At 51.5% G+C, this 60,358-nt stretch overlaps 2 protein-coding genes across 4 annotated transcripts; one reads left to right on the top strand and one right to left on the bottom strand.

Moving 5' to 3' along the window:
- Positions 1-11,399: 11,399 nt before the first annotated feature.
- Positions 11,400-44,847, top strand: LOC133352433 (matrix metalloproteinase-23-like). Of its 2 annotated transcripts, none has more exons than XM_061568075.1 (8): positions 11,400-11,579; positions 27,890-27,963; positions 29,467-29,603; positions 30,502-30,675; positions 40,004-40,168; positions 41,255-41,365; positions 41,832-41,955; positions 43,006-44,847. In XM_061568075.1, exons 1-8 carry the CDS (start codon positions 11,511-11,513, stop codon positions 43,265-43,267), a joined length of 1,116 nt encoding a protein of 371 aa, XP_061424059.1. In that variant the 5' UTR covers positions 11,400-11,510; the 3' UTR covers positions 43,268-44,847. The 2 variants fall into 2 exon arrangements, with proteins under 2 accessions (XP_061424059.1, XP_061424058.1); XM_061568074.1 differs by having other exon boundaries at positions 11,400-11,582.
- Positions 44,848-44,924: 77 nt separating this feature from the next.
- On the bottom strand, positions 44,925-52,000 carry PIGP (phosphatidylinositol glycan anchor biosynthesis class P). 2 transcript variants are annotated; one of them, XM_061568105.1, is made up of 6 exons: positions 51,934-52,000; positions 51,545-51,863; positions 49,065-49,137; positions 48,030-48,148; positions 47,545-47,643; positions 44,925-45,849 (listed from the first exon to the last, which is right to left on the bottom strand). In XM_061568105.1, the coding sequence occupies exons 2-6, from the start codon at positions 51,633-51,635 to the stop codon at positions 45,800-45,802; spliced, it is 432 nt and encodes a 143-aa protein (XP_061424089.1). In that variant the 5' UTR covers positions 51,636-51,863; positions 51,934-52,000; the 3' UTR covers positions 44,925-45,799. The 2 variants fall into 2 exon arrangements, with proteins under 2 accessions (XP_061424089.1, XP_061424088.1); XM_061568104.1 differs by having other exon boundaries at positions 51,545-51,996.
- Between the last annotated feature and the right edge of the window lie 8,358 nt (positions 52,001-60,358).

The following is a 60,358-nucleotide window of genomic DNA, read 5'->3' as shown; positions in this document are numbered from 1 at the left end:
CCCACCCCCGCCCCCACCCCCCCACCCCCGCTCCCCGCCCCCACCCCCGCGTCTGCTTTCACTGGGATGGTTCTTAGCAAAGGGATTGGTAGAGATCCGTTAACCGACCAGGCCTGATCGTTTTTTTGGAGATCGATTCGCCGGGAGCGCTTTCTTAGATGGTGGTGATTTTAAAAAAAAAAGTGGAATATTCGTCGTTAAAGAGCGTGAATCCCGATGTTTTCGACTTTGTCCCGTTGATTCTTCAGGTCTAGGCACGTGCGGATTCGTTGGCTCGCTCGCGAGCCGCGGCCGATTCGTACGCTCACGACGTGTTCCACCAATTGCGTGTCACCGTGCCGCGCTCTCCGTACGGAAGCAGCGGGGCGAGTGATTCGCCCCCGAATTAAATCGTCAACCCCAAAAAAATACAAATGCGTGGAGTCGGCAACAACCAACGAGCAGTCGTCCATAACCCCCCCCCTCCCCCCCAACCTCCTCACCCCGCCCGCACCTGCGGGGCTCCTCACCGCGGCCCGGTGAATGTACGCCCCTCTCCGCGCTCGCCCTCACCGCGCTCACCGCGCTGCTCACCGTGCTGCGGTGCTCTCTCGGTTGGGCCACCTCGCCCCCCCCCCCCCCCACCTTGCTGGCTATTCGTGCGTGCGTCGCGTGTCGTCTACGCGTGTCTACGTGTGTCGTCTACGCGTGTCTACGTGTGTGTGCGTGCCGTGGGTGGCGCGACAGGTGCGGCGTGTTCCATAGTGACCGGCCGACGGACGGACGGTCGAATAGGCAGACGGATAGACAGGAGGGACGAACGGCTCGATGGACAGACGCGCGAGCGGACGAGCGAAACTCGGCGAGCGCCACGCTGACTCGCCCATTCGCTCGCTCGCCCGGCCTCGGCTGCCTGAGAGACGCGTCCCGGTCTGTGCGACCCTCCCCCCCCCCCCCCCCCCCCGGGGGTGAGGAGCGTGGGCAACGGAAGGCCCCCCCCTCGCAGGCAGGGAGACCACGTGAATGGAAGCGCCCTGTGGCTCGTGCTCTTACCCAGTCGCCTTGTTGCTCCCTCCAGCGTTTTGTGGTGGTGGTGTCGGCGTTGTGGGCCAGTCGCCTGCGTAGAACGATGACTGGTCGAGTTTTCCTTAACACCGGGTCGGCGCGGCCTCGCAAAGTGGAGCTCGGTTTACTCGCCCGGCGATGATGATGATGATGACGATGATGTCGACGTTGTGTTAACCCTGATTAGACCTCCTGCCATTTGTGATTGAGCTCCCCCACCCGTGCTCCTCTTGATTGATGATTCTCGCTGTAATCGCGTACTGTTAGCCTCGATCAGTAATCTCCACAAGCACGGCCCCACGTCTCCTGAATAAAGTAGTCGGAGGCGATTGAGCACTGAGAGAGCCGTGGCGTTGATTGCGAGCGCGTGGCATTCCGCGGGGAGGGTGTGCGTGCCTGTTGGAGCGGTTGGCTACGTGCAGTGCGAAAGAAGTTCAGCGCACGTACACACACGTACACACGCACACCATGTGCGCACACGCACACACACGTACACACGCACACCATGTGCACACACGTACACACGCACACCATATGCACACACGCACACACACGTACACACGCACACACATGTACACACACGTACACACGCACACACGCACACCATGTGCACACACGCACACACGTACACACGCACACACACGTACACACACGTACACACGCACACCATGTGCGCACGCACACACACGTACACACGCACACCATGTGCACACACGTACACACGCACACCATGTGCACACACGCACACACACGTACACACGCACACACACGTACACACACGTACACACGCACACACACGTACACACGCACACCATGTGCACACACACGTACACACGCACACACACGTACACACACGTACACACGCACACCATGTGCACACACGCACACACACGTACACACGCACACACGCACACACGTACACACGCACACCATGTGCACACACGCACACACACGTACACACGCACACACACGTACACACGCACACCATGTGCGCACACGCACACACACGTACACACGCACACCATGTGCACACACGCACACACACGTACACACACGCACACACACGTACACACACGCACACACAGTACCACGCACACATGTGCACACACGCACACACGTACACACACGCACACACACGTACACACGCACACACACGTACACACGCACACCATGTGCACACACGCACACACGTACACACACACGTACACACGCACACACACGTACACACGCACACACGCGCACCATGTACACACACCCGTACACACGCGCATACGTACACACACACGTACACACGCGCACCACGTACACACGCGCATACACACGCGCGTGCATGGGAGGTGTGGTCACAGCGCTCGCCCCCAACCCAGACTCCTCGTCCCCCCGCCACCCGACCGTGTCCCCCATGGTGCCGTGACATCGCCGCTCTACAGAACCACGTAGGAAAGGGCGTCTCGCACCCCCAGGGCGTGCCTGAGGCACCCCAGGTTAAGAACCACTGCTCGAAACGTGGAGGGGGAAGACCCGGAGAAAAAATCCACGCGACCACGGGGAGAGTGACACGCAAACTCCAAATATACAGCAGCAGGCGTCAGGGTCAGGATCGTATCCACGATCTCCTGTACACCAGGCGAGGTAGTTAACATCTCCACGGGGAGAGAGAGAGAGACTCCAAATATACAACGGGCGTCAGGGGTCGAGATCGAACCCACGACCACCTGTAGACCAGGCGAGGTAGTTAACATCTCGCCACCTGCGTTGAGGTCTCCGTTCACCCCCTCGCCTCCACGAGTAATGAGGCGGTTCATTGAACAGACGAAACCGGAAGGCGTCTTCACAATTTTGTCAATCGCCTGACGATGCTGATTGTTGTTGTCGTCACGGGCGAAATGCCCTCCCTACCTGTCAACCCCTTATCAGTGCCCGCCTTAAATTTCGATTTAAAGCTTTCGTGACTGCAGGGATTCATATTCTTGGTTCTTTCGGTAAAGTCACGGAGAAGGGAAATAATAAAATAAAATAAATTCTCACGACGTTTCGGCCACAACGCAAGCAGCCGTCCTCAGGTGAAGAACAGGTCTGTCGGAAAGACGGCGTCCTAATGAGTGCCCGCCTTATTACAGACCCGTTCGGACCTCATTGGTCAACCCGTGCCCTTATGAATCTCAACGTTCATCCCACAAAGTCCCATCGCAAGGAAGAAACGCAACAAATCGATTTTTTTTTTTGCCGAATTGAAACGGCTGTATGCCGTATGGACCCGAAAATGAAAGAATACGTGGTAAACCGTATGGGTTGTGACGGCTTTAGAAACTTCCAAGTTGTGAACGTGATGCAGGTTTTTGGTCTTCCCAACACACCGGCCTCGTGCTGAACTCGGCACGTGTTCACGTGACACACAAACCCCACCGACTGTGGGCACGTGTTCATGTTCACGTGACATACCCCACCGACTGTGGGCATCCGTATGGGTGGCTTTCCTGTACAGAGTGGCTCATTGAACCATCAGGTCTCCTTTTAATTAGGACATCCAAAAAGGGTAGCTTGCCATCTTTTAGTTACTGTAGCTACATACTATTAACATTCCTTCCCTTTATTAATGCTACCCCTCCCTTTGATGCTGCTAATCCTGCATAATGCACGGGCATAATATGACTTTGAAACCCCCTGCCCACCTCCTACGCATTCCACAAGTAGTGACTAATCCCATATCTGCATTTTCCATAAGTATGCTAAATTCCTCTTGATATGCAAATTATTTTGTCAAGGTGCTCTTCCTAGATTTGAAGCTTTCGTGACTGCAAAGATTCATATTCTTAGGTTTTTTCGGTTAAGTCACGTAAGTAAAACATCCAAAATAAAAATAAAATAAAAATAATCACGAAACGTCGTGATTTTAATTTTTATTTTATTTTTATTTTGGATGTTTTACTTACGTGACTTAACAGAAAAACCCTAAGAATAAGGTGCTCTTCCCCCTCCAACCCAGCTTAAATATACGCTCCAAGCCTGGGGTGTTTCATTCAGACGCTGTCTTCCCGACAGACCTGTTCTTCACCTGAGGACGGCTGCTTGCCTTGTGGCCGAAACGTCGTGAGAATTATTTTATTGTTTTATTTTTATTATTTTAATATTTCCCTCCTACGTGTCTTTACCGAAAGAACCAAGAAGATAACTTAGTTTAGTTAAAGAGTCAAGCCTCAAGTGATGTCCATTCATCTCTATCGGTGGCCCAGAGCCAATGGGTGTACATTCCACATTCTCATGGCAGGGAGCCATGCTGCTCGTGTAGGCCTGCATCGGATGAGAGCACTTCTCACCAAGCGAACTCCCCCCAACTCCACCCCGCATTGGCTTTCGGTTAGGCCTCGGCAAGGTAAGGTAAAAGGTCAAAAACAACGAGCCTATCTTTTACCCTACTCTTTACCTTATCCCATACAAATTACCCGATTACAGGGTAATTACTGGGACACTACTACACATGAACAAGGTTTATAACAGGTGAATGCGAGGTAGAGCGCTTTGTTCATATAGAATACTCTCGATGATTTCAATTTTAAATGGAGGCCACGGACTGCGCCACGGAACTTTTAGCGAGCGGTAAACACGAGGTGTTTACCAGGTAATACTTCACGCTACCTTTACCCTACCGGGGAATTCTTCCACGAAACCTCTACCCTCTACCTTACCCCTTGGCATGTCGACACCTTTATCTTTTTACCCGGTAAAAAGGGTAAATTACCTTACCTTGGTCGAGGCCTACTTCCGGTTGACTAACGAATCCATCATTCTACACAACAGCGTGCTTGCCCCCACCATCACGCCAACTGCGGTCATCCTCGCAGCAGCAGTGGCAGCGGCGGCGGCGGCGGCAGCGGCAGCAGCAGCAGTAGCAGCAGCAGCGGCGACTTTTGGCTGCTCGGCCATCGAACAGAGACGGCGGCCACCGGGTCGAGCGACGATTTCGTGGGCGCTTCCGCTGGCCGTCTGGAACGTTCTTCCGACATTCGGAAACCACTTTTAGCTGTGCACTTTTTAAAATCATCGTCCAGATTGACACGCGAATTTCTTTCGACCTGCTTGTTGTGTTTGGACTTTGTTTCAAGTTTTCAAGTTTCATTTTCGTTGATTAGGTGTCGTAGCCCTGTGAGCCATGCAGCTCTTGAGTCGGGTGCAACCGCAACAAACAAAATGTGAACAGAACATCCCAAAGCGATGACGCCTAACAGAAACATAATATGTTGAAAATTTTGGAAAATTTTTTCACGAAAATAAATTGTCACGCACAACGAGTCTGTGTGCAAAATGTCAGCTCGATTGGATCACGGGAAGTGGGTTAAAAACGACCGAAAGATTTGCACGGTCGTAAGCGCGCAAGCAAGTGAACTTAATATAAAGGATTTAATAAAGCTTGTTGTGCTTCCTCCGCACCTTCGATTAGTACGGTTGGCTACGTACGGTGCGAAAGAAGTCCAGTACACGTAGAGGCCAGTTGTCCTATATAACACGGCAGTTGCGATCCTACAGAACACAGCGGTTTGGATACATCGCGTTCCAGTAAACAATAAATAATATTGGGGGGGGGGGGGGGTAAAGCAAGTCCGCGAGAACACGTGGGATGCGTGCACACGCTCAGCAAAGACTCAAGCGTGTGGTGGCTCGCGTACAGAAGCATCTAGCAGCATCCCCATGCCTCGTGTGACGCTGTCTTCGCCGAGGCAGCCGTGACAAGCCGCTTACCCCTCCTCGCGCTGTAGCCAATTGGCATCCGAGGTATAAAATTAAGAAATGTGTTCCCCAATGCATTCATCGCGTTATGGGATGAACAGACCTGCACGTACATACCGTGAGAGAGGCAGACACAAAAGACACGGATCCCCCGTATAGCCTTAACGGGCTGTTGGGGCAAGTGCTGTTAGCGAGCACCTATGAAGACCGGCACGGCACACGAGGGGGTTGGGTGGCCAGCACCACGCCCGACCGCCTTTGTCTCCCCAGTGGCGATGTTTTTACACACTGCACCAGGTACTCATTTGAGGCTGAGTCGATCTAGGGGAGACCCATGACCGGTTCAGATAATCGTCACTGGTGTTGGTCGTGAGCGGGAATCGAACCCGGGTCGCGAGGTTCGTAGCGCAGCGCGCTAACCGCTGCACCACCACTCCCCATAACCGTTGCACCACCGCTCCCCATAACCGCTGCACCACCACTCCCCATAACCGCTGCACCACCGCTCCCCATAATAATAATAGTTCAATTTGTAACGCGGCTGGCAAATTTGCAGACGTAGTGGCCGCAACTCGGAGGCGCGGAGCCAAGCTCAGAGTCGCTCGAAAGCGCGTGGCTTGTAGAGGCGAGTTAGTAAGTGTCTCTTGAAGGAGGCGATTGAGCTGAGGCTGCGAATGTGCAGAGGGGTGACGGCGTTCCAGACTGTTGGGGCTGCCACCGAGAAGCGGCGCGTAGACACGATGACCATCCTGGATCTTGGTATCAAGAGGAGGTCGTGAGTCACGCCGCGTAGGCATCTGCCGTGGCCATAACCGCTGCACCACCGCTCCCCTACGCAGGACACACACAGACATCGTGGGTGACGTGGAGCATCGTGACCCCCCCCCCCCCCCGGGCCTCATCCCCCGGTCGAGGGCTCCAGATGCTCGCGCGGAATTCGCGGAATCCGCGCGGAGGAGGTCGCGTGGCATGGTGGTGGTGTAGTGGTGGTGTTGTTGTGGTGGTGTTGTTGTTGTGATGTTGATGTGATGTTGTTGTGTCGTGTGGTTGGTGTTGTTGTGTCGTGTTGTTGCTGTTATGTTGTGATGTTGTGTTCTTGTGATGTGTTGTGTCGTCATGTTGTTGCTATTATGTTGTTGTGATTTTGATGTGATGTTGTGTGGTTGGTGTTATGTTGTTGTGTCGTGTTGTTATGTTGTGATGTTGATGTGATGTGGTTGGTGTTGTGTCGTGTGGTTGGTGTTGTTGTTGTGTCGTGTTGTTGCTGTTATGTTGTTGTGATGTTGATGTGATGTGGTTGGTGTTGTTGTTGTGTCGTGTGGTTGGTGTTGTTGTTGTGTCGTGTGGTTGGTGTTGTTGTTGTGTCGTGTGGTTGGTGTTGTTGTTGTGTTTCGGGCTTGTCGTGTCTTTGTGTCGTTCAAATATTAAGTGGTTGTGGGTGATTGTTTTGTTTTACCGAATTCGAATAAAAACTCTCTTCTTGTGATTTCGGTTGCCGATCCCTGACCGTGCAAGTCCAGTTCACCATGGAAGTCCAGTTTACCATTGGAATCCAGTTTACCATGGGAGTCCAGTTCACCATGGGAGTCCAGTTCACCATGAGAGTCCAGTTCACCATGAGAGTCCAGTTCACCATGGGAGTCCAGTTTAATCCAGTTCACCATGGGAGTCCAGTTTAACATGGGAATCCAGTTCACCATGAGAATCCAGTTCACCATGAGAATCCAGTTTACCATGGAAGGCCAGTTCACCATGGAAGTCCAGTTGACCATGAGAGTCCAGTTCACCATGGAAGTCCAGTTCACCACGGGAGTCCAGTTTACCATTGGAGTCCAGTTCACCACGGGAGTCCAGTTGACCATGGAAGTCCAGTTCACCATGGGAGTCCAGTTCACCACGGGAGTCCAGTTCACCATGGAAGTCCAGTTCACCACGGGAGTCCAGTTTACCATGGAAGTCCAGTTCACCATGGGAGTCCAGTTCACCATGGGAGTCCAGTTTACCATTGGAATCCAGTTCACCATGGGAGTCCAGTTCACCATGGGAGTCCAGTTCACCATGGGAGTCCAGTTCACCATGAGAGTCCAGTTTACCATGAGGGTCCAGTTTACCATGGGAGTCCAGTTCACCATGGAAGTCCAGTTCACCATGGGAGTCCAGTTTACCATGGGAGTCCAGTTCACCATGGAAGTCCAGTTTACCATGAGAGTCCAGTTTACCATGGGAGTCCAGTTCACCATGGAAGTCCAGTTCACCATGGGAGTCCAGTTTACCATGGGAGTCCAGTTCACCATGGAAGTCCAGTTCACCATGGAAGTCCAGTTCACCATGGAAGTCCAGTTTACCATGAGAGTCCAGTTTACCATGAGAGTCCAGTTTACCATGGGAGTCCAGTTCACCATGGAAGTCCAGTTCACCATGGGAGTCCAGTTTACCATGGGAGTTCAGTTCACCATGGAAGTCCAGTTCACCATGGAAGTCCAGTTCACCATGGAAGTCCAGTTTACCATGAGAGTCCAGTTTACCATGGGAGTCCAGTTCACCATGGAAGTCCAGTTCACCATGGGAGTCCAGTTTACCATGGGAGTCCAGTTCACCATGGAAGTCCAGTTCACCATGGAAGTCCAGTTCACCATGGAAGTCCAGTTTACCATGAGAGTCCAGTTTACCATGGGAGTCCAGTTCACCATGGAAGTCCAGTTCACCATGGAAGTCCAGTTTACCATGAGAGTCCAGTTTACCATGGGAGTCCAGTTCACCATGGAAGTCCAGTTCACCATGGAAGTCCAGTTTACCATGAGAGTCCAGTTTACCATGGGAGTCCAGTTCACCATGGAAGTCCAGTTCACCATGGAAGTCCAGTTCACCATGGAAGTCCAGTTCACCATGGAAGTCCAGTTGACCATGAGAGTCCAGTTCACCATGGAAGTCCAGTTCACCACGGGAGTCCAGTTTACCATTGGAGTCCAGTTCACCACGGGAGTCCAGTTGACCATGGAAGTCCAGTTCACCATGGGAGTCCAGTTCACCACGGGAGTCCAGTTCACCATGGAAGTCCAGTTCACCACGGGAGTCCAGTTTACCATGGAAGTCCAGTTCACCATGGGAGTCCAGTTTACCATGGGAGTCCAGTTCACAGTAGGCAGAAGTGTTTTTACCGAATTCGAAAACCAAACATTTCCCGTCGTGAGACTTTTTTTTGGCAGTATGAACAATAAAAATAGCTTTTACCCTTGACGGACATAAAACAGGAGGTGTTTAAGATATTCAAACACCAGATATAAACCTTTTGCGAAGAATCAAATACTGCATTGACCTGCCGATCGGTGAACATGCAAAACAAACGTGCTCTGATAATCTGTGGCATTGTCTTTGAAACTGATTGGTCTACACCAAGGCCCTAGCTATGGAGTCAACATTGGGGGGCACCAAATCTTCTAGGGGGTCTGGGGGTCCCCCCCCCCCCCCCAGAAAAAAATCTAAATTTGAAAACGATTTTCCTGCCATTTCCTGCCTAAAATACTACAAAATGCACTAACACACAGGATGGACTTTTTATTAATTTTTTACAAAAATGTCTACTAGTGTATTGTATTACAGTGCTCTGTTGTTTTTGTTTCATTGTATGTAATGGCAGAGATTAGGGATTAATAAAGTACAACCATAATCTTCTTGGTTCTTTCGGTAAAGTCACGTAGAAGGCAAATAATAAAATAATAAAAATAAAACATAAAATAATTCTCACGACGTTTCGGCCACAACGCAAGCAGCCGTCTTCTACGTGACTTTACCGAAATAACCAAGAAGATGAATCCCTGCAGTCACGAAAGCTTTAAATCGAAAAATGCAACCATGATCACAATCATAAAAACAGAAATCTATTTGATAGCAATATATTTGGGGGGACATTTTGAGCATATATATTATCAATACGGCTCTGGTCTTCACCAGAGACAGCGGCCTTCTTTATCACATCATAGCAAGGGGTGGGGAGCGAGGCTGACCTTTACAAGTACAAACTTCTGACTTGTTAAACAACTTTTATTGCCGCCAGCAGCAGCAACAGCACTGGAGGCGATTCCGATATGAAACGCACAAAGTCACCAGCAAATAACTGAAAACAAACGCTACAAATCCACGCGCTGTGGCGCTAAATGCACCGCGCACAACACGAAAGAAAAGTCACGTGGTGGTGGTGGTGGAGGTGGTGGTGGTGGAGATGGTGGTGGAGGTGGTGGTGGTGATGGTGGTGGAGGTGGTGGTGGAAGTGGTGGTGGAGGTGGTGGTGGTGGTGGAAGTGGTGGTGGTGGAGGTGGTGGAAGTGGTGGTGGTGGTGGAAGTGGTGGTGGTGGAAGTGGTGGAAGTGGTGGTGGTGGAGGTGGTGGTGGTGGAGGTGGTGGTGGTGGAAGTGGTGGAGGTGGCGGTGGTGGTTGTGGTGGTGGTGGTCATCGCGCACGCCACGGTGACGAGCGAGCGCTTCAGAAGGTGAACACCACGAGGGTGCCGTCCACGCTGGTACAGAGAGGGGCTTTTGAAGGCTCGGACCAGTTGCTCCCCCGGGGTTCACGCTGCTGCGAGGACCTTCACGTCGCTTCACGACCAGGGCCGCGTCAGCGGTGGGGCAATTCCACATTCCTAGGGACGGGGCCAGAGGCGTGGATGTGCTGCGACCTGCCGATCGACTTTCCCGCAAAGTGCGGCTGAGATGTGTTGCTTTGGTGGGCTGATTAAAGCCCCAGGCACCAACACCGAGTCCCACTCACTGGGGCTCGGCGTTAGTGGCGGGGAGAGTGCTGGAGACAGAGGCACCGAAGATTGAATTTTGGTTTCCGATGCAGGAGCCAAAGACGCCACGTCATCACGCAGAGACAAAGATCCCCCGCGTAGCCTCAACAGGCCGTTGGGGCAAGTGCTGTTAGCGAGTAGCACTGCCGGAGCTGCACAACGAAAGGGGTGGGTGGACAGCACCACGCCCGCTCGCCTTTGTCTCCCCAGTGGCGGTGTTTACTGACACACCGCGTCAGGTACTCATTTGAGGCTGAGTCGACCTAGGGGAGGGCCCAGGACCGGTTCAGATAATCGTCACCCGTGTTGGTGGCCGTGAACGGGAATCAAACTCGGGGGGCCGGGGTTCGTAGCGCAACGCGCTAAGCACTGTGCCACCGCTCCCCCTAACCCCCACCCCCCCACCACTCTCCCCCCCCCAACCACTCTCCCCCCACCACTCTCCCCCCACCACTCTCTCCCATCCCCCCCACCACCACCCCCCCCCACCTCGCCCTTCCTCTGATGCGGCCCATATCGCGTGTTGCCAGCAGTGCGTAGGGCCGGGTGGGAGTGGTGGTGGTGGTGGTTGGTGGTGGTGGTGGTGCTGATGCACACATCGCTCGCAACAATGGTGATGGTTGATGGTGGTGGTTGGTGGTGGTGGTGACAGAACGTGAACTCGCGATGCGGATGACGATGGTGGTGGTGGCGGTGACGACGGCGGACGAGGCGGCTGAACGCGGCGTGTTGTGAGCTCGGCACGAGCAGCCGGCGACAACTCCACGCCGCCAAGAGAGAGAAGCTCACGAGGGGCTCCCCGGTGACCCCCCCTACCCCCCCCCCCCCCGGTGACCCCCCCCTGCCCCCCCTACCCCCCTACCTCGCACGCGGCTCGCCCGGCACCACCACAACCCTCGTGGGGGGCCTCGGAGGAGCCGGGCTCGAGCCCCCCACGGCCTTGGGGGGGTCCCGTCATGGGACTCCGGCGCGTGGCGCTGCTGCTGCTGCTGCTCCTCCTCCTACTCCTCGCGCCGGGACTACTCGTGGTGAGGACATTCCACATTCTCATGGCGAGGCCAGGTCGCCTCTAGCGGGGGGGGGGGACTGCTGGATGTGGCTGATGCCGGTAGCGACAGGGGGTCGACTCTTTGGCTGCCCCACGTGACTCTTTGGCTGCCCCCACGTGACTCTTTGGCTGCCCCCCCACGTGACTCTTTGGCTGCCCCCACGTGACTCTTTGGCTGCCCCCTTCGTGTTTAAACAATAAAAAAAACACCCCCGTAAAACTTCAACGTATTTGAACGTGAAGATAATTGATTAAATATGGGCAGGGAAATGGGGTCACTGTGGAATGTCTTTCTGGCGACAACAATGCACAACGGTCAAACTGTGTTGTTAACGCATCGCTAAGAGAGGAAAAGACAATAAAGAAACGCAAGCAGAGTGAATATTTACGAGTCAGAGTGAATCTATAGCAGGGAAAGTGAATCTATCGTTGGCAGAGTGAATCTATGCTAGTCAGAGTGAATCTATGCTAGTCAGAGTGAATCTATGCTAGTCAGAGTGAATCTATGCTAGACAGAGTGAATCAATCCTAGTCAGAGTGAATCAATCCTAGTCAGAGTGAATCAATCCTAGTCAGAGTGAATCTATGCTAGACAGAGTGGAGGTGTAGGCAGAGTGAATCTATCGTAGGCAGAGTGAATCTATGCTAGTCAGAGTGAATCTATGCTAGTCAGAGTGAATCAATCCTAGTCAGAGTGAATCAATCCTAGTCAGAGTGAATCTATGCTAGTCAGAGTGAATCAATCCTAGTCAGAGTGAATCTATGCTAGACAGAGTGAATCAATCCTAGTCAGAGTGAATCTATGCTAGTCAGAGTGAATCAATCCTAGTCAGAGTGAATCTATCGTAGGCAGAGTGAATCAATCCTAGTCAGAGTGAATCTATGCTAGTCAGAGTGAATCAATCCTAGTCAGAGTGAATCTATGCTAGTCAGAGTGGAGGTGTAGACAGAGTGAATCTATGCTAGACAGAGTGAATCTATGCTAGTCAGAGTGAATCTATCCTAGACAGAGTGGAGGTGTAGACAGAGTGAATCTATGCTAGACAGAGTTAATCTATGCTAGTCAGAGTGAATCTATGCTAGACAGAGTGAATCAATCCTAGTCAGAGTGAATCTATGCTAGTCAGAGTGAATCTATGCTAGACAGAGTGAATCTATGCTAGTCAGAGTGAATCTATGCTAGACAGAGTGAATCAATCCTAGTCAGAGTGAATCTATGCTAGTCAGAGTGAATCTATGCTAGTCAGAGTGAATCAATCCTAGTCAGAGTGAATCTATGCTAGACAGAGTGAATCTATGCTAGTCAGAGTGAATTTATGCTAGTCAGAGTGAATCTATGCTAGTCAGAGTGAATCAATCCTAGTCAGAGTGAATCTATGCTAGTCAGAGTGAATCAATCCTAATCAGAGTGAATCTATGCTAGACAGAGTGAATCTATGCTAGTCAGAGTGAATCTATGCTAGTCAGAGTGAATCAATCCTAGTCAGAGTGAATCTATGCTAGTCAGAGTGAATCTATGCTAGTCAGAGTGAATCAATCCTAGTCAGAGTGAATCTATGCTAGTCAGAGTGAATCTATGCTAGTCAGAGTGAATCTATGCTAGTCAGAGTGAATCAATCCTAGACAGAGTGAATCTATGCTAGTCAGAGTGAATCTATGCTAGACAGAGTGAATCTATGCTAGTCAGAGTGAATCAATCCTAGTCAGAGTGAATCTATGCTAGTCAGAGTGAATCAATCCTAGTCAGAGTGAATCTATGCTAGACAGAGTGAATCAATGCTAGTCAGAGTGAATCTATGCTAGACAGAGTGAATCAATCCTAGTCAGAGTGAATCTATGCTAGTCAGAGTGAATCTATGCTAGTCAGAGTGAATCAATCCTAGTCAGAGTGAATCAATCCTAGTCAGAGTGAATCTATGCTAGTCAGAGTGAATCTATGCTAGACAGAGTGAATATATGCTAGACAGAGTGAATCAATCCTAGTCAGAGTGAATCTATGCTAGTCAGAGTGAATATATGCTAGTCAGAGTGAATCAATCCTAGTCAGAGTGAATCTATGCTAGTCAGAGTGAATCTATGCTAGACAGAGTGAATTTATGCTAGACAGAGTGAATCTATGCTAGACAGAGTGAATCTATGCTAGACAGAGTGAATCAATCCTAGTCAGAGTGAATCAATCCTAGTCAGAGTGAATCTATGCTAGTCAGAGTGAATCTATGCTAGACAGAGTGAATCAATCCTAGTCAGAGTGAATCTATGCTAGTCAGAGTGAATCTATGCTAGACAGAGTGAATCAATCCTAGTCAGAGTGAATCTATGCTAGTCAGAGTGAATCTATGCTAGACAGAGTGAATCTATGCTAGTCAGAGTGAATCTATGCTAGACAGAGTGAATCAATCCTAGTCAGAGTGAATCTATGCTAGTCAGAGTGAATCTATGCTAGTCAGAGTGAATCAATCCTAGTCAGAGTGAATCTATGCTAGACAGAGTGAATCTATGCTAGTCAGAGTGAATCTATGCTAGTCAGAGTGAATCAATCCTAGTCAGAGTGAATCTATGCTAGTCAGAGTGAATCAATCCTAGACAGAGTGAATCTATGCTAGTCAGAGTGAATCTATGCTAGACAGAGTGAATCTATGCTAGTCAGAGTGAATCAATCCTAGTCAGAGTGAATCTATGCTAGTCAGAGTGAATCAATCCTAGTCAGAGTGAATCTATGCTAGACAGAGTGAATCAATGCTAGTCAGAGTGAATCTATGCTAGTCAGAGTGAATCTATGCTAGTCAGAGTGAATCAATCCTAGTCAGAGTGAATCTATGCTAGACAGAGTGAATCTATGCTAGTCAGAGAGAATCTATGCTAGTCAGAGTGAATCTATGCTAGACAGAGTGAATCTATGCTAGTCAGAGTGAATCTATGCTAGACAGAGTGAATCAATCCTAGTCAGAGTGAATCTATGCTAGTCAGAGTGAATCTATGCTAGACAGAGTGAATCTATGCTAGTCAGAGTGAATCTATGCTAGACAGAGTGAATCAATCCTAGTCAGAGTGAATCTATGCTAGTCAGAGTGAATGTATGCTAGTCAGAGTGAATCTATGCTAGTCAGAGTGAATCAATCCTAGTCAGAGTGAATCTATGCTAGTCAGAGTGAATCAATCCTAGTCAGAGTGAATCTATGCTAGTCAGAGTGAATCTATGCTAGTCAGAGTGAATCTATGCTAGTCAGAGTGAATCTATGCTAGACAGAGTGAATCTATCCTAGTCAGAGTGAATCTATGCTAGTCAGAGTGAATCTATGCTAGTCAGAGTGAATCTATGCTAGTCAGAGTGAATCTATGCTAGTCAGAGTGAATCTATGCTAGTCAGAGTGAATCTATGCTAGTCAGAGTGAATCTATGCTAGACAGAGTGAATCAATCCTAGTCAGAGTGAATCTATGCTAGACAGAGTGAATCTATGCTAGTCAGAGTGAATCTATGCTAGTCAGAGTGAATCTATGCTAGACAGAGTGAATCAATCCTAGTCAGAGTGAATCTATGCTAGTCAGAGTGAATCTATGCTAGTCAGAGTGAATCAATCCTAGTCAGAGTGAATCTATGCTAGACAGAGTGAATCTATGCTAGTCAGAGTGAATCTATGCTAGACAGAGTGAATCTATGCTAGTCAGAGTGAATCTATGCTAGACAGAGTGAATCTATGCTAGTCAGAGTGAATCTATGCTAGACAGAGTGAATCAATCCTAGTCAGAGTGAATCTATGCTAGTCAGAGTGAATCTATGCTAGACAGAGTGAATCTATGCTAGTCAGAGTGAATCTATGCTAGACAGAGTGAATCAATCCTAGTCAGAGTGAATCTATGCTAGTCAGAGTGAATCTATGCTAGTCAGAGTGAATCTATGCTAGTCAGAGTGAATCAATCCTAGTCAGAGTGAATCTATGCTAGTCAGAGTGAATCTATGCTAGTCAGAGTGAATCAATCCTAGTCAGAGTGAATCTATGCTAGACAGAGTGAATCTATGCTAGTCAGAGTGAATCTATGCTAGTCAGAGTGAATTTATGCTAGTCAGAGTGAATCTATGCTAGTCAGAGTGAATCAATCCTAGTCAGAGTGAATCTATGCTAGTCAGAGTGAATCAATCCTAATCAGAGTGAATCTATCGTAGTCAGAGTGAATCAATCCTAATCAGAGTGAATCTATGCTAGTCAGAGTGAATCAATCCTAATCAGAGTGAATCAATCCTAGTCAGAGTGAATCAATCCTAATCAGAGTGAATCTATGCTAGACAGAGTGAATCTATGCTAGTCAGAGTGAATCTATGCTAGTCAGAGTGAATCAATCCTAGTCAGAGTGAATCTATGCTAGTCAGAGTGAATCTATGCTAGTCAGAGTGAATCAATCCTAGTCAGAGTGAATCTATGCTAGTCAGAGTGAATCTATGCTAGTCAGAGTGAATCTATGCTAGTCAGAGTGAATCAATCCTAGACAGAGTGAATCTATGCTAGTCAGAGTGAATCTATGCTAGACAGAGTGAATCTATGCTAGTCAGAGTGAATCTATGCTAGTCAGAGTGAATCAATCCTAGTCAGAGTGAATCAATCCTAGTCAGAGTGAATCTATGCTAGTCAGAGTGAATCAATCCTAGTCAGAGTGAATCTATGCTAGACAGAGTGAATCAATCCTAGTCAGAGTGAATCTATGCTAGTCAGAGTGAATCAATCCTAGTCAGAGTGAATCTATCGTAGGCAGAGTGAATCAATCCTAGTCAGAGTGAATCTATGCTAGTCAGAGTGAATCAATCCTAGTCAGAGTGAATCTATGCTAGTCAGAGTGGAGGTGTAGACAGAGTGAATCTATGCTAGACAGAGTGAATCTATGCTAGTCAGAGTGAATCTATCCTAGACAGAGTGGAGGTGTAGACAGAGTGAATCTATGCTAGACAGAGTGAATCAATCCTAGTCAGAGTGAATCTATGCTAGTCAGAGTGAATCTATGCTAGACAGAGTGAATCTATGCTAGACAGAGTGAATCAATCCTAGTCAGAGTGAATCTATGCTAGTCAGAGTGAATCTATGCTAGACAGAGTGAATCTATGCTAGACAGAGTGAATCTATGCTAGACAGAGTGAATCAATCCTAGTCAGAGTGAATCTATGCTAGTCAGAGTGAATCTATGCTAGTCAGAGTGAATCAATCCTAGTCAGAGTGAATCTATGCTAGACAGAGTGAATCTATGCTAGTCAGAGTGAATTTATGCTAGTCAGAGTGAATCTATGCTAGTCAGAGTGAATCAATCCTAGTCAGAGTGAATCTATGCTAGTCAGAGTGAATCAATCCTAATCAGAGTGAATCTATGCTAGACAGAGTGAATCTATGCTAGTCAGAGTGAATCTATGCTAGTCAGAGTGAATCAATCCTAGTCAGAGTGAATCTATGCTAGTCAGAGTGAATCTATGCTAGTCAGAGTGAATCAATCCTAGTCAGAGTGAATCTATGCTAGTCAGAGTGAATCTATGCTAGTCAGAGTGAATCTATGCTAGTCAGAGTGAATCAATCCTAGACAGAGTGAATCTATGCTAGTCAGAGTGAATCTATGCTAGACAGAGTGAATCTATGCTAGTCAGAGTGAATCAATCCTAGTCAGAGTGAATCTATGCTAGTCAGAGTGAATCAATCCTAGTCAGAGTGAATCTATGCTAGACAGAGTGAATCAATGCTAGTCAGAGTGAATCTATGCTAGACAGAGTGAATCAATCCTAGTCAGAGTGAATCTATGCTAGTCAGAGTGAATCTATGCTAGTCAGAGTGAATCAATCCTAGTCAGAGTGAATCAATCCTAGTCAGAGTGAATCTATGAGTCAGAGTGAATCTAGCTAGACAGAGTGAATATATCTAGACAGAGTGAATCTCTAGTCAGAGTGAATCTATGCTAGTCAGAGTGAATATAGCTAGTCAGAGTGAATCAATCCTAGTCAGAGTGAATCTATGCTAGTCAGAGTGAATCTATGCTAGACAGAGTGAATTGCTAGACAGAGTGAATCTATGCTAGAGAGTGAATCTAGCTAGACAGTGAATCAATCTAGTCAGAGTGAATCAATCTAGTCAGAGTGAATCTATGCTAGTCAGAGTGAATCTATGCTAGACAGAGTGAATCTCCTAGTCAGAGTGAATCTATGCATCAGAGTGAATCATCCTAGTGAATCTATGCTAGTCAGAGTGAATCAATCCTAGTCAGAGTGAATCTATGCTAGACAGAGTGAATCTATGCTAGTCAGAGTGAATCTATGCTAGTCAGAGTGAAAATCCTAGTCAGAGTGAATCTATGCTAGTCAGAGTGAATCTATGCTAGTCAGAGTGAATCAATCCTAGTCAGAGTGAATCTATGCTAGTCAGAGTGAATCTATGCTAGTCAGAGTGAATCTATGCTAGTCAGAGTGAATCAATCTAGACAGAGTGAATCTATGCTAGTCAGAGTGAATCTATGCTAGACAGAGTGAATCTATGCTAGTCAGAGTGAATCTATGCTAGTCAGAGTGAATCATCTAGTCAGAGTGAATCATCCTAGTCAGAGTGAATCTATGCTAGTCAGAGTGAATCTCCTAGTCAGAGTGAATCTATGCTAGACAGAGTGAATCAATCCTAGTCAGAGTGAATCTATGCTAGTCAGAGTGAATCAATCCTAGTCAGAGTGAATCTATCGTAGGCAGAGTGAATCAATCCTAGTCAGAGTGAATCTATGCTAGTCAGAGTGAATCAATCCTAGTCAGAGTGAATCTATGCTAGTCAGAGTGGAGGTGTAGACAGAGTGAATCTATGCTAGACAGAGTGAATCTATGCTAGTCAGAGTGAATCTATCCTAGACAGAGTGGAGGTGTAGACAGAGTGAATCTATGCTAGACAGAGTTAATCTATGCTAGTCAGAGTGAATCTATGCTAGACAGAGTGAATCAATCCTAGTCAGAGTGAATCTATGCTAGTCAGAGTGAATCTATGCTAGACAGAGTGAATCTATGCTAGACAGAGTGAATCTATGCTAGACAGAGTGAATCAATCCTAGTCAGAGTGAATCTATGCTAGTCAGAGTGAATCTATGCTAGTCAGAGTGAATCAATCCTAGTCAGAGTGAATCTATGCTAGACAGAGTGAATCTATGCTAGTCAGAGTGAATTTATGCTAGTCAGAGTGAATCTATGCTAGTCAGAGTGAATCAATCCTAGTCAGAGTGAATCTATGCTAGACAGAGTGAATCTATGCTAGTCAGAGTGAATCTATGCTAGTCAGAGTGAATCAATCCTAGTCAGAGTGAATCTATGCTAGTCAGAGTGAATCTATGCTAGTCAGAGTGAATCAATCCTAGTCAGAGTGAATCTATGCTAGTCAGAGTGAATCTATGCTAGTCAGAGTGAATCTATGCTAGTCAGAGTGAATCAATCCTAGTCAGAGTGAATCTATGCTAGTCAGAGTGAATCAATCCTAGTCAGAGTGAATCTATGCTAGTCAGAGTGAATCAATCCTAGACAGAGTGAATCTATGCTAGTCAGAGTGAATCTATGCTAGACAGAGTGAATCTATGCTAGTCAGAGTGAATCAATCCTAGTCAGAGTGAATCTATGCTAGTCAGAGTGAATCAATCCTAGTCAGAGTGAATCTATGCTAGACAGAGTGAATCAATGCTAGTCAGAGTGAATCTATGCTAGACAGAGTGAATCAATCCTAGTCAGAGTGAATCTATGCTAGTCAGAGTGAATCTATGCTAGTCAGAGTGAATCAATCCTAGTCAGAGTGAATCAATCCTAGTCAGAGTGAATCTATGCTAGTCAGAGTGAATCTATGCTAGACAGAGTGAATATATGCTAGACAGAGTGAATCAATCCTAGTCAGAGTGAATCTATGCTAGTCAGAGTGAATATATGCTAGTCAGAGTGAATCAATCCTAGTCAGAGTGAATCTATGCTAGTCAGAGTGAATCTATGCTAGACAGAGTGAATTTATGCTAGACAGAGTGAATCTATGCTAGACAGAGTGAATCTATGCTAGACAGAGTGAATCAATCCTAGTCAGAGTGAATCAATCCTAGTCAGAGTGAATCTATGCTAGTCAGAGTGAATCTATGCTAGACAGAGTGAATCAATCCTAGTCAGAGTGAATCTATGCTAGTCAGAGTGAATCTATGCTAGACAGAGTGAATCAATCCTAGTCAGAGTGAATCTATGCTAGTCAGAGTGAATCTATGCTAGACAGAGTGAATCTATGCTAGTCAGAGTGAATCTATGCTAGACAGAGTGAATCAATCCTAGTCAGAGTGAATCTATGCTAGTCAGAGTGAATCTATGCTAGTCAGAGTGAATCAATCCTAGTCAGAGTGAATCTATGCTAGACAGAGTGAATCTATGCTAGTCAGAGTGAATCTATGCTAGTCAGAGTGAATCAATCCTAGTCAGAGTGAATCTATGCTAGTCAGAGTGAATCAATCCTAGACAGAGTGAATCTATGCTAGTCAGAGTGAATCTATGCTAGACAGAGTGAATCTATGCTAGTCAGAGTGAATCAATCCTAGTCAGAGTGAATCTATGCTAGTCAGAGTGAATCAATCCTAGTCAGAGTGAATCTATGCTAGACAGAGTGAATCAATGCTAGTCAGAGTGAATCTATGCTAGTCAGAGTGAATCTATGTAGTCAGAGTGAATCAATCCTAGTCAGAGTGAATCTATGCTAGACAGAGTGAAATCTATGCTAGTCAGAGAGAATCTATGCTAGTCAGAGTGAATCTATGCTAGACAGAGTGAATCTATGCTAGTCAGAGTGAATCTATGCTAGACAGAGTGAATCAATCCTAGTCAGAGTGAATCTATGCTAGTCAGAGTGAATCTATGCTAGACAGAGTGAATCTATGCTAGTCAGAGTGAATCTATGCTAGACAGAGTGAATCAATCCTAGTCAGAGTGAATCTATGCTAGTCAGAGTTGAATGTATGCTAGTCAGAGTGAATCTATGCTAGTCAGAGTGAATCAATCCTAGTCAGAGTGATCTATGCTAGTCAGAGTGAATCAATTCCTAGTCAGAGTGGAATCTATGCTAGTCAGATGAAGCTATGCTAGTCAGAGTGAATCAATCCTAGTCAGATGTGAATCTATGCTAGACAGAGTGAATCTATGCTAGTCAGAGTGAATCTATGCTAGTCAGAGTGAATCTATGCTAGACAGAGTGAATCTATCCTAGTCAGAGTGAATCTATGCTAGTCAGAGTGAATCTATGCTAGTCAGAGTGAATCTATGCTAGTCAGAGTGAATCAATCCTAGTCAGAGTGAATCTATGCTAGTCAGAGTGAATCTATGCTAGTCAGAGTGAATCTATGCTAGTCAGAGTGAATCTATGCTAGACAGAGTGAATCAATCCTAGTCAGAGTGAATCTATGCTAGACAGAGTGAATCTATGCTAGTCAGAGTGAATCTATGCTAGTCAGAGTGAATCTATGCTAGACAGAGTGAATCAATCCTAGTCAGAGTGAATCTATGCTAGTCAGAGTGAATCTATGCTAGTCAGAGTGAATCAATCCTAGTCAGAGTGAATCTATGCTAGACAGAGTGAATCTATGCTAGTCAGAGTGAATCTATGCTAGACAGAGTGAATCTATGCTAGTCAGAGTGAATCTATGCTAGACAGAGTGAATCTATGCTAGTCAGAGTGAATCTATGCTAGACAGAGTGAATCAATCCTAGTCAGAGTGAATCTATGCTAGTCAGAGTGAATCTATGCTAGACAGAGTGAATCTATGCTAGTCAGAGTGAATCAATCCTAGTCAGAGTGAATCTATGCTAGTCAGAGTGAATCTATGCTAGTCAGAGTGAATCTATGCTAGTCAGAGTGAATCAATCCTAGTCAGAGTGAATCTATGCTAGTCAGAGTGAATCTATGCTAGTCAGAGTGAATCAATCCTAGTCAGAGTGAATCTATGCTAGACAGAGTGAATCTATGCTAGTCAGAGTGAATCTATGCTAGTCAGAGTGAATTTATGCTAGTCAGAGTGAATCTATGCTAGTCAGAGTGAATCAATCCTAGTCAGAGTGAATCTATGCTAGTCAGAGTGAATCAATCCTAATCAGAGTGAATCTATGCTAGACAGAGTGAATCTATGCTAGTCAGAGTGAATCTATGCTAGTCAGAGTGAATCAATCCTAGTCAGAGTGAATCTATGCTAGTCAGAGTGAATCTATGCTAGTCAGAGTGAATCAATCCTAGTCAGAGTGAATCTATGCTAGTCAGAGTGAATCTATGCTAGTCAGAGTGAATCTATGCTAGTCAGAGTGAATCTATGCTAGTCAGAGTGAATCAATCCTAGACAGAGTGAATCTATGCTAGTCAGAGTGAATCTATGCTAGACCGAGTGAATCTATGCTAGTCAGAGTGAATCAATCCTAGTCAGAGTGAATCTATGCTAGTCAGAGTGAATCAATCCTAGTCAGAGTGAATCTATGCTAGACAGAGTGAATCAATGCTAGTCAGAGTGAATCTATGCTAGACAGAGTGAATCAATCCTAGTCAGAGTGAATCTATGCTAGTCAGAGTGAATCTATGCTAGTCAGAGTGAATCAATCCTAGTCAGAGTGAATCAATCCTAGTCAAAGTGAATCTATGCTAGTCAGAGTGAATCTATGCTAGACAGAGTGAATATATGCTAGACAGAGTGAATCAATCCTAGTCAGAGTGAATCTATGCTAGTCAGAGTGAATATATGCTAGTCAGAGTGAATCAATCCTAGTCAGAGTGAATCTATGCTAGTCAGAGTGAATCTATGCTAGACAGAGTGAATTTATGCTAGACAGAGTGAATCTATGCTAGACAGAGTGAATCTATGCTAGACAGAGTGAATCAATCCTAGTCAGAGTGAATCAATCCTAGTCAGAGTGAATCTATGCTAGTCAGAGTGAATCTATGCTAGACAGAGTGAATCAATCCTAGTCAGAGTGAATCTATGCTAGTCAGAGTGAATCTATGCTAGACAGAGTGAATCAATCCTAGTCAGAGTGAATCTATGCTAGTCAGAGTGAATCTATGCTAGACAGAGTGAATCTATGCTAGTCAGAGTGAATCTATGCTAGACAGAGTGAATCAATCCTAGTCAGAGTGAATCTATGCTAGTCAGAGTGAATCTATGCTAGTCAGAGTGAATCAATCCTAGTCAGAGTGAATCTATGCTAGACAGAGTGAATCTATGCTAGTCAGAGTGAATCTATGCTAGTCAGAGTGAATCAATCCTAGTCAGAGTGAATCTATGCTAGTCAGAGTGAATCAATCCTAGACAGAGTGAATCTATGCTAGTCAAAGTGAATCTATGCTAGACAGAGTGAATCTATGCTAGTCAGAGTGAATCAATCCTAGTCAGAGTGAATCTATGCTAGTCAGAGTGAATCAATCCTAGTCAGAGTGAATCTATGCTAGACAGAGTGAATCAATGCTAGTCAGAGTGAATCTATGCTAGTCAGAGTGAATCTATGCTAGTCAGAGTGAATCTATGCTAGACAGAGTGAATCTATGCTAGTCAGAGAGAATCTATGCTAGTCAGAGTGAATCTATGCTAGACAGAGTGAATCTATGCTAGTCAGAGTGAATCTATGCTAGACAGAGTGAATCAATCCTAGTCAGAGTGAATCTATGCTAGTCAGAGTGAATCTATGCTAGACAGAGTGAATCTATGCTAGTCAGAGTGAATCTATGCTAGACAGAGTGAATCAATCCTAGTCAGAGTGAATCTATGCTAGTCAGAGTGAATCTATGCTAGTCAGAGTGAATCTATGCTAGTCAGAGTGAATCAATCCTAGTCAGAGTGAATCTATGCTAGTCAGAGTGAATCAATCCTAGTCAGAGTGAATCTATGCTAGTCAGAGTGAATCTATGCTAGTCAGAGTGAATCAATCCTAGTCAGAGTGAATCTATGCTAGACAGAGTGAATCTATGCTAGTCAGAGTGAATCTATGCTAGTCAGAGTGAATCTATGCTAGACAGAGTGAATCTATCCTAGTCAGAGTGAATCTATGCTAGTCAGAGTGAATCTATGCTAGTCAGAGTGAATCTATGCTAGTCAGAGTGAATCAATCCTAGTCAGAGTGAATCTATGCTAGACAGAGTGAATCTATGCTAGTCAGAGTGAATCTATGCTAGTCAGAGTGAATCTATGCTAGTCAGAGTGAATCTATGCTAGACAGAGTGAATCAATCCTAGTCAGAGTGAATCTATGCTAGACAGAGTGAATCTTATGCTAGTCAGAGTGAATCTATGCTAGTCAGAGTGAATCTATGCTAGACAGAGTGAATCAATCCTAGTCAGAGTGAATCTATGCTAGTCAGAGTGAATCTATGCTAGTCAGAGTGAATCAATCCTAGTCAGAGTGAATCTATGCTAGACAGAGTGAATCTATGCTAGACAGAGTGAATCTATGCTAGTCAGAGTGAATCTATGCTAGACAGAGTGAATCTATGCTAGTCAGAGTGAATCTATGCTAGACAGAGTGAATCTATGCTAGTCAGAGTGAATCTATGCTAGACAGAGTGAATCAATCCTAGTCAGAGTGAATCTATGCTAGTCAGAGTGAATCTATGCTAGACAGAGTGAATCTATGCTAGTCAGAGTGAATCTATGCTAGACAGAGTGAATCAATCCTAGTCAGAGTGAATCTATGCTAGTCAGAGTGAATCTATGCTAGTCAGAGTGCTAGTCAGAGTGAATCAATCCTAGTCAGAGTGAATCTATGCTAGACAGAGTGAATCTATGCTAGCAGAGTGAATCTATGTCAGTTAGAGTGAATCTATGCTAGTCAGAGTGAATCTATGCTAGACAGAGTGAATCTATCCTAGTCAGAGTGAATCTATGCTAGTCAGAGTGAATCTATGCTAGTCAGAGTAATCATGCTAGTCAGAGTGAATCAATCCTAGTCAGAGTGAATCTATGCTATGACAGAGTGAATCTATGCTAGTCAGAGTGAATCTATGCTAGTCAGAGTGAATCTATGCTAGTCAGAGTGAATCAATCCTAGTCAGAGTGAATCTATGCTAGACAGAGTGAATCTATGCTAGTCAGAGTGAATCTATGCTAGTCAGAGTGAATAATGCTAGACAGAGTGAATCAATCCTAGTTCAGAGTGAATCTATGCTAGTCAGAGTGAATCTATGCTAGTCAGAGTGAATCAATCCTAGTCCGAGTGAATCTACTTGCTAGACAGAGTGAACTCTCTGCTAGACAGAGTGAATCTATGCTAGACAGAGTGAATCTATGCTAGACAGAGGAGTGAAATCTATGCTAGACAGAGTGAATCTATGCAGTCAGAGTGAATCTATGCTAGACAGAGTGAATCTATGCTAGTCCAGAGGGAATCTATGCTAGACAGAGTGAATCTATGCTAGACGAGTGACTCTATGCTAGACAGAGTGAATCCTATGCTAGACAGAGTGAATCTATGCTAGACAGAGTGAATCTATGCTAGACAGAGTGAATCTATGCTAGACAGAGTGAATCTATGCTAGACAGAGTGAATCTATGCTAGACAGAGTGGAATCTATGCTAGCAGAGTGAAATCTATGCTAGACAGAGTGAATCTATGCTATCAGAGTGAATCTATGCTAGACAGAGTGAATCTATGCTAGCAGAGTGATCTATGCTAGCAGAGTGAATCTATGCTAGACAGAGTGAATTCTATGCTAGAAGGAATCTCTGTAGCAGAGTGAATCTATGCTATTCAGAGTGAATCTATGTAGACAGAGTGACTCTATGCTAGACAGAGTGAATCTATGCTAGACAGAGTGAATCTATGCTAGACAGAGTGAATCTATGCTAGACAGAGTGAATCTATGCTAGACAGAGTGGCGAGCGGTGCGAGTCGCGAGCGGAGCGAGGGGAGTTCCCGACTCCCTGTCACTCCGCGGTGTTCTACCCCGCAAGCTCCTGGGGGGTACACGTAACCCTGGCGGTACGTTTATCCCTGGGGGAAGAAAGGGTTGTTGTTTAACCAGTTAAGAGTCTCACTGAGCTATGAAACGACCTGGGCCACAAATGATAGCTCAACGAAGTGGCTTATCACGTGGAGATGTAGAGCGGCAGCCGCACACTCTAAACGCGTGATGTTGTTGAGTCTCAATGTGGAGGGGAAAACCGGAGGGGAGAGAGACACGCAAACTCCAAATATACAGTAGCAGGCGTCAGGGTCGCGATCGAACCCACGACCTCCTGTATACCAGGCGAGGTAGTTAACATCTCCTAGCCACCGTGATGATGATGAGAGAGAGACACGCAAACTCCAAATATACAGTAGCAGGCACACCAGGCGAGGTAGTAAACATCTCCTAGCCACCGTGACGATGATGAGAGAGAGAGAGACACCGCAAACTCCAAATATACAGCAGCAGGTGTCAGGGTCGCGATCGAACCCACGACCTCCTGCACACCAGGCGAGGTAGTAAACATCTCCTAGCCACCGTGATGATGATGAGAGAGAGACACGTAAACTCCAAATATAAGGCTCCTTTTCAGGATGGTCCTCTGCCAGGTGTTTTGGCATTCGGGGGCGATGCCACTGCTGCTGCTGCAGCTGCTGCTGATCCCAGCTGAGTGATTCACAGGCGCGATTTGTCCACTAGGGGGCGTTGGGGTGCCACCCCACCAAGCAGCTGGAGATGATAAATTATTTTTCTAAAAAAAAAACTTTCTATAAATAGTTTTGTTGTGATAATTGGTTTTTAACCCTTTTATCTGGCAACAAAACTGGCACCTTTTTTACAAGGAGTCAGGTTTGCATGGACCACAATACCTGCGGTCGAAATGCAAACAAAAAAACACAACCATGATAATGTATGCACTGTCCTTGAAGTTGATTGGTCCACACCCGAGACAGCTTTTCTTAGAGCCTAGTGGCCCTAGTCTCACATGGGTTGGACCAGATGACGCCAAAAGGCGCACAACTCAAAGACAATGCACCATCAGAGGATGAGAGCTCGGGGTAAGCATTTACACCATTGGAACCTCCTTTGCCAGTATCAAAATATGATAATTGGTTTTTTACCCTTTTATCTAGCAACAAAACTGAATTTAAAAAGGTGTAAGTTTTGTTGCCAGATAAAAGAGTAAAAACCAATTATCATATTTTACTACTGGCAAAGGAGGTTCCAATGGAGTTTTGTTGTGTTTTGATTTTTGTGTCATGTAAACAGAACATGCCATTTCCATACTAGTAGAGCACTAACCGGTTGTGTGTTGGAGAGTGAACCCATCATAACATTTACACTTCGAGTACTTGGTGACGTTTCGCCGTTAATCGCAACAATAACTACAACCACCAGCAGCATCAGCAGCATCAGGCGACAGCCACAGAGTCGTGGAGACATCCTCGCTCCTGTTTCAGGGGGGAGAGAGAGAAGCACGCAGATTCCACTCACATCAAGGCCCCCTCCAGAAAAAAAATCTTAATTTTAAAACGAATTTCCTGCCATTTCCTGCCTAAAATATTACAAAATTCACTAACACACTGGATGGACTTTGTATTTCTTTTTTTACAATAATGTCTCAGTGTATTGTATTACATTGCTCTGTTTTTAATGTTTTACCTTTTCTTGTTTCATTAGGGATTCATAAAGTACAACCATAACCAAAATCATATAAACATAAATCTCTTTTATAGCAATATATTGGCGGGGACATTTTGAGCTATTTGAATATTGGGGGTGTGTGTGTGTGTGTGTCCTACACACACACACAGCGGTCAGCGCGCTGCGCTACGAACCTGGCGACCCGGGTTCGATTCCCGCTCACGGCCAACACCAGTGACGGTTATCTGAACCGGTCCTGGGCCTCCCCTAGGTCGACTCAGCCTTAAATGAGTACCTGGTGCGGTGTGTAAACATCGCCACTCGGGAGACAAAGACGGTCGGGCGTGGTGCTGGCCACCCACCCCCCCGTGTACCGTTCCGGCCTTTATAGGTGCTCGCTAATGGCACTTGCCCCTACAGTCTGTTAAGGCTATGCGGGGGATCTTTGTGTCCCACACAATATATATTATATTTACGGCCTTGACTCACACAGACTCTACTCACACACACACACAGAGAGAACGCACGCAGACTCCACTGAGAGCGAAAGAGAGGAGTCGTGAGTCGATCCCAGGCCCTTTGTGGTCCCAGCTGCACTGCATCTGGAACTCGGCCACGACTCGAGACCGCCGGGGTCGGTGGGCGCGTCGGTGACTCTGAGCGCCGTCGTTGTTGTTGTTGTTGTCGTTGTTGTTGTTGTCTGTGCGCGAGCGAGCAGCTGGGGGGCAGGGCTCCCCGCTACGCCCTCAACCCCCTGGGCAAGAGGTGGGAGCGAGACAACCTCACCTACAGGTGAGACGACACGGAGGGGGGGGGTGACACGGGGGGGGGGGGGGGGACACGGGACATGGGGAGGACACGAGGGAGGACACGGGGGGGGGTGGTGGGGGATGGCACGGGGTGGGACGGGACACGGGGGGGGGGGGGCACAGGGAGGATACGGTTGAGAGAGACACGGGTGAGACACGGTGGAGAGACATTGGGGAGACACGGCAAAGACGGGTGAGACACAGATGAGAGACACGGGTGAGAGAGACACTGGGGAGAGAGACACAGATTAGAGACACAGATGAGAGACACGGATGAGAGACACGGGGCGAGCGAGACACACGGGGTGAGAGAGACACACATGAGAGAGACACACGGGTGAGAGAGACACGGATGAGAGAGACACAGATGAGAGAGACACAGACGAGAGAGACACGGGTGAGAGAGACACTGGGGAGAGAGACACAGATTAGAGACACAGATGAGAGACACAGATGAGAGACACGGGGCGAGCGAGACACACGGGGTGAGAGAGACACACATGAGAGAGACACACGGGTGAGAGAGACACAGATGAGAGAGACACAGACGAGAGAGACACGGGTGAGAGAGACACTGGGGAGAGAGACACAGATTAGAGACACAGATGAGAGACACAGATGAGAGACACGGGGCGAGCGAGACACACGGGGTGAGAGAGACACACATGAGAGAGACACACGGGTGAGAGAGACACGGATGAGAGAGACACAGATGAGAGAGACACAGACGAGAGAGACACGGGTGAGAGAGACACTGGGGAGAGAGACACAGATTAGAGACACAGATGAGAGACACAGATGAGAGACACGGGGCGAGCGAGACACACGGGGTGAGAGAGACACACATGAGAGAGACACACGGGTGAGAGAGACACAGATGAGAGAGACACAGACGAGAGAGACACGGGTGAGAGAGACACTGGGGAGAGAGACACAGATTAGAGACACAGATGAGAGACACAGATGAGAGACACGGGGCGAGCGAGACACACGGGGTGAGAGAGACACACATGAGAGAGACACACGGGTGAGAGAGACACGGATGAGAGAGACACAGATGAGAGAGACACAGACGAGAGAGACACGGGTGAGAGAGACACTGGGGAGAGAGACACAGATTAGAGACACAGATGAGAGACACGGATGAGAGACACGGGGCGAGCGAGACACACGGGGTGAGAGAGACACACATGAGAGAGACACACGGGTGAGAGAGACACGGATGAGAGAGACACAGATGAGAGAGACACAGACGAGAGAGACACGGGTGAGAGAGACACTGGGGAGAGAGACACAGATTAGAGACACAGATGAGAGACACAGATGAGAGACACGGGGCGAGCGAGACACACGGGGTGAGAGAGACACACGTGAGAGAGACACACGGGTGAGAGAGACACGGATGAGAGAGACACAGATGAGAGAGACACAGACGAGAGAGACACGGGGTGAGAGAGACGCGGGAGTGCGCGCGTCCCCTCCGCAGGATCGACCGTTTCCCGTCGTCGCTGAGCCGCGAGGAGACGCGTGTCGCCATCGCGCGCGCCTTCTCCATGTGGAGCCGCGTGTCGCCCCTCTCCTTCCACGAGGTGCCCGCCACCAGCCCCGCCGACTTCCGTATAGGTGCGGATACGAGAGAGGGATGGGAGGGGGTCCGGGGTGGGTGTGGACAAGGGGGGCGGAGGAATGCGGATGCGAGTGTAGTAGGTTCAATGAGACTTGGACGACGTAGTCGGAGGCACACTTATTTATTAACCGTTTCACTCAGCGCAGGCCAAGGTATACAACACTCGAAGGGGTATCGGCCCCTTCACCCGTCTAACAGGGAGATCCCACGATCTCTATCCCGGCTAGCCTACTCCCAGGTCCTCCACTCGAGAGCTAGGGGAGGCTAGCTGATCCAGCTCTGGCCAAGCTGGGATCACGGCACCCTGAGTCCCCAGACCGGCTCTTACAAGAGCATCGGCTCTGGGCTCTCGGGGCCACGCCACTGGCTTGCCCTGCTCGGTCCTTAAGAAGGACAGCGATCCAGGGGAGTCCCAGGGCCTATCTAGCCGGTCTTCCTTCTTCGCTGGTTTAAGCTGAACACTGAACCCCGAGCCCACCGGCTCACCGACTTATATAGCAACTCCCCCCGAGGGGTGGGGCCGTGGGGGATCACAGCGCCGTTTCAGCCCCCCAGGGCTAACCGGTGCGGACGTGGATGTAAGCATCCTTCCGCGTGCGGGCATAACCACACCCGGTGTGTTTGTTCGCCCTCCCGTAACACCTCTACACGAGGGATGCTCGTGTGACGACCAAGCGATTTCAGCCTCGGCGACTTCTCCCCCCCCCAAATTTTGATTTAAAGCTTTCGTGACTGCAGGGATTTATCTTCTTGGTTCTTTCGGTAAAGTCACGTAGAAGGGAAGTAATAAAATAATTGTTTTATTATGTTTTATTTTTATTATTTTATTACTTCCCTTCTACGTGACTTTACCGAAAGAACCAAGAAGATTCTCCCCCCCCCCCCACCCCGCAGGGTTCTACAGGCGCGTGCACGAGGGGTGCGCGCGCGCCCCGGCGCTGCTCCACCCGTGCTTCGACGGGCGCGACGGGGAGCTGGCGCACGCCTTCCTGCCCCCGCGCGGGGACGTCCACCTGGACGACGACGAGAGCTGGGTGCTGGGCACCACACGCTTCAGCTGGAGCCGCGGTGGGGCGGGGTTTGGGTTGATGGGTTTGGGTGGGTGGGATTGGGTGGGTGGGATTGGGTGGGTGGGTTTGGGTGGGTGGGTTTGGGTGGGTGGGTTTGGGTGGGTGGGATTGGGTGGGTGGGATTGGGTTGGTGGGTGGGTTTGGATGGGTGGGTTTGAGTGGGTGGGCTTGGGTGGGTGTGTTTGGGTGGGTGGGTTTGGGTGGGTGGGTTTGGGTGGATGGGATTGGGTGGGTGGGTTTGGGTGGGTGGGTTTGGGTGCGTGGGTTTGGGTGGGTGGGTTTGAGTGGGTGGGTTTGGGTGGGTGGGTTTGAGTGGGTGGGTTTGGGTGGGTGGGTTTGAGTGGATGGGTTTGAGTGGGTGGGTTTGGGTGGGTGGGTTTGAGTGGGTGTGTTTGGGTAGGTGGGTTTGGGTGGGTGGGTTTGGGTGGATGGGTTTGGGTGGGTCGGTTTGGATGGGTGGGTGGGTTTGGGAGGGTGGGTTTGGGTGGGTGGGATTGGGTGGGTGGGATTGGGTTGGTGGGTGGGTTTGGATGGGTGGGTTTGAGTGGGTGGGCTTGGGTGGGTGTGTTTGGGTGGGTGGGTTTGGGTGGATGGGATTGGGTGGGTGGGTTTGGGTGGGTGGGTTTGGGTGGATGGGATTGGGTGGGTGGGTTTGGGTGGGTGGGTTTGGGTGGGTGGGTTTGAGTGGGTGGGTTTGGGTGGGTGGGTTTGAGTGGATGGGTTTGAGTTGGTGGGTTTGGGTGGGTGGGTTTGAGTGGGTGTGTTTGGGTAGGTGGGTTTGGGTGGGTGGGTTTGGGTGGATGGGTTTGGGTGGGTCGGTTTGGATGGGTGGGTGGGTTTGGGTGGGTGGGTTTGGGTGGGTGGGTTTGGGTGGGTGGGTTTGGATGGGTGGGTTTGGGTGAGTGGGTTTGGGTTGGTGGGTTTGGGTGGGTGGGTTTGGGTGGGTGGGTTTGGGTGGGTGGGCTTGGTTGGGTGGGTTTGGGTGGGTGGGTTTGGGTGGGTGGGATTGGGTTGGTGGGTTTGGATGGGTGGGTTTGGGTGAGTGGGTTTGGGTTGGTGGGTTTAGGTGGGTGGGTTTGGGTGGGTGGGTTTGGGTGGGTGGGCTTGGTTGGGTGGGTTTGGGTGGGTGGGTTTGGGTGGGTGGGATTGGGTTGGTGGGTTTGGGTGGGTGGGTTTGGGTGGGTGGGTTGGGTGGGTGGGTTTGGGTGGATGGGTTTTGGTGGATGGGTTTGGGTGGGTCGGTTTGGATGGGTGGGTGGGTTTGGGTGGATGGGTTTGGGTGGGTGGGTTTGGGTGGGTGGGTTTGGGTGGATGGGTTTGGGTGGGTGGGATTGAGTTGGTGGGTTTGGGTGGGTGGGTTTGGGTGGGTGGGTTTGGGTGGATGGGTTTGGGTGGATGGGTTTGGGTGGGTCGGTTTGGATGGGTGGGTGGGTTTGGGTGGGTGGGTTTGGGTGGGTGGGTTTGGGTGGGTGGGTTTGGGTGGGTGGGTGGGTGGGTTTGGATGGGTGGGTTTGGGTGAGTGGGTTTGGGTTGGTGGGTTTGGGTGGGTGGGTTTGGGTGGGTGGGTTTGGGTGGGTGGGCTTGGTTGGGTGGGTTTGGGTGGGTGGGTTTGGGTGGGTGGGATTGGGTTGGTGGGTTTGGATGGGTGGGTTTGGGTGAGTGGGTTTGGGTTGGTGGGTTTAGGTGGGTGGGTTTGGGTGGGTGGGTTTGGGTGGGTGGGCTTGGTTGGGTGGGTTTGGGTGGGTGGGTTTGGGTGGGTGGGTTTGGGTGGATGGGTTTGGGTGGGTGGGATTGAGTTGGTGGGTTTGGGTGGGTGGGTTTGGGTGGATGGGTTTGGGTGGATGGGTTTGGGTGGGTCAGTTTGGATGGGTGGGTGGGTTTGGGTGGATGGGTTTGGGTGGGTGGGTTTGGGTGGGTGGGTTTGGGTGCGTGGGTTTGAGTGGGTGGGTTTGGGTGGGTGGGTTTGGGTGGTATGGGTTTGGGTGTGTGGGTTTGGATGGGTGGGTTTTGGTGGGTGGGTTTGGGTGGGTGGGTTTGGGTAGATGGGTTTTGGTGGGTGGGTTTGGGTGGGTGTGTTTGGGTGGGTGGGTTTGGGTGGGTGGGTTTGGGTGGATGGGATTGGGTTGGTGGGTTTGGGTGGGTGGGTTTGGGTGGGTGGGTTTGGGTGGGTGGGTTTGAGTGGGTGGGTTTGGGTGGGTGGGTTTGGGTGGATGGGTTTGAGTGGGTGGGTTTGGGTGGGTGGGTTTGAGTGGGTGTGTTTGGGTAGGTGGGTTTGGGTGGGTGGGTTTGGGTGGATGGGTTTGGGTGGGTCGGTTTGGATGGGTGGGTGGGTTTGGGTGGGTGGGTTTGGGTGGGTGGGTTTGGATGGGTGGGTTTGGGTGAGTGGGTTTGGGTTGGTGGATTTGGGTGGGTGGGTTTGGGTGGGTGGGTTTGGGTGGGTGGGCTTGGTTGGGTGGGTTTGGGTGGGTGGGTTTGGGTGGGTGGGATTGGGTTGGTGGGTTTGGATGGGTGGGTTTGGGTGAGTGGGTTTGGGTTGGTGGGTTTAGGTGGGTGGGTTTGGGTGGGTGGGTTTGGGTGGGTGGGCTTGGTTGGGTGGGTTTGGGTGGGTGGGTTTGGGTGGGTGGGCTTGGTTGGGTGGGTTTGGGTGGGTGGGTTTGGGTGGGTGGGATTGGGTTGGTGGGTTTGGGTGGGTGGGTTTGGGTGGATGGGTTTGGGTGGATGGGTTTTTGGTGGATGGGTTTGGGTGGGTCGGTTTGGATGGGTGGGTGGGTTTGGGTGGATGGGTTTGGGTTGGTGGGTTTGGGTGGGTGGGTTTGGGTGGATGGGTTTGGGTGGGTGGGATTGAGTTGGTGGGTTTGGGTGGGTGGGTTTGGGTGGGTGGGTTTGGGTGGATGGGTTTGGGTGGATGGGTTTGGGTGGGTCGGTTTGGATGGGTGGGTGGGTTTGGGTGGGTGGGTTTGGGTGGGTGGGTTTGGGTGGGTGGGTTTGGATGGGTGGGTTTGGGTGAGTGGGTTTGGGTTGGTGGGTTTGGGTGGGTGGGTTTGGGTGGGTGGGTTTGGTTGGGTGGGCTTGGTTGGGTGGGTTTGGGTGGGTGGGTTTGGGTGGGTGGGATTGGGTTGGTGGGTTTGGATGGGTGGGTTTGGGTGAGTGGGTTTGGGTTGGTGGGTTTGGGTGGGTGGGTTTGGGTGGGTGGGTTTGGGTGGGTGGGCTTGGTTGGGTGGGTTTGGGTGGGTGGGTTTGGGTGGATGGGTTTGGGTGGGTGGGATTGAGTTGGTGGGTTTGGGTGGGTGGGTTTGGGTGGGTGGGTTTGGGTGGATGGGTTTGGGTGGATGGGTTTGAGTGGGTCGGTTTGGATGGGTGGGTGGGTTTGGGTGGATGGGTTTGGGTGGGTGGGTTTGGGTGGGTGGGTTTGGGTGCGTGGGTTTGAGTGGGTGGGTTTGGGTGGGTGGGTTTGGGTGGTATGGGTTTGGGTGTGTGGATTTGGGTGGGTGGGTTTTGGTGGGTGGGTTTGGGTGGGTGGGTTTGGGTGGGTTTGGGTAGATGGGTTTTGGTGGGTGGGTTTGGGTGGGTGGGTTTGGGTGGGTTTGGGTGTTTGGGTGTGGGTGGGTTTGGGTGGGTGGGTTTGGGTGGATGGGTTTGGGTGGGTGGGTTTGGGTGGGTGGGTTTGGGTGCGTGGGTTTGAGTGGGTGGGTTTGGGTAGATGGGTTTTGGTGGGTGGGTTTGGGTGGGTGGGTTTGGGTGGGTGGGTTTGGGTGGATGGGTTTTGGTGGATGGGTTTGGGTGGGTCGGTTTGGATGGGTGGGTGGGTTTGGGTGGATGGGTTTGGGTGGGTGGGTTTGGGTGGGTGGGTTTGGGTGGGTGGGTTTGGGTAGATGGGTTTTGGTGGGTGGGTTTGGGTGTGTGGGTTTGGATGGGTGGGTTTTGGTGGGTGGGTTTGGGTGGGTGGGTTTGGGTAGATGGGTTTTGGTGGGTGGGTTTGGGTGGGTGTGTTTGGGTGGGTGGGTTTGGGTGGGTGGGTTTGGGTGGATGGGATTGGGTTGGTGGGTTTGGGTGGGTGGGTTTGGGTGGGTGGGTTTGGGTGGGTGGGTTTGAGTGGGTGGGTTTGGGTGGGTGGGTTTGGGTGGATGGGTTTGAGTGGGTGGGTTTGGGTGGGTGGGTTTGAGTGGGTGTGTTTGGGTAGGTGGGTTTGGGTGGGTGGGTTTGGGTGGATGGGTTTGGGTGGGTCGGTTTGGATGGGTGGGTGGGTTTGGGTGGGTGGGTTTGGGTGGGTGGGTTTGGATGGGTGGGTTTGGGTGAGTGGGTTTGGGTTGGTGGATTTGGGTGGGTGGGTTTGGGTGGGTGGGTTTGGGTGGGTGGGCTTGGTTGGGTGGGTTTGGGTGGGTGGGTTTGGGTGGGTGGGATTGGGTTGGTGGGTTTGGATGGGTGGGTTTGGGTGAGTGGGTTTGGGTTGGTGGGTTTAGGTGGGTGGGTTTGGGTGGGTGGGTTTGGGTGGGTGGGCTTGGTTGGGTGGGTTTGGGTGGGTGGGTTTGGGTGGGTGGGCTTGGTTGGGTGGGTTTGGGTGGGTGGGTTTGGGTGGGTGGGATTGGGTTGGTGGGTTTGGGTGGGTGGGTTTGGGTGGATGGGTTTGGGTGGATGGGTTTTGGTGGATGGGTTTGGGTGGGTCGGTTTGGATGGGTGGGTGGGTTTGGGTGGATGGGTTTGGGTTGGTGGGTTTGGGTGGGTGGGTTTGGGTGGATGGGTTTGGGTGGGTGGGATTGAGTTGGTGGGTTTGGGTGGGTGGGTTTGGGTGGGTGGGTTTGGGTGGATGGGTTTGGGTGGATGGGTTTGGGTGGGTCGGTTTGGATGGGTGGGTGGGTTTGGGTGGGTGGGTTTGGGTGGGTGGGTTTGGGTGGGTGGGTTTGGATGGGTGGGTTTGGGTGAGTGGGTTTGGGTTGGTGGGTTTGGGTGGGTGGGTTTGGGTGGGTGGGTTTGGTTGGGTGGGCTTGGTTGGGTGGGTTTGGGTGGGTGGGTTTGGGTGGGTGGGATTGGGTTGGTGGGTTTGGATGGGTGGGTTTGGGTGAGTGGGTTTGGGTTGGTGGGTTTGGGTGGGTGGGTTTGGGTGGGTGGGTTTGGGTGGGTGGGCTTGGTTGGGTGGGTTTGGGTGGGTGGGTTTGGGTGGATGGGTTTGGGTGGGTGGGATTGAGTTGGTGGGTTTGGGTGGGTGGGTTTGGGTGGGTGGGTTTGGTGGATGGGTTTGGGTGGATGGGTTTGAGTGGGTCGTTTGGATGGGTGGGTGGGTTTGGGTGGATGGGTTTGGGTGGGTGGGTTTGGGTGGGTGGGTTTGGGTGCGTGGGTTTGAGTGGGTGGGTTTGGGTGGGTGGGTTTGGGTGGTATGGGTTTGGGTGTGTGGATTTGGGTGGGTGGGTTTTGGTGGGTGGGTTTGGGTGGGTGGGTTTGGGTGGGTTTGGGTAGATGGGTTTTGGTGGGTGGGTTTGGGTGGGTGGGTTTGGGTGGGTTTGGGTGTTTGGGTGTGGGTGGGTTTGGGTGGGTGGGTTTGGGTGGATGGGTTTGGGTGGGTGGGTTTGGGTGGGTGGGTTTGGGTGCGTGGGTTTGAGTGGGTGGGTTTGGGTAGATGGGTTTTGGTGGGTGGGTTTGGGTGGGTGGGTTTGGGTGGGTGGGTTTGGGTGGATGGGTTTTGGTGGATGGGTTTGGGTGGGTCGGTTTGGATGGGTGGGTGGGTTTGGGTGGATGGGTTTGGGTGGGTGGGTTTGGGTGGGTGGGTTTGGGTGGGTGGGTTTGGGTAGATGGGTTTTGGTGGGTGGGTTTGGGTGTGTGGGTTTGGGTGGGTGGGTTTTGGTGGGTGGGTTTGGGTGGGTGGGTTTGGGTGGGTGGGTTTGGGTAGATGGGTTTTGGTGGGTGGGTTTGGGTGGGTGGGTTTGGGTGGGTGGGTTTGGGTAGATGGGTTTTGGTGGGTGGGTTTGGGTGGGTGGGTTTGGGTGGGTTTGGGTGTGTGGGTTTGGGTGGGTGGGTTTGGGTGGGTTTGGGTGTGTGGGTTTGGGTGGGTGGGTTTTGGTGGGTGGGTTTGGGTGGGTGGGTTTGGGTGGGTGGGTTTGGGTAGATGGGTTTTGGTGGGTGGGTTTGGGTGGGTGGGTTTGGGTAGATGGGTTTTGGTGGGTGGGTTTCGGTGGGTGGGTTTGGGTGGGTTTGGGTGTGTGGGTTTGGGTGGGTGGGTTTGGGTAGATGGGTTTTGGTGGGTGGGTTTGGGTGGGTGGGTTTGGATGGGTGGATGGGTGGGTTTGGGTGGGTGGGATTTGGTGGGTTTGGAATTTGGTGAGTTTGAGATTGAGTGGTTGGGTATTCGGCACGGGTCTATCAGTACCGTGCTACGAGTCAATTCCTGGCACCCCAACACAGTCGCCGGTGTCCGGACCGTCTGGGTCAGGGGTCGGTAACCTGCAGCCCCGGAGCCGCGTGCGGCTCGTTAAGGACCATCGTGTCTCTCATAAATAACAAACAGTGCCCAGTCTCGAAACAAATGGCTCGTGTTGTGTTGGTTGCCGACCGCTCGTTTGGATTCTACCCTCGGGAAAGAGTTGGGGAAGTGGGGGGGGGAGTTGGTGGGGGCGGGAAGAAGGTCGGGGCAGGAAAAATTGGTTGTTGTGATGTCGGGGCGTTGTTGAACGACCTGGTGTGTGTATTATTGTTGTTGTGGTGGTGGTGGTGTGTAGATGAACGACCCGATGTGTGTATTATTGGTGTTGTGGTGGTGGTGGTGTGTAGATGAACGACCAGGTGTGTGTATTATTGTTGTTGTTGTGGTGGTGGTGTAGGCGTGTAGATGAACGACCCGATGTGTGTATTATTGTTGTTGTGGTGGTGGTGTAGGCGTGTAGATGAACGACCTGGTGTGTGTATTATTGTTGTTGTTGTGGTGGTGGTGGTGTGTAGATGAACGACCTGGTGTGTGTATTATTGTTGTTGTGGTGGTGGTGGTGTGTAGATGAACGACCTGGTGTGTGTATTATTGTTGTTGTTGTGGTGGTGGTGGTGTGTAGATGAACGACCTGGTGTGTGTATTATTGTTGTTGTGGTGTAGGTGTGTAGATGAACGACCCGATGTGTGTATTATTGTTGTTGTTGTGGTGGTGGTGTAGGTGTGTAGATGAACGACCCGATGTGTGTATTATTGTTGTTGTTGTGGTGGTGGTGGTGTGTAGATGAACGACCCGATGTGTGTATTATTGTTGTTGTGGTGTAGGTGTGTAGATGAACGACCCGATGTGTGTATTATTGTTGTTGTTGTGGTGGTGGTGGTGTGTAGATGAACGACCCGATGTGTGTATTATTGTTGTTGTGGTGGTGGTGTGTAGATGAACGACCCGATGTGTGTATTATTGTTGTTGTTGTGGTGGTGGTGTAGGTGTGTAGATGAACGACCCGATGTGTGTATTATTGTTGTTGTTGTGGTGGTGGTGTGTAGATGAACGACCAGGTGTGTGTATTATTGTTGTTGTTGTGGTGGTGGTGTAGGCGTGTAGATGAACGACCCGATGTGTGTATTATTGTTGTTGTTGTGGTGGTGGTGTAGGTGTGTAGATGAACGACCCGATGTGTGTATTATTGTTGTTGTTGTGGTGGTGGTGTAGGTGTGTAGATGAACGACCCGATGTGTGTATTATTGTTGTTGTTGTGGTGGTGGTGTAGATGTGTAGATGAACGACCCGATGTGTGTATTATTGTTGTTGTTGTGGTGGTGGTGGTGGTGGTGTGTAGATGAACGACCCGATGTGTGTATTATTGTTGTTGTGGTGGTGGTGGTGGTGTAGGTGTGTAGATGAACGACCCGATGTGTGTATTATTGTTGTTGTTGTGGTGGTGGTGGTGTGTAGATGAACGACCCGATGTGTGTATTATTGTTGTTGTGGTGGTGGTGTGTAGATGAACGACCCGATGTGTGTTTTATTGTTGTTGTTGTGGTGGTGGTGTAGGTGTGTAGATGAACGACCCGATGTGTGTATTATTGTTGTTGTTGTGGTGGTGGTGTGTAGATGAACGACCAGGTGTGTGTATTATTGTTGTTGTTGTGGTGGTGGTGTAGGCGTGTAGATGAACGACCCGATGTGTGTATTATTGTTGTTGTTGTGGTGGTGGTGTAGGTGTGTGGATGAACGATCTGGTGTGTGTATTGTTGTTGTTGTGGTTGTTGTGGTGGTGGTGGCGTGTTGTTGAACGACCTGGTGTGTGTATTGTTGTTGTGGTGGTGTGGTGGTGGTGGTGGCGTGTGGATGAACGACCTGGTGTGTGTATTGTTGTGGTTGTTGTTGTTGTTGTGGTGGTGGTGGCGTGTTGTTGAACGACCTGGTGTGTGTATTGTTGTTGTTGTGGTGGCGTGTGGATGAACGACCCGATGTGTGTATTATTGTTGTTGTTGTGGTGGTGGTGTAGGTGTGTAGATGAACGATCTGGTGTGTGTATTGTTGTTGTTGTTGTGGTTGTTGTTGTTGTGGTTGTTGTTGTTGTGGTGGTGGTGTAGGCGTGTGGATGAACGACCTGGTGTGTGTATTGTTGTTGTTGTTGTTGTGGTTGTTGTTGTTGTGGTGGTGGTGTAGGCGTGTGGATGAACGACCTGGTGTGTGTATTGTTGTTGTTGTGGTTGTTGTTGTTGTTGTGGTGGTGGTGGTGGCGTGTTGTTGAACGACCTGGTGTGTGTATTGTTGTTGTTGTGGTTGTTGTTGTTGTGGTTGTGGTGGTGGTGTAGGCTTGTGGATGAACGACCTGGTGTGTGTATTGTTGTTGTTGTTGTGGTTGTTGTTGTGGTTGTTGTGGTGGTATAGGCGTGTGGATGAACGACCTGGTGTGTGTATTGTTGTTGTTGTTGTGGTGTTGTTGTTGTTGTTGTGGTGGTGGTGTAGGCGTGTGGATGAACGACCTGGTGTGTGTATTGTTGTTGTGGTTGTTGTTGTTGTGGTGGTGGTGTAGGCGTGTTGTTGATCGACCTGGTGTGTGTATTGTTGTTGTTGTTGTGGTTGTTGTTGTTGTTGTGGTGGTATAGGCGTGTGGATGAACGACCTGGTGTGTGTATTGTTGTTGTTGTTGTGGTTGTTGTTGTGGTGGTGGTGTAGGCGTGTGGATGAACGACCTGGTGTGTGTATTGTTGTTGTTGTTGTGGTTGTTGTTGTTGTTGTGGTATAGGCGTGTGGATGAACGACCTGGTGTGTGTATTGTTGTTGTTGTTGTGGTTGTTGTTGTTGTTGTGGTGGTGGTGTAGGCGTGTGGATGAACGACCTGGTGTGTGTATTGTTGTTGTGGTTGTTGTTGTTGTGGTTGTTGTTGTGGTGGTGGTGTAGGCGTGTGGATGAACGACTTGGTGCAGGTGGCGGCGCACGAGGTTGGCCACGCGCTGGGCCTGATGCACTCGCGGCGCGCCCACGCGCTCATGCACGCCAACGCCACCGCCACGCGCACGCGCAGTCTGGCGCGAGACGACGTGTGGGGCATCCAGAGGCTCTATGGTGCGACACCGGAGTCGTCACCGTCACCGTCATCATCACCGTAGCCGTCATCATCACCGTAGTCGTCACCGGCGCCGTCATCATCACCGTAGCCGTCATCATCACCGTAGCCGTCATCATCACCGTAGCCGTCATCATCACCGTAGCCGTCATCATCACCGTAGTCGTCACCGGCGCTGTCACCGTCATCATCACCGTAGCCGTCATCATCACCGTAGTCGTCATCATCACCGTAGTCGTCACCGGCGCCGTCATCATCACCGTAGCCGTCGTCATCACCGTAGTCGTCATCATCACCGTAGTCGTCACCGGCGCCGTCACCGTCGTCATCACCGTCGTCATCATCACCGTCGTCATCACCATCATCATCACCACCGTCATCATCACTGTCGTCATCACCATCATCATCACCACCGTCATCATCACCGTCATCATCATCATCGTCATCATCACCATCATCATCACCGTAGTCGTCATCACCACCGTCATCACCACCGTCGTCATCACCGGCGCCGTCACCGTCGTCATCATCATCACCGTCACCGTCGTCATCATCATCACCGTCATCATCATCACCGTCATCACCGTCGTCATCATCGTCATCATCATCACCGTCGTCATCACCGTTGCCATCATCACCACCGTCATCATCATCACCGTCTTCATCACCATCATCACCGTTGCCATCATCACCACCGTCATCACCACCGTCATCATCATCACCGTTGCCATCATCACCACCGTCATCATCACCGTCATCACCACCGTCATCATCATCACCGTTGCCACCACCGTCATCATCACCGTCGTCATCACCGTTGCCATCATCACCACCGTCATCATCATCACCACCGTCACCACCGTCGTCAACACCCATATTACCCTCCTCAACATCATCATCATCATCGTCGTCCCTCTTATCAACGTCTTCGACTCCCCCAGGCACCTTGGCCGTGACGTTATCTCCCCCCCTCCCCCCCGTGTGCCGCGCCGGCCTTCGTCGGTGCTACTCACTAACAGCACTTACCCCAACAGTCTGTTCAGGCTATACGGGGGGTCTTTGTCTTTATTTTGGCGAACGCGCAGGCTGCCGGGACAAGTCCGGGACGTGCGATCGCTGGGTGCGACGCGGCCTCTGCTCCTCGCGCCCGCGCCTCTCCATGAGCCGCTGCGCCAGCTCCTGTGACCTCTGCTTCGGTGCGTGACCCCCACCACCCCCACGGGGTCAAGGGGGGGTCAGGGGGGGGTCAGGCAGGGGGGGTTTCCCCGGGGACTCGGGGTGACGTTCAGGGAAGCAGACGGGACACACAAACCCGCCGCGGTGGGGAGCGAGCGCAGTCATTAGGGTTCGTACTTAACAGGGGCGTCACGGTGGCTAGGAGATGTTAGCTACCTCGCCTGGTACGCAGGAGGTCGTGGGTTCGGTCCGACCCGGACGCCTGCTGTTGTGTATTTGGAGTTTGCGTGTCTCTCTCTCATCATCATCACGGTGGCTAGGAGATGTTAACTACCTCGCCTGGTACGCAGGAGGTCGTGGGTTCCATCCCGACCCTGCCACCTGCTGCTGTATATTTGGAGTTTGCATGTTCTCCGACACGCGCCACGTATGACCTCGCGTCACGACGTACGACCTTGCGTAACCCCGTACGACTGCCGTGTGCAGGGCATGCGCCCCCCTCCGCGACCCCCCGGCCCCGCACGCCCCCCAAGGCCAAGGTGGTGACGCGGGGTCGCATCGTGACCTTTCACTGCGGCAGGCGGAGCTCCCTGCCCGGGGTCACCGTGAGGTACGGAAAAGAGATTCTGGGCACGCTTACCATCACCGGCGAGGCTGCGTTGGCGAGATGTTAACTACCTCGCCTGGTATTCAGGAGGTCGTGGGTTCGATCCCTGACCGTAACGCCTGCTGCTGCTGCTGTATACGTGGAGTTTGTGCGTTCACTCTCTCCCCGTGGTCGCGTGGATTTTTCTCCGGCTCATCCGGTTTTTCCCTCCACATTTAAACTCAACGTCATGCATTTACAGTATTTGGCTGCGATACTTTTCCACGTGATGAGCCACTTCGTTGAGCTATCATTTGTGGCCAGGTCGCTTATATATTAAAAAATAAAAATAGCTATACAGCTCAGTGGGCTTTACCTGGCAAAGAAAAAAATTAGCTCATCGTTTTTTACGTAGCCCGCATTTGCAGTCACCGCATGCCCAAGCAGATTCCGTTTGGCCGGATCCAGGGGTCTAAACGGGCGGGGCACGGGCTAGAGAAGATATGGAGCTGATGCGGTACAGGAGGATGTGGAGCCGAGTGGACTTGCCTATGACCAGTACCAGCGGTGTCAAGATCGGCCTCAGTGGAGGAGGCTCGTGAAGGACGCTACTGGGCAGTTGGAGGCAGTCGCCCTCCAACAACAACGGAGGGCGGAGGAGTGAAACTCCCAACGAGCAGAGTGCTGGGCGGCTAAAATGCAGAAAGTGGCCACAGTGGGGAGCACAGGTGGTGCATGATCCAGTCACCCTCTAAGCATGTTCGTGGCATGTTCACGGCATGTGCTCAGTATGTTCAGTGTCCATGGCGTGTTCACGGCATGTGCTCAGTATGTTCAGTGTCCATGGCGTGTTCTTGGCATGTTCATGGTGTGTTCATGCGTGTTCGTGCGTGTTCCTGGCGTGTTCCTGGCGTGTTCATGGCGTGTTCCTGGCGTGTTCATGGCGTGTTCACGGCGTGTTCACGGCGTGTTCACGGCGTGTTGCTGGCGTGTTCATGGCGTGTTCACGGCGTGTTCACGGCGTGTTCCTGGCGTGTTCCTGGCGTGTTCACGGTGTGTGCGCGCCGCGTGCAGTTGGTACAAGGACGGCGAGTGGCTGGAGGCCTCGGTGCCGGGGCGGCTGACGATGTCGGGTCGCGAGCTGCGCCTCGTCGCCAACGAGGTGAACGAGGGGGAGTACACGTGCACGCTGGCGCGCGGGGCCAGCGAGATGCGCGCCAACGCCTGGCGCATCGTCCTCAAGGACCCCCACGGGGAAGAAACAGGCGGCGGCGGCGGGGAGACCCCCACCGCTCAAGTCCCGAGGCTAGGGCCCTCGGGGGGCCGAACGCCGTGACGCACGGGGCCCGAGGTCAGGGGGAGCCACTCAGCTCGGGGCCGGAGCGGAAGGGGGGCCGACGGCGACTCACGGAGGCTGCGGTCGCGTCGGAGGCCACGGTCACAGCGGCGCGTTTGCTCAACTTCGCTCAACTTTGGGCCACGGAGACAGCCTCGGTCTGAAACGTCGACGACGACGACGACGAGGAGGAGGAGATTCAGCTTCAGCTGCGTCGCGTGCTGCCCCATCGCGGTTGGCACAGCCCCGTGTATATTACAAATATAGATATTTTTTATTGTGGTTAAGCACACAAGTCCAGTACAACGAGCCGATGATTTCTGGGGGTGGGGACAGAAAAACCGAGGTGGGGGGGGCGGGGGGTGGTGGGGGGGTGCAGGGGGGGGTTTTTGGCGCTTGGCCGTGTTATGGTGGGGAGAGAGGCTGATTGTTGCCCACTTCCGTAGGTGGAGGGAGCTTTAGTATATATACGGGGGGGGGGAGGGGGGCCAGATACGGCCAAACCTGGCGTGCGTGGTGGCCACCAAACCCCTCTCCACCCACCCACCCCGCGTCACCCCCACTTCCCAATACGTAATGCAAACAAGAATAATAATCGATTTAAAGCTTTCGTGACTGCAGGGATTCATCTTCTTGGTTCTTTCGGTAAAGTCACGTAGAAGGGAAATAATAAAATAATAATAATAAAAAATTTCCCTTCTACGTGACTTTACCGAAAGAACCAACAAGAATAATAATAATAATGTACATTTCATATCGCAGCCTCCACGCAAAGCGCACCTCCACAACGCCGCTGCAGAGATGCCGCTGCAGAGACGCCGGGGACGCGCGTGGCTCCGAGCACCACCGGGGGAGGGGGAGGGGGACACCACAGAGGAGTGGGAGGCAGCCGGAACCGGGCCAATGATTTCCCAAGCTCTGTGGTGCTACGCGTGAGGGATGTTTGGCGAATAAACATCAACAACAACAACAACAGCAACCACGTGGGTGGTGCAAGTCGCACATGTCTGAGCGGAGCTGCTGATTGAACAAAGAATCGCGCTGCCTTTAATCGGTTTTACCACGACGCAATGTGATCCGTAATCAGGGTTTTTCTTTTCTCTTGGGGTCACATCGCGCGAATATAAATGCGTCGTTAAGACCCCTGCCACACGACACATTCATATTTGCGCGATCTAACCCCCAAAAAACACAACCCCATTAACACATTCCTGCGGAGGGAGCTGGTAGGAACGTCGGGTTGCTCGGTCGATGGCCAGGGTCAACGGCGGCGTGGTGTATTCCGCAAATATGCCCGACTGTGAGAGCGGGCACAAGCCGGCGTGAGTAGGTTAAACATTGAGTTTTATAAGGGCACCACGGGGTGATCAGCCCCTCCCCACCCAGCCCCTCCCCACCCAGCCCCTCCCCACCCAGCCCCTCCCCACCCAGCCCCTCCCTCCCCACCCAGCCCCTCCCTGCACGACGGACACAATAATCCCCTGTGGGCTGGTGTAACCATCATTATGCCTCAAATCGGTCGGTTACATGGCAATGAACATGGCAGTTCGGAGTACAATGGATCGCACGCGCATCCCACCCTCTCCCCCTCGCGCAACCTCTCCCGTTCCACCCCCCCCCCACCACCAACACCGCCGCCGCCACCACCACCACCGCCGCCCCCCCATCACAGCAAAATAGCTGGAGAGCCGCTTCGCACGCAGAGCAGCGAGCTGCTACGTACGCAAACGCAGCAGCAGCAGCAGCAGGCACATAGAGCAGATGACAACACACATTCTTACATAATCAAAATAAACGGTGATGGGGTGAACTGCGTCCATTTCGTTTTTGCCCCCCCCCCCCGCCCCCCCCCCGCCCCCCGCCCCTCAGTTATTCTCCAACAACCGGTTTCACTCTCGTCACCACTTCATTCCACAGTGACCCATTCCCTGCCACATTCCATCAGTTGCCTTGACGGCTGCCCGCAAGGGGGCAGCCAAAGAGCCGCAAGGGGGCAGCCAAGGAGTTGTAAGGGGGCAGCCAAGGAGTTGCAAGGGGGCAGCCAAAGAGCCGCAAGGGGGCAGCCAAAGAGCCGCAAGGGGGCAGCCAAGGAGTTGTAAGGGGGCAGCCAAGGAGTTGCAAGGGGGCAGCCAAAGAGCCGCAAGGGGGCAGCCAAAGAGCCGCAAGGGGGCAGCCAAGGAGTTGCAAGGGGGCAGCCAAGGAGTTGCAAGGGGGCAGCCAAGGAGTTGCACGCTAAACGGTCACTGCACCGGCCCCGACGACACCTTCAGTGTGCAGAGCGAGTGACCTGCAGTGCGGTGTTGGCACTGGATGAGAAGAGCAGGTCACGACCTCCGAGGTGCCAAGCGCAACAGCTGCTCGCTCCGGCAGGAAGGAAAGAAGCGATGGCGACGCGTGGCGGCGGCGTCGCCAGCGCGGGGAACACAACCAACGGCTGCCGGTTGAAGTGGTGACCATTCCTCCTGCTCCTCCTCGTCATCCCCCTCGTCCCGCTGCCGCTCTCCCGCGTCGTGGTGACGAGGCGGGGCGGGCTCAGAGGGGCGCAGACTCCCCCTCATTCCGCGCCGCACCATCAGGAACCCCTGCGGCACAATCACACATCATCCCCGCGTCATCCCCACGCCGACCCCCATCATCCCCGCGTCATCCCCACGCCGCGTGGACCCCGTGTGGACTCCGCATGGACCCCGCACGGGGATTGCCGCGTCGTGTGTCCTGAAGCCGATCGCTGGGAACCTCACCACCCGACCGCGTACTCCACTTAACACTGAACGACATTAGATTTGACCAGGCGAGGCCCACGGAGCTGTAGAGCGACCTGCCCACAAATTATACCTCAACGAAGTGGCTCATCATCGTGTGTAGGTGCAGCAGGAGGGGGCTGTGTGTGGGGGCAGCAGGCGGAGGCTGTGTGTAGGTGCAGCAGGCGGAGGCTGTGTGCAACGGGCAGTGGGCAGCAGGAGGGGGCTGTGTGTAGGTGCAGCAGGAGGGGGCTGTGTGTAGGTGCAGCAGGCGGAGGCTGTGTGTGGGGGCAGCAGGCGGAGGCTGTGTGTAGGTGCAGCAGGCGGAGGCTGTGTGCAACGGGCAGTGGGCAGCAGGAGGGGGCTGTGTGTAGGTGCAGCAGGAGGGGGCTGTGTGTAGGTGCAGCAGGCGGAGGCTGTGTGTAGGTGCAGCAGGCGGAGGCTGTGTGTAGGTGCAGCAGGCGGAGGCTGTGTGCAGCGGGCAGTGGGCAGCAGGAGGGGGCTGTGTGTAGGTGCAGCAGGAGGGGGCTGTGTGTAGGTGCAGCAGGCGGAGGCTGTGTGCAGCGGGCAGTGGGCAGCAGGAGGGGGCTGTGTGTAGGTGCAGCAGGAGGGGGCTGTGTGTAGGTGCAGCAGGCGGAGGCTGTGTGCAGCGGGCAGAAGCAGGGGACTGTGTGTATGTGCAGCAGGAGGAGGCTGTGTGTAGGTGCAGCAGGCAGAGGCTGTGTGCAGCGGGCAGCAGGAGGGGGCTGTGTGCATGTGCAGCAGGAGGGGGCTGTGTGTTGTGTATGTGCAGCAGTAGGGGGAGGCTGTGTGTAGGTGCAGCAGGAGGGGGCTGTGTGTAGGTGCAGCAAGAGGGGGCTGTGTGTAGGTGCAGCAGGAGGGGGCTGTGTGCAGGTGCAGCAGGAGGGGGCTGTGTGTTGTGTATGTGCAGCAGCAGGAGGGGGCTGTGTGTATGTGCAGCAGGAGGAGGCTGTGTGTGGGTGCAGCAGGGGGCTGTGTGTAGGTGCAGCAGGAGGGGGCTGTGTGTGGGTGCAGCAGGAGGCTGTGTGTAGGTGCAGCAGGGGGCTGTGTGTGGGTGCAACAGGAGGGGGGGGCTGTGTGTAGATGTAGCAGGAGGGGGGGGCTGTGTGTATGTGCAGCAGGAGGGGGGGGCTGTGTGTAGGTGCAGCAGGAGGGGGATGTGTGTAGATGTAGCAGGAGGGGGGGGCTGTGTGTAAGTGCAGCAGGAGGGGGGGCTGTGTGTAGGTGCAGCAGGAGGGGGCTGTGTGTAGGTGCAGCAGGAGGGGGCTGTGTGTAGGTGCAGCAGGCGGAGGCTGTGTGCAGCGGGCAGCAGGAGGGGGATGTGTGTAGGTGCAGCAGGAGGGGGCTGTGTGTAGTATGTGCAGCAGGCGGAGGCTGTGTGCAGCGGGCAGCAGGAGGGGGCTGTGTGTAGGTGCAGCAGGAGGCGGAGGCTGTGTGTAGGTGCAGCAGCAGGCGGTGGCTGTGTGTGGGTGCAGCAGGAGGCGGAGGCTGTGTGTAGGTGCAGCAGCGTCTCACCGTAGAGTCTGCGGTTGACGAGTGAGATGTCGAGGTCTCTGAGCAGTGGCACGCCCCCCTCGGGGGCCTCGCCCTCCTCCTGGGCCCAGGCGAAGGGGTCTGGGGGGGGGGGAGAGTGGAGGGGGGGGGGCACGGGGATCGGAGCATTCAACGCCATGGAACGTGAACACCAGAACTGGTTTGTATGTCACGTGCTGGGACACGCACGATGGTGCGGTACCCGTCGCTGTGTGTGACACACGCGGTGGGTGTGCGAGGGGGTGACACCGATGGTGACACGTACCTGTCGCTGTGTGTGACACACGGTGGGTGTGCGAGGGGGGGTGTGACACTGATGGTGACACATACCTGTCACTGTGTGTGACACACGTGGTGGGTGTGTGAAGGGGGGGGGTGACACCGATGGTGACACGTACCCGTCACTCACTGTGTGTGACACACGGTGGGTGTGCGAAGGGGGGTGTGACACTGATGGTGACACGTACCCGTCACCGTGTGTATGGAGTCTAGGGGCGCCGTGCTCATGATGTTGAGTCCGTGCAGCACAATCGCCACGAAGCCGACGCACACGATCAGATACAGCGGCACGGCCACCGCCCAGTACCTGATGGCAACACACAAGACAAAGCGTCTCCGTTGTAGCCTGCACAGACTGTAGGGGCAAGTGCTGTCAGCATCTATGAACCCGGCAGGGCACACGAGGTGGTGGTGGGTGGGTGACACCACGCCCGGCCGCCTTTGTCTGTGCGGTGGCGATGTTTACACGCCGCACCAGGTACTCATTTGAGGCTGAGTCGACCTAGGGGAGGAGGCCCAGGACCGGTTCAGATAATCGTCACCGGTGTTGGTGGCCTTGAGCAGGAATTGAACTTGGGTAGCCAGAGTCTACACTGCCGCTCCGCACACACATCGACAGACACTCTCGACTACACTCGTACAGAAACAGACCCAAGATCCCTCTCCTTTGTATAGCCTTGGCAGACTGTTAGGGAAAGTGCTGGTAGGATTGAGACGATGGAAAAAAAATTAATCCGTGAAAACAAAGTTTTTCACTCTAAATCCTTTATATGCGTGGCGGCTAGGGTCCTCTCGTCCTCTGGCTTGAGATGGCTGCCACCTATGGGTCAGATGATTGCCTGCCACCAATAAGCAATTAGTAATTAAAAATATTTTTTTTTCCTAAAAAGTGTAAAGTTATGGAACAAATTTCACGAAAATAAATTGTCACGCACAACGAGTCTGTGTGCAAAATGTCAGCTCGATTGGATCACGGGAAGTGGGTTAAAAAACGACCGAAAGATTTGCACGGTCGTAAGCGCGCAAGCAAGCAAGCAAGTGAACTTAATATAAAGGATTTAAAAAAGAGGGAGGAGAGACTGGGAGATGACGGGAGGAGAGCTGAAGGGAGCTGTGGAGGACATGAGAGGAAAGGTGAGAATTGGGAAGAAGGTGGTGGGGAGTTTGAGGTGAGACGAGAGGTGAGAGGGGGATGGGTTGTGAGTGAGGGGAGTGCCGCTCACTTCTGGGGGAGGTAGGTGAGCCCCACGGAGTGCAGCCATGCGTCCGGCACCACGGCCCAAACCACGTACACGGCTGTGCGCACGCAACACGCACGCACCACACGCACCAAATGAAACTAAACGATTTGTTATATTGTATTTTAACGAGGTAAGACCCACTGAGCTACGTAGCTCTGAAGCGACGTGGCCACCACGAATGAGAGCTCACAACGAAGTGGCTCGTCATTGTCACGTGGCAATTCATCGCAATAGACAAACACTGTGCGACGTTGCTTCACGAACGCGTGACGTTGATTGCAAACGTGGAGGGAGAAAAACTCGGGAGGACCTGGAGGAAAAATCCACGTGGAGAGAGAGAGACACGCAAACGCCAAATATACAGCAGGCATCAGGGTCTGGAACGAGCTCACGAATTCCTGTATCCCAGGCGAGGTAGTTAACATCTCCACGGGGAGAGAGAGAGACACGCAAACTACAAATATACAGCAGGCGTCAGGGTCTGTAACGAACTCACGAATTCCTGTATCGCAGGCGAGGTAGTTAACATCTCCACGGGGAGAGAGAGAGACACGCAAACTACAAATATACAGCAGCAAGCGTCAGGGTCGGGATCGAGCCCACGGCCTCATGTACACCAGGCGAGGTAGTTAACATCTCCTAGCCACACAAATAACACGCGCGCACCACATACATCGAGATGCACAAAACGCCAACAGGATGCACGCACGTAAGACGAGGGCACATTTAGATACACATCAACACGGTGCAAACACATTCCTGCGGAGGGAGCTGGTAAGAACGTTGAGTTTCTCGGTCAATGGCCAGGGTCAACGGCGGCGTGGTGTATTCCGCAAATTTGCCCGACTGTGAGGGCGGGCACAAGCCGGCGTGAGTAGGTTAAACGTTGAGTTTTATAAGGGCACCACGGGGTGACCAGCCCCTCCCCACCCAGCCACACCCAGCCCCTCCCTCCCCACCCAGCCCCTCCCCACCCTCCCCTCTCCACCCAGCCCCACCCCTCCCATTTTTGGATTCACGACGGACGGACGGACACAATAATCCCCTGTGGGCTGGTGTAACCAGGAGGTTCCTACCAGTATAAAGCAACACACCACACTCAAACAACACTCAACTAATTATAATAGAGAATGATCCCCCGTGTAGCCTTAACAGACTGTAGGGGCAAGTGCTGTTAGCGAGTAGCAGCACCTGTGAAGGCTGGTACGGCACACGAGGGGGTGAGTGGCCAGCACCACGCCCGGCCGCCTTTGTCTCTCCAGTGGAGATTGCTTACACACCACACCAGGTGCTCATTTGAGGCCGAGCCAACTTGGGAGAGTCCCAGGACCGGTTCAGATAATCGTCACCGGGGTCGTTGGCCGTGAACTCGCACCGACAACTACAGCTACACACAGTTACACACAACTACAGCTACACACAACTACAGCTACACACAGCTACAGCTACACACAGCTACAGCTACACACAGCGACAGCTACATACACAGCTACACACAGCTACAACTACACACAGCTGCAGCTACACACAGCCGCAGCTACACACAGCTACACACACAGCTACACACAGCTACACACACAGCTATAGCTACACACAGCTACAAACAGCTACAGCTACACACAGTTACACACAGCTACACACAGCTACAGCTACACACAGCTACACACAGTTACACACAGCTACACACAGCTACAGCTACACACAGCTCCACGCAGCTCCACACAGCTACAACTACACATAGCTACAGCTACACACAGCTACACACAACTACACACAGCTACAGCTACACACAGCTACACACAGCTACAGCTTACACACAGATACAGCTACACACAGCTTACACACAGCTACACACAACTACAACTACACACAGCTACAGCTACACACAGCTACACACAGCTACACACAGCTACAGCTACACACAGCTACACACAGCTACACACAGCTACACACAGCTACAGCTACACACAGCTACACACAGCTACACACACAGCTACAAACAGCTACACACAGCACCAACACGACAGCTGCAGCTACACACGCAGCTACAGCTACACACAGCTACACATACAGTTACAGCTCCACACACAGCTACAGCTACACACACAGCTACACACAGCTACACACAGCTGCAGCTCCACACACAACGGCAGCTACACACACACACAACGGCAGCTACACACACAGCTTACACACAACTACACACACAGCTGCAGCTACACACACAGCTGCAGCTACACACACAGCTGCAGCTACACACACAGCTGCAGCTACACACACAGCTGCAGCTACACACACACACAACGGCAGCTACACACACAGCTTATACACAGCTTACACATAACTACACACACAGCTGCAGCTCCACACACAGCTACACACACAACGGCAGTGGTCGCCCTGGAGTCGGACAACACAGACAATGTGAGCAGAGAGCTCGTCGAGAGCTTCACGGAACGCACCGAACGCCACGATGGAGCCCACGAAGATCACGAAGCCGTGGATCGCTCGCTCGGGCAGCGGCGCCGGCGACTTATCCGTGCTCCCCGACATTGGACGCTGCGCGGCCCTTCGGCGGCGGCGGGGTGAGGAGGGGGGGAGTCCGGCCACCAAACTAGGAAACGAGGGGGGCTTCGTCTCGGGCCTAGTCGCGCTCGCCGGGTTTCCGGGCTCTCCTGCGGCGGTCGTTTGGCCGCCTGTGGCCGGGGCTGGTGGCGAGGTGCGGGTCGTGGCTGTGGCAGGCTGTGGCAGGCTGTGGCAGGATGTGGCAGGCTGTGGCAGGCTGTGGCAGGCTGTGGCAGGATGTGGCAGGCTGTGGCAGGCTGTGGCAGGATGTGGCAGGCTGTGGCAGGATGTGAGATCGGCAGCGAGGCGCTCCGAGGGCCACGGCGAGACGGCGGGCGGTCGCGGTGGGCGACGAGACGCGATCTGATTGGACGAGAGGTGGGAGCCAATCACACTGCGCGGGGATTGAGCGTTGCTCCCTCGCGACCAAAATTGTTTAAACTTTTTGTATCTTTGAAATATTCTTGGTTCTTTCGGTAAAGTCACGTAGAAGGGAAATAATAAGATAATACAAATATAAAACAATGAAAATTCTCACGACGTTTCGACTGCAACACAAGCAATCATCATCACATTTTCTTGCTGTGGATTTCACACCTGATGATGATTGCTTGTGTTGCAGTCGAAACGTCGTGAGAATTTGTATTATTTTATTATTTCCCTTTTAAGTGACTTTACCTAAAAGAACCAAGAATATGAATCCCTGCAGTCACGAAAGCTTTAAATAAATAAATATTGTATCTTTTAAATATGACCAGGTAAGGCCCACTGAGCTGTATGTTGCTCTTTCTCAGAAGCGACCTGGCAAAAACCATGAGATGATAGCTCAAGCGAAGTGGCCTCTCATCGTGAGTAAATTGATAGCAGCCAAATACCCTAAACATTAATACTGGTAGGAACCTCCTGGTTACACCAGCCCACAGGGGATTATTGTGTCCGTCGTGCAGGGAGGGGCTGGGTGGGGAGGGAGGGGCTGGGTGAGGAGGGGAGGGTGGGGAGGGGCTGGGTGGGGAGGGGCTGGGTGGGGAGGGTGGGGCTGGGTGGGGAGGGTGGGGAGGGGCTGGGTGGAGAGGGAGGGGCTGGGTGAGGAGGGGAGGGTGGGGAGGGGCTGGGTGGGGAGGGGCTGGGTGGGGAGGGGAGGGTGGGGAGGGGCTGGGTGGGGAGGGTGGGGCTGGGTGGGGAGTGGAGGGTGGGGAGGGGCTGGGTGGGGAGGGTGGGGCTGGGTGGGGAGGGTGGGGAGGGGCTGCGTGGGGAGGGGAGGGTGGGGAGGGGCTGGGTGGGGGGTGGGAGGGGTGGGGCTGGGTGGGAAGGGGCTGGTCACCCCGTGGTGCCCTTATAAAACTCAACGTTTAACCTACTCACGCCGGCTTGTGCCCGCCCTCACAGTCGGGCATATTTGCGGAATACACCACGCCGCCGTTGACCCTGGCCATTGACCGAGCAACCCAACGTTCCTACCAGCTCCCTCCGCAGGAATGTGTTTCGTACATCAAACATCGTCAGCGGAAGACGATGCGTGATGCGCCAAACGCGTGACCCCTTGCGACAGTATTTCTGTCATCTATACTCGAAACGCATTATGCTGATTTAATATGTGGAGGGGGAAAACCGCAGGACTTGGAAAAAAATCTACCCGTCCCACGGGGAGAGAGAGAGACACAGCAAACTCTAAATATGCAGCAGCATGCGTCGGGGTCGGGATCGAATCCACGACCTCCTGTATACCAGGAGAGGTAGTTAACATCTCCTAGCCACCGTGATGATGATGAGAGAGAGAGAGAGACACGCAAACTACAAATATACAGCAGCAGGCGTCAGGGTCGGGATCGAACCCACGACCTCCTGTAGACCAGGCGAGGTAGTTAACATCTCTTAGCCACCGTGATGATGCTGAGAGAGAGAGACGCAAAGTCTACATATACAGCAGCAGGCGTCAGGGTCGGTATCGAACCCACGACCTCCTGTATACCGGGCGAGGGAGTTAACATCTCCTAGCCATCGTGGTATACGCCGGTTTCCTCCAACGCGTATAAAATCACCTACATTGGTTGAAAATCATCTCTATAATTAAAGACCTTAATCTGTATTCTAAAAACACTTCTAGGGTGCTTCCCCACAAGGTAGAAAGCTGAAATGTGGGTACATAAGTAGCTTTTATGACACAAACCACAGGGAATATGTGAAAATCCGAGATTTATTTTTAATTTGAGGCCATCAAATCCCGATTTGAAGAACGCTATGTTTGTGCGTGGTGTCATTCAGAAATCGTTCGAAATATATGATTGCGGTTTTTTTTATTTGATAGAGCGTTAAACAGCAAATACAATTCAAGCGAGAACCATTATATTATTTTATTGGGTCTTTCGGTAAAGTCAAGTAGAAGGGTTCAAAGAAAATAACAAAACCTATCCAAGTGACTTTATCAAAACATGCAAGAATATGAATTCCTGCAGTCACGAAAGCTTTAGTCGAGAACCATTGTTCTATCTTTCATTGTTTTGAGATATTTCAGATTCAAGCGGTTTTGAATGAAAAAAATCTACATTTCATGATGTTCAAATCGGAACAATTCGAAAACGGTAAAATATATAAGGCTTCCCCTCACGAAGTATTAAGCTCATACTGGTAGGAACCTCCTGGTTACACCAGCCCACAAGGGATTATTGTGTCCGTCCGTCGTGCAGGGAGGGGCTGGGTGGGAAGGAAGGGGCTGGGTGGGTGGGTGGGGAGGGGAGGGTGGGGAGGGGCTGGGTGGGGAGGGTGGGGAGGGGCTGGGTGGGGAGGGTGGGGCTGGGTGGGGGGTGGAAGGGGTTTGGCTGGGTGGGGAGGGGCTGGGTGGGGAGGGTGGGAAGGGGCTGGGTGGGGAGGGTGGGGCTGGGTGGGGGGTGGGAGGGGTGGGGCTGGGTGGGGAGGGGCTGGTCACCCCGTGGTGTCCTTATAAAATTTCGATTTAAAGCTTTCGTGACTGCAGGGATTCATCTTCTTGTTTCTTTCGGTAAAGTCACGTAGAAGGGAAGTAATAAAATAATAAAAATAAAACATAATAAAACAATTCTCACGACGTTTCGGCTACAACGCAAGCAGCCGTCTTCAGGTGAAGAATGAGACACTACCAAACTAGGAGCTTATATAGAAGCTGCATTGGGGGTTGAAGAGCGCCTTAACAAAAAGAATGTGCATGTGAAGAGGAATTTAGCATATTCATGGAAAATGCGTAGGCGTTGGGCGGGGGGGTGTCAAAGTCATATTATGCCCATGCATTATGCAGGATCAGCAGCAACCAAGGGGGGTGCAGGGATTAGCAGTAACAAAGGAAAGGAATGTTAATGATATGTAGCTGCAGTTACTCAACAACCACGTAGAAAACTAAAGTATAAACTACATAAAAAACTAAAGTATAAACTGCATCGCACCATCAGTATACTTACTATACTCTATAATAAGCTGAGTTACTAACAGCAAGTAATACATTACAATTCTACCTCGTAAAAATTCTATAATATGCTTCCATCTAAACCTTATTCTCTTATATCACACGAGCATATACCGTACTATATACTGCCATAGATAAACCCAACATTAAATTATATACTGTATTGCTGTAAACCAACCTATATCTTATACATTTAATATAACACTATGTATTATTCTACACACCCTAATGTGTATCGAAATGGTTTATTACGTCCTTCCAATGATTGCTGAGCCAGAATCCATCTTCTCGGTTAAAATTGTCTCTGTGTTTGTATATGTGGATCGCCTCATGAACGAATCTCTCATGATAGCCAGATGGCTTCTCTGCAAGCCATCTGGCTATCATGAGAGATTCGTTCATGAGGCGATCCACATATACAAACACAGAACAATTTTAACCGAGAAGATGGATTCTGGCTCAGCAATCATTGGAAGGACGTAATAAACCATTTCGATACACATTAGGGTGTGTAGAATAATACATAGTGTTATATTAAATGTATAAGATATAGGTTGGTTTACAGCAATACAGTATATAATTTAATGTTGGGTTTATCTATGGCAGTATATAGTACGGTATATGCTCGTGTGATATAAGAGAATAAGGTTTAGATGGAAGCATATTATAGAATTTTTACGAGGTAGAATTGTAATGTATTACTTGCTGTTAGTAACTCAGCTTATTATAGAGTATAGTAAGTATACTGATGGTGCGATGCAGTTTATACTTTAGTTTTTTATGTAGTTTATACTTTAGTTTTCTACGTGGTTGTTGAGTAACTGCAGCTACATATCATTAACATTCCTTTCCTTTGTTACTGCTAATCCCTGCACCCCCCTTGGTTGCTGCTGATCCTGCATAATGCATGGGCATAATATGACTTTGACACCCCCCCGCCCAACGCCTACGCATTTTCCATGAATATGCTAAATTCCTCTTCACATGCACATTCTTTTTGTTAAGGCGCTCTTCAACCCCCAATGCAGCTTCTATATAAGCTCCTAGTTTGGTAGTGTCTCATTCTTCACCTGAAGACGGCTGCTTGCGTTGTAGCCGAAACGTCGTGAGAATTGTTTTACTATGTTTTATTTTTATTATTTTATTACTTCCCTTCTACGTGACTTTACCGAAAGAAACAAGAAGATGAGTCCTTATAAAACTCAATGTTTAACCTACTCACGCCTGCTTGTGCCCGCCCTCTCACAGTCGGGCATATTTGCGGAATACACCACGCCGCCGTTGACCCTGGCCATTGACCGAGCAACCCGACGTTCCTACCAGCTCCCTCCGCAGGAATGTGTTTAATGTTTGTTCTTTATAATAATCTTAAAATTGAGCGGTTTCCAATGGGTACGTATTTAAATATGAGGATTTGAATTTAGTCGTCAACAATTTAAAAACATTTTGCGGAAAAATACAAATTTTTGTAGTGGTCTGATCGTAGATAAAAAACTGTAAAAAAGAAAAAATATTATCAGGCTCATTATTATATTTCATGTTCTGCAGATGTAGATGCCGCTAGTTCTTCCCGTTGTGCAGATGTAGATGCCACTGGTTCTTCATGTTCTGTAGATGTAGATGCCACTGGTTCTTCACGTTCTGTAGATGTAGATGCCACTTGTTCTTCATGTTCTGCAGATGTAGATGCCACTGGTTCTTCACGTTCTGTAGATGTAGATGACACTGGTTCTTCATGTTCTGCAGGTGTAGATGTCACTAATTCTTCACTTTCTGTAGATGTAGATGCCACTGGTTCTTCACGTTCTGTAGATGTAGATGCCACTGGTTCTTCATGTTCTGCAGGTATAGATGCCACTAGTTCTTCATATTCTGCAGATGTAGATGCCACTGGTTCTTCACGTTCTGTAGATATAGATGCCACTGGTTCTTCATGTTCTGTAGATGTAGATGCCACTTGTTCTTCATGTTCTGTAGATGTAGATGCCACTGGTTCTCCACGTTCTACAGATGTAGATGTCACTTGTTCTTCATATTCTACAGATGTAGATGCCACTTGTTCTTCGTGCTCTGTAGATGTAGATGCAACTGGTTCTTCACGTTCTGCAGATGTAGATGCCACTGGTTCTTCATGTTCTGCAGATGTAGATGCAACTGGTTCTTCACGTTCTGCAGATGTAGATGCCACTGGTTCTTCATATTCTGTAGATGTAGATGCAACTGGTTCTTCACGTTCTGCAGATGTAGATGCCACTGTTTCTTCACGTTCTGCAGATGTAGATGCCACTGGTTCTTCACGTTCTGTAGGTGTAGATGCCACTGGTTCTTCACGTTCTGCAGATGTAGATGCCACTAGTTCTTCATGTTCTGCAGATGTAGATGCCACTGGTTCTTCACGTTCTGCAGATGTAGATGCCACTGGTTCTTCACGTTCTGCAGATGTAGATGCCACTGTTTCTTCACGTTCTGTAGATGTAGATGCCACTCATTCTTCACGTTCTGCAGATGTAGATGCCACTGGTTCTTCATATTCTGCAGATGTAGATGCCACTGGTTCTTCACGTTCTGCAGATGTAGATGCCACTGGTTCTTCACGTTCTGCAGATGCCATTGGTTCTTCATGTTCTGTAGATGCCACTGGTTCTTCACGTTCTGCAGATGTAGATGCCACTGGTTCTTCACGTCCCCATCTATTACGCGGCGGTTGAACTGGGACATATGGACAGGTTTGTTCGTATCTCTGAAAATTCGTAAGTCGAATCTGTTCGTAAGTGGATGAGTCGCTGTATGGCGCTTGTCATCATGGATCGGCAGCAAAGTGCTGCACAGGACACAGCAGCAGCAGCAGCGGCGTCTTTCTCCCAGCCGAGGGCGCTGTGCCCCACGCTCTGCGTGCCTGCAGTGCGGGCGACCTGCTTGCTGCCGATTCTGCTCAGCTTTTGTGTAGCTGCTGGGCACGCGGCAAGGCTGTTTGTGTCTGTCTGGCTATGTCAGCACACGCGGCAAGGCTGTGTGTCTCTGGATATGCGGGTGCACGTGGCAGGCTGTGTCTGGCAATGAGTGTGCACGTGGCAGGCTGTGTCAGGCTATGAGTGTGCACGTGGCAGGCTGTGTGTGTCTGGCTATGCGGGTGCACGTGGCAGGCTGTGTCTGGCAATGAGTGTGCACGTGGCAAGCTGTGTCAGGCTATGAGTGTGCACGCGGCAGGTTGTGTCAGGCTATGCATGTGCACGTGGCAGGCTGTGTCTGGCTATGCGTGTGCACGTGGCAGTCTGTGTCTGGCTATGCGTGTGCACGTGGCAGGCTGTGTCTGGCTATGCGGGTGCACGCGGCAGGCTGTGTCTGGCTATGCGGGTGCACGCGGCAGGTTGTGTCAGGCTATACATGTGCACGTGGCAGGCTGTGTCTGGCTATGCGGGTGCACGTGGCAGGCTGTGTCTGGCTATGCGTGTGCACGTGGCAGGTTGTGTCTGGCTATGCGTGTGCACGTGGCAGGCTGTGTCTGGCTATGCGGGTGCACGTGGCAGGCTGTGTGTCAGGCTATGAGTGTGCACGTAGCAATCTGTGTCAGGCTATGCATGTGCACGTGGCAGGTTGTGTCTGGCTATGCGGGTGCACGTGGCAGGCTGTGTCTGGCTATGCGGGTGCACGTGGCAGGTTGTGTCTGGCTATGCGTGTGCACGTGGCAGGCTGTGTCTGGCTATGCGGGTGCACGTGGCAGGCTGTGTCTGGCTATGCGTGTGCACGTGGCAGGCTGTGTCTGGCTATGCGGGTGCACGCGGCAGGTTGTGTCAGGCTATGCATGTGCACGTGGCAGGCTGTGTCTGGCTATGCGTGTGCACGTGGCAGGCTGTGTCTGGCTATGAGTGGGCACGTGGCAGGCTGTATCTGGCTATGCGTGTGCACGTGACAGGCTGTGTCTGGCTATGAGTGTGCACGTGGCAGGCTGTGTCTGGCTATGCGTGTGCACGTGGCAGGCTGTGTCTGGCTATGAGTGTGCACGTGGCAGGCTGTGTGTCAGGCTATGAGTGTGCACGTAGCAATCTGTGTCAGGCTATGCATGTGCACGTGGCAGGTTGTGTCTGTCTATGCGGGTGCACGTGGCAGGCTGTGTCTGGCTATGCGGGTGCACGTGGCAGGTTGTGTCTGGCTATGCGTGTGCACGTGGCAGGCTGTGTCTGGCTATGCGTGTGCACGTGGCAGGCTGTGTCTGGCTATGCGTGTGCACGTGGCAGGCTGTGTCTGGCTATGCGTGTGCACGTGGCAGGCTATGTCTGGCTATGCGGGTGCACGCGGCAGGTTGTGTCAGGCTATGCATGTGCACGTGGCAGGCTGTGTCTGGCTATGCGTGTGCACGTGGCAGGCTGTGTCTGGCTATGAGTGGGCACGTGGCAGGCTGTGTCTGGCTATGCGTGTGCACGTGGCAGGCTGTGTCTGGCTATGAGTGTGCACGTGGCAGGCTGTGTCTGGCTATGCGTGTGCACGTGGCAGGCTGTGTCTGGCTATGCGTGTGCACGTGGCAGGCTGTGTCTGGCTATGCGGGTGCACGCGACAGGTTGTGTCAGGCTATGCGTGTGCACGTGGCAGGCTGTGTCTGGCTATGCGTGTGCACGTGGCAGGCTGTGTCTGGCTATGCGTGTGCACGTGGCAGGCTGTGTCTGGCTATGCGTGTGCACGTGGCAGGCTGTGTCTGGCTATGAGTGGGCACGTGGCAGGCTGTGGCAGACTATGAGTGTGCACGTGGCAGGCTGTGTCTGGCTATGCGTGTGCACGTGGCAGGCTGTGTCTGGCTATGAGTGGGCACGTGGCAGGCTGTGGCAGACTATGTGTGCACGTGACAGGCTGTGTCTGGCTATGCGTGTGCACGTGGCAGGCTGTGTCTGGCTATGCGTGTGCACGTGGCAGGCTGTGTCTGGCTATGCGTGTGCACGTGGCAGGCTGTGTCTGGCTATGAGTGGGCACGTGGCAGGCTGTGGCAGACTATGAGTGTGCACGTGGCAGGCTGTGTCTGGCTATGCGTGTGCACGTGGCAGGCTGTGTCTGGCTATGAGTGGGCACGTGGCAGGCTGTGGCAGGCTATGAGTGTGCACGTGGCAGGCTGTGTCTGGCTATGTGTGTGCACGTGGCAGGCTGTGGCAGGCTATGAGTGTGCACGTGGCAGGCTGTGTCTGGCTATGCGTGTGCACGTGGCAGGCTGTGTCTGGCTATGAGTGGGCACGTGCAGGCTGTGTCAGGCTATGAGTGTGCACGTGGCAGGCTGTGTCTGGCTATGCGTGTG

This window comes from Lethenteron reissneri, chromosome 40 (assembly GCF_015708825.2).
Source record: "Lethenteron reissneri isolate LAM-NWPU_2019-01 chromosome 40, ASM1570882v1, whole genome shotgun sequence".
Lineage (NCBI taxonomy): Eukaryota > Metazoa > Chordata > Hyperoartia > Petromyzontiformes > Petromyzontidae > Lethenteron > Lethenteron reissneri.
The sequence above is the reverse complement of the archived record's forward strand: the minus strand, read 5'-3'. Positions and strand labels throughout refer to the sequence as shown.

Excerpts from the sequence above, each read along its gene's own strand:
- LOC133352433 (XM_061568074.1), top strand. The coding sequence starts at position 11,511 with ATGGGACTCCGGCGCGTGGCGCTGCTGCTGCTGCTGCTCCTCCTCCTA. Across the intron at positions 40,169-41,254 it reads GGGCATCCAGAGGCTCTATG|GCTGCCGGGACAAGTCCGGG; the intron begins GTGCGACACCGG and ends GCGAACGCGCAG. Across the intron at positions 41,956-43,005 it reads CTGCCCGGGGTCACCGTGAG|TTGGTACAAGGACGGCGAGT; the intron begins GTACGGAAAAGA and ends CGCCGCGTGCAG.
- PIGP (XM_061568105.1), bottom strand. The coding sequence starts at position 51,635 with ATGTCGGGGAGCACGGATAAGTCGCCGGCGCCGCTGCCCGAGCGAGCG. Across the intron at positions 49,138-51,544 it reads GGGCTCCATCGTGGCGTTCG|CCGTGTACGTGGTTTGGGCC; the intron begins GTGCGTTCCGTG and ends GCGTGCGCACAG. Across the intron at positions 47,644-48,029 it reads CTCCATACACACGGTGACGG|ACCCCTTCGCCTGGGCCCAG; the intron begins GTACGTGTCACC and ends CCCCCCCCCCAG.